Source organism: Adiantum capillus-veneris, chromosome 13 (assembly GCF_014529385.1).
Source record: "Adiantum capillus-veneris isolate H3 chromosome 13, ASM1452938v2, whole genome shotgun sequence".
NCBI classification, from domain to species: domain Eukaryota; kingdom Viridiplantae; phylum Streptophyta; class Polypodiopsida; order Polypodiales; family Pteridaceae; genus Adiantum; species Adiantum capillus-veneris.
Window position 1 is genome coordinate 123,564,541 of NC_140943.1, and position 72,089 is coordinate 123,636,629.

At 40.8% G+C, this 72,089-nt stretch overlaps 1 protein-coding gene and 1 pseudogene across 1 annotated transcript; one reads left to right on the forward strand and one right to left on the reverse strand.

The window, feature by feature from the left end:
• Positions 1-4,957: 4,957 nt before the first annotated feature.
• LOC147444809 (subtilisin-like protease SBT1.6) lies at positions 4,958-13,064 on the reverse strand (annotated as a pseudogene).
• A 10,124-nt stretch (positions 13,065-23,188) lies between these two features.
• Positions 23,189-58,297, forward strand: LOC147444810 (uncharacterized). Its single transcript, XM_086528148.1, is given in 8 exon segments — positions 23,189-23,360; positions 23,514-23,647; positions 55,443-55,530; positions 55,731-55,775; positions 55,778-55,887; positions 57,741-57,852; positions 58,034-58,099; positions 58,248-58,297. Coding segments are annotated over 8 exon segments (777 nt in total).
• Positions 58,298-72,089: the final 13,792 nt, after the last annotated feature.

Genomic DNA, 72,089 nt, shown 5'->3' on the forward strand with positions numbered 1-72,089 from the left:
CCCGGTTTCCAATGGTATGGAATTTTTTTAGCAAGTCAAGAAGTTGTTGTCTTCAACATTTGATATGGTGGATCTTTGTGAGCTTCACTCGTGTCTTGGCATTCAAATTCAAAGGAATTTCACGAAAGGTATTTTGTTACTTTGACAATCAAAGTCTATTGTAGATACTATTCAAAACTTTGGTTAGTGATCTTCAATGAATCAAAGATGCATAGACAACGTATGAAAGTGGTTGAGGAGCATAAAGTGATATTCAAGGATGTAGCCTCAAGTCCAGCTATGGAAATAGCTCAGTCTACTAGCTATGTACCTACCACTAGTAGTGCTCTAGAGAGAGCTAGTGATGATCTTGAGAGAGTAGAGTCCAACATTTAAGTAATGAGAAGATCTACTCGTAGCTCTCATGCCCTTGAATATTTTCAACCAGGATTAGACTATTTTTGGGTCACTCACTATGGAGAGCCTACCTGCTACCAAGAGGCAATTGAGATGGAAGACGACGTGAAGTGGGAGCAGACAATGCAATCTAAGCATACACTACAAGAGGTCGCTTAAATTCCGGTGCCAAATTACCGACGTCAATGGCGGGCGTTGGTATCTGCGTAGGTAAGTGTGGAGGGAGATGAATTATTTAAAAAATTTCATTTTTGAATTTCAGACGCAGATAGTGATATCTCTTCTAGCGCATATATCGATGTCTCTCCGACGCATGTATAGATGAGTTTTCCAACACCTGGACCGAGGCTTCTACCGAGGGACCCTGCAGAAAACGAACCCACGGGTCTTTCCCTACACATTTCTCTAGTTTTTGCACCTCTTCTCTTGCCCTCCTCCTCCTCACCTACTGTAAATTTGGTGCCTAACAACTTGTCGAAGGTGAAAATCTTGCTTGTGGACTACTCTCTAGCACCAAGGTGAGATTCTTTTCAAGTTTGCTTGTAGTTTTAGGGTTTAGGGTTTAACATAGTGTGTGTGCACGTTTTTGCAGGTTCAAGGACGTTTAACAAGACCCTTTATTGCTCAAATAGGCCGCATGTGAGTGCTCTGCTCAAAATTTTAATGCATATTAAATTAATTTAAATTAATTTGTATTTGATAATATAAAATTTATTGATTTAAACTTTCAATGGTTTACGTTTTTATGCCATTTTGTTTAGAAATAATGCTTCGAAAAAAAATTGTTTTGAAATTATGGTTTGGGGTAATTTTATTTCAAAATTATGCTTTGGAATTATGTTATGAAATTACGCTACTATCTCGTCATGTTGTTTTGGAATTATGTTGTTTCAAAATTATGCTATGAAAAAATCTTGTTTTGAAATTATGTTTTTGGAGAAATTTCGTTTTGAATTATGTCGTTTTTGAAATAATGCAATTGATGTGGTTTAGGTTAGGTTTAGTTTAAATTATAGATTAGGTTAGGATATAGGTTATATGTTAAGTTATAAGTTATAAGTTTAGCTAACTATACGTTAGGCTAAGTTAGGTCATAGGTTAGGTTAGATTAGGTTTATGTTATAGGTTAGGTTTGGTTATATGTTAGGTTAGCTTATAGGCTAGGTTAGGTTAGGTTATAGGATGTGGATTAGGTTAGATTAGCTTACAAGCTAGGTTAAGTTATAGGTTATAGGCTAGGTTAGCTAGATTATAGGTTAGGTTTATGTAACATGTTAGGTTATAGGTTAAGTTAGGTTAGGTTATACGTTGTATATATGTAAAAGGTAAGGTTAGGTTATAGGTTGAGTTAACTAATGTTTAGGTTATAGGTTTGGTTTGAAAAAAATATGATGCTCCCAACTAAAATATTGGCGGCCCATAACCATGATGTCGGTAGCTTACAAAATTATTGCCAAGTTAATTGCCCTAAGACTTTCTCTCACTCTGGATAAGGGTATCACTCCTCACAAACAAGGTTTCATCAAAGGAAGATCTATTTAAGATAACACCTTGACATTAATGGTTGGATTAGAATACACACCATTCACCATGCAAGATTGTGTTGGTTATAGGTTAGGTTAGAGCTAGCGACAAATAGTAAAAAAATGCAAACCAACTTCGATTATGTTAGGTTATAGGTTATAGGTTATAGGTTAGGTAGGTTATAGGTTAGGTTAAGTTATAGGTTATGCTAGATTAGGTTATATGTTAAGTTAGAGCTAGGGAAAATTTAATAGTAGAAAAAACGCATACAAACGGACTTTGAAGATGACTCGTATACTTCAAAAAACGCAAACGAACTTCGATTAGGTTAGGTTATAGGTTAGATTATAGGTTAGGTTAGATTACAGGTGAGATTTAAGTTTAGGTTACAAGTTAGGCTAGATTATACGTTAGGTTAGAGCTGTCGATAAATTGATAGTAGAAAATACGTAAACGAACTTCGAAAATGACTAGTGTATTTCAGAAATTGCAAAGGGACTTTGATTAGGTTAGCTTATAAATTACATTAGGTTAGGTTAGGTTTAGGTTATATGTTAGGTTAGATTATAGGTTAGGTTAGAGCTAGCGGCAAATTAATAGTGTAAAAAATGCAAACGGACTTCGAAGATGACACGTGTACTTCAAAAAACGCAAACGGACTTCGATTAGATTAGCCTATAGGTTAAGTTTAGGTTTATGATTTTTTTTATAGATTAGATTATGTTTAGGTTATAGGTTAGGTTAGATTATAGGTTACATTAGAGCTAGCAACAAATTAATACTAAAAAAAATACAAACAGACTTCGAAAATGATTCTTGTACTTCTAAAAACGCAAACGGACTTCGGTTAGGTTAGTGTTAGAAGCTCGATACATCCCACGGCATCTAACTACTCGGAGGACTATTATTTTTGTAATTATTCATTCATTAAGGAAAACCCGATTTTTCACCTTGTAATTATTGGGACTTATAGAAGTTTCCAGATTGTATCCCAGTTTTGATTGTTAGATTGAGTAGATGGTTGATTTTGTAACTTTAGGGTTTGAGAAGTTGTAAGGTATATATACCACTTTTTGACCTTAATGAAGGACCTTTTGTCATTTTAAAAACAAGTTGGAAGTCTGTGAGTGAGCGTACTGTGTACAGGAGAGAGAGTGTGAGCTTCGTCTTGACGCTACGTGTGCTCCGATGGTCAAAATCGAGCACGGAGAAGTGCAGCGTGTTGCCCCCGACTAGAGCTACGCGCCAATACCAACATTGCGCGCGTACGGTCCGGCTTTGCGAGCTCCTTCTACGAGCTTCATCGGTTGTTTGGGTGAGCATATGTTGTCCGATTTTGCATTGCAGCATATCCACGCGTTCACATTTAGTAGAAATACACATTAGGCACTTTAGATTTCTGAAACGGAGACCTGCAGATTTCGGCCAGACATCCTACGTGTTTTTGCACCGCGTGTTTTGGGTCGGGATTTTGGTTCATAGACCTTAGGAAGAGTGACCTATTGGTATTAGTAGGGTCTCCTTCAAGTTCTATGGTGTTTCGAGATTGTTTGATGGGTGTTCGGCTCTAGAAAGCATTGTAGGAAGTTTCCTCTCTTGCACTCTTGAAGGTTGTGACTTAGACAATTGGTAGAGACCTCTGTAGGAATTGGTTAGGAGTCGGTCGAGTGTAGGTTGACACCTTATACTTGCTTCCACGCGCCTGCGGGTCGAGCTTCGTCCTTAGCTGACATTACATGTTAGGTGAGTTCTCGCTGTGCTGACGTCCGTCGCGACGTACCCGTCCAACATTGGCGCCGCTGCCGGGGACGAAAACCTTAGGTAGGTGACCGAGACTAATCCTTGAGGATTGGGATTTTTGGCTTGCCAAGAGTCTCGCTTTACATTTAGATAGGATCAGAGGGTGGAGGACTCTCTAGGTCTTAGAGGGAATCTAGGAAGCGTGTGTCTGGCCTAGATCCTTCGACTTAGGTAGACGAGGTTGACTTAGGTAGTTTTATGTAGTAGTCGATTCCTAGAGTAGGAGTTGGAGTGGTAGGAGAGGTGAGAGGAGAGCTTGAGAGTCCGGAGAGGCCAAAAAGCGACCAAAAACACCATTATCACCATTTCACAGGATAGGTAGGAGTAGAGTAAGTAGGACATCATGATTCAAGATCTAGAGCATTTCATGCATGTACCCTTGCTTAATAGAATCATTACAAGTTTGTAAAAGATGCAAAAGTGTGTTTGAAAGCCTAATTGAAGTCCAAAAGTTATTGTGAGTGTTTCTGATAGATCTACAGAGCATCAGGAGCATTCCTGTCAGAAAAAAACTTTAATTTTAAGGAGGAGACATCCCACGCGTAGGATGTCTACAGGCTAATCTAGGAGTAATTTTGGGATTTTGAGTTGACCAGTGTGTTCAAAAGGTAGGGTTTACCCTAATTTCAAATGGAAAGTGGAAATTTGGCCATATCTTGATAGGATAAGGCCAGATAGACTAAAATTGCCAGACATCCTACACAAATAGTGCCAAAACATTATTTTGGGACCAAAACCATAAGATGGCTGCATGAGAATGTCTTGCATGATATATTGAGTGACTGAAAGGGGTTTCACCTCATTTGGGTAAGAAAATTGGGTTCAAAGCAGACTTTAGCACTTTTGACTAAAAAAGCAAAAACAGCTGAAATTTGAGACTTTTGACATCCAAAACAAAATCTAAGCATACCACTGGGTTACTGACATCAAGGGGAAGCTGTGGGACAAATATGGGGTCAAACAGGCCAAAAAGACATCCTACGCGTAGGATGTCTTTTGAGTGATTTGGGACTCCAAACTGAATTCTGAGTATGCCAAAGTGATCAGCAACTCAAGGGAAGCCTGAGATTTGAGTTTGAAGCCATTCTGAAGAAATAGACATCCTACGCGTAAGATGTCTAATGCAAGAAATTGAAGCCAGACTTTGACTTTGAGCATAGTAAGGTGTTATATAGCCTAAGGCAAGCCTCCTAGTCAATTTTGGTCCAATTTGGAGTTGATTAGACTGATCAACGATCTATGTGTTCATAGTTGACATGCTTCCAGTAAACCTTTCCTTCTTCTCACTATTTGTTAGTGTCCTTGTGAATGTAGTGAAGGAGAACGAGCGGAAGTGCGACGCGAGAGAGAGTGCGAGAAGAAGAGCACGACGATATGGTGAACTCGCTCTACTGTAATGTGTAGAGCACAGTGAGTTCTTATTACGTTTTTACAAAAGAATATGTGTACATACCTGGTGGCCCGCCCACTTACCTAGGCGACCACATTGGGCTTTATATGAAATGAAAAGCCAGGCAAATAACCAGAATGAGACAAGATTTCCATTCCCTTCTTGGACATATGTCCTAACCGGCTATGCCACAAAGAAACGTTCGGCTGCTCGGTTACGTTGATTACATTTTTAGAGACATTTGAGACATAAATCATGTAAAGTCCTCTAGACTTTACTCCATGTGCTACTGTCATAGAACCCTTGGATATCTTCCACATGTTCTGTCCAAAAGTGGTGACATAGCCAACATCATCAAGTAAACCTGTGTTGATCAAGCTCTTTGTAATTGCAGGAACATGTCTCACATTTTTCAGCGTGAAAGAAGAGCCATTCTAAAACTTCAATTGAACATCTCCAACACCTAAGATCTCACCCATTTCCTAGCCGAACATGATCTTTAGTGGTCACATAAGAGGTAAACCACTCCTTGTTTGGAGATTTGCCCCTGAGTCTATAATCCAGTCACTCAGTGCATGTCCATCAGATGCTGTGAGAAGAGCTGAGTCCATTGTATTCTTCAAGAAGTAGATGTCTCCTAACACTAGACTGTCATCCTCTGCAACAGTGTTTGTCACATTTATTTCTAGAATTTTAACTGAGGACTTGTTCTTCTCACCATGGTCTTCAGCTTTCTCTTTGCCTTTTTCTGCTTTCCATTCTCTACAGTCTCTTTTCATGTGACCCTTCTTGCCACAATGGTAGCATTCTATGTCACTCTTGCCTTTAGCGCTGTGAGACTTGCTACGAGACTGATTCCTCTTTCCACCTATGTACTTTTCTTTGGTCCTTCCCCTAACAACTAAGTCTGCTCCTTTGCCTTTGTCCATTGTCTTTCTATTGGTTTCTTCAGTAAGCAGACTGCCTTCTACACCTGCTATGGTCAAACCATCTGAAGGTGCAGAATTACTCAAAGCTGTGCAAAAAGTATCCCAAATTTTCGGCAATGTGATCAACATGAACATAGCTCTAACAGGTTCATCAAACTTGACACCTTGAGCTGACAACTGACTGTAGATGGTGTTGAATTCATTCAGATGATTGGACATAGGTGTCCCTTCTTTCATCTTCAAGTCAACAAGCTTCTTAAGCCAGTATACCTGTGAAGCTGCACTCTTCTTCTCATAAAGATCACTCAGCTTTGTCCATGCTTCATAAGCCGACATCTCGTCTGCTACATTGAAGTAAACGCTTTCTGCCAAAGTTAGCATAATGGTAGAAAGTGCCAATTCATCCATTTCGCTCCATATCTTGGGGGTTTATCCCTTTGAGCTTTATAGGTTTTATATGCTTCTTTTGTACCAACACGTGCCAAATCTGCTTCTTCCACAATGGGAAATTGGTTCCATCCAGCTTCTTGATATTGTAAAGAGCAGTGTCTTGTGATCCAGCCATAGCTACGCTTCACAGTAGTTTACTTTCCTGGGAAAAATTCGGTAGAGTTTCCCCTGTAAACTGACCTCTGAACCAATATCAACCTGTCAAATAAACCAAGAAAGCTTGAGATTCTGAAGAAATTTCGACAGAGTCTCCTTTGTAAAATGGCTCTGGTGTACTCAAAAACAGACCAAAAAACAGCTCAAAAACACTGTCTCTCTAACACTGTAAGCTGCGGGTAAACCTGTCCTGCACCTGTACTGTCTCTCACTGTCCTGTAAGCATAGATTGCGACAATGCCTCAATAGCAGTAAAGCAAAGATGCAATCCCAACTGTCTAACTCATAGTCAATACATCCTATATGCCTATCTAAGGGTGCTCGAGGGATCGCTCCAAGACCTGTATCACCGAAAGGATCTCAACATTCAAGAATCCCCCAGCTCAATAAAACCTCACTCGACCCTCAACAAAGGCTGCAGTAAATCTGACAATACATAGACTTCCCACAAAGTCATACATCCACAAATTTCCCACTATATGCTGCAACCGCTGCGGTGGTTGTTTGCTGCGTGACTCACAGCTAGCAAACCCTCAACAGACATACATCATCTCTGACAATACATCCCATGTGGAAGTACCTGCAATGTCAGGATGAAATATGGAATATCAAGCAGCAAACACAAGCTACCTGATGAACTAGTGGATGTCACCTACATTCTGTGTGTAGATGCGCCCGTGTTGTATGTGACACGCCTCCAAGAACTGTGAGCCGTCCTTCGATGTGTAGACAACCACAAATCAACACTCTGGGAGTGTCGATTGTTGGGGTATAAAGCCCAATGTGGTCGCCCAGGTAAGTGGGCGGGCCGCCAGGTATGTACACATATTCTTTTGTAAAAACCTAATAAGAACTCACTATGCTCTACACATTACAGTAGAGCAAGTTCACCATATCGTCGCGCTCTTCTTCTCGCACTCTCTCTCACGTCGCACTTCCACTCGTACTCCTTCAACTGGTATCAGAGCTCAGATCGAGGCTCGGGGCAGCACTGCAGGAGGCTAGAGTCACCAGCTCAGATTGGAGTGAAATTCGGCAGGCGAAGACACGGCCCCAAATCTTCTGAGGTCATCTCGGCCACCGTTCGGCTTCGACAAAGGTTTATGCAGGCCATTTTCAACTACGTGGTCTCGACGGGTGCAGATCCGACTCTGCAAATTTGGGGTATTCAGACTACGACTGCAGGTGCTGAGGATATCGACACTCCCAGAGTGTTGATTTGTGGCTGTCTACACATCGAAGGACGGCTCACAGTCCTTGGAGGCGTGTCACATACGACACGGGCGCATCTACACACAGACTGTAGGCGACATCCACTAGTTCATCAGGTAGCTTGTGTTTGCTGCTCGATATTCCATATTTCATCCTGACATTGCAGGCTCAACCACAAGGATGAAGCGTTTAGTGTTTTCAAAACGTTTGTGACACTTGTGGAGAATCAGAGTGGCAAGAAGCTTAAATGCTTACGCACTGACAATGGTGGAGAGTATGTTTCAAAGGCCTTTCAGGACTTTTGTGAGTCAAAAGGTATAAAACGTGAACTTACTGCTCCTTACAATCCTCCTCGAAATGGTGTTGCTGAGAGGATGAATAGGACCATACAAGAGAAGGTCAGAAGTATGTTGTCTAATGCACAACTGCCAAATGGGTTTTGGGCTGAAGCTGTATCAACAGTTATTCATCTTGTAAATAGATCTCCTAGCAAGGTTTTGCAGAAGGATTCAGTGCCAGAGATGGTATGGTCAGGCAAAATGCCCTTATACAAGCATCTCAGAGTCTTTGGCTGTGAGGCATATACTCACGTTCCAAAGGAATTTAGGAACAAACTTGAGCCAAAGAGTAGAAAGTGCATCTTTCTAGGCTATGGTAATTCTGGTGAGATGGGGTACAGACTTTGGGATCCCGAATCCAGAAAGGTTGTCCGTAGAAATGATGTTCACTTTAATGAATCCAAATATCATTCTAAACCAGAGGGGGTTGAGGAGATTATAAGAGTTGTCTTCCAAGAAGATGGACCTGCACGTGCAAGACAAAATGTCAGGGCTCAAGAGGAGCAAGGACAGGATAGAGTGGAACCACAGGTTGTGGCTGAGCGTGAGCCACCTATTGTGCGTAGATCTGGACGTGTCACGCGACCTCTTGATAGGTTTGTTCCATCTATGAACTATGTCATGTTGACTGATTGCAATGAGCCTTCATGTTACAAGGAAGCAGTGCAAATGAAGGACTCCGGGAATTGGCAATTGGCCATGCAGTCAGAGATGACAGCTCTGCATAAAAACAAGACATGGAAGTTAGTTAAATTACCACAGGGAAAAAAGGCTCTACCTTGTAAATGGGTTTACGGATATAAGATCACCGCTTATGATAGTCAGCCAAAGTACAAAGCAAGGCTTGTTGCCAAAGGCTTTAAGCAAGAACAAGGCATTGACTTTGATGAAGTCTTCTCTCCAGTGGTCAAGATGACTACATTGAGATGCTTTCTTGCATTGGTTGCCATATTAGATTTGGTGTTGCACCAAATGGATGTCAAGACAACGTTCTTGCATGGTGATTTAGATGTGGAAATTTACATGCAGCAGCCAGAAGGGTTTGTTGAGAAAGGCAAGGAAGATTGGGTATGCGAGTTGTTAAAGAGTCTTTATGGCTTAAAACAATCACCGAGGGCATGGTACCATAAATTCCACAAGTTTATGCTTTCTCAAGGCTACAAACGTAGGGAAGAACATGCTGAAATGGATAAGATTCCATATGCGTCTACAGTGGGTAGTTTGATGTATGCAATGATTGCTACTCGCCCAGACATTGCATTTGCAATGGGAGTAGTAAGTTGATACATGTGAAACCCAGGCAAGAAACATTGGGAGGCAGTGAAAGGAATATTGAGATACCTGAAAGCTACAAAGAGTATGCGTATATGCTATGGGAGTCAGGAGCTAAGTGTAAAGGGTTTTACAAACTCAGATTATGCAGGTGACTTAGACAACCGAAGGTCTACATCAGGGTATGTCTTTACATTGGCTGGTGGAGCAGTATCATGGCGTTCTAGATTACAAGATTGTGTTACTCAGTCTACTACAGAGGCTGAATATGTTGCAGCATCAGAGGCATGCAAAGAATCAATTTGGCTTAATCGACTAGTAAGAGATTTGGGAATCAAAGAAGAGATGCCTGTGTTATATTGTGATAGTCAAAGTGCTATACAATTGGCTCGCAATCTAGTTTATCACTGAAAGACAAAGCATGTGGATGTGAAGTATCATTTCATCAGGGAAATGCTCGAGGATAAGCAACTTCAGCTTGTCAAAGTTCACACCACAGAAAATCCTGCTGATCTACTTACAAAAGGACTTCCCTCAGAGAGCTTTGCGCATTTTCGCAAGCAGTTAGGTGTAGGGTAGTACATCACTTCTCTACATCTCTTGTATATTAGCTTGTATAGTAGCTTCTCTCACACTTTAAGTACCACATTGGACTTTAAGTGGGAGGTTGTTGGGGTATAAAGCCCAATGTGGTCGCCCAGGTAAGTGAGCGGGCCGCCAGGTATGTACACATATTCTTTTGTAAAAACCTAATAAGAACTCACTATGCTCTACACATTACAGTAGAGCGAGTTCACCATATCGTCGTGCTCTTCTTCTCGCACTCTCTCTCGCGTCGCACTTCCGCTCATACTCCTTCATCGATATCCTCAACACCTGCAGTCGTAGGCCGAAACCCCAAATTTGCAGAGTGGATCTGCACCCGCCCAGACCACGTAGTCGAAAATGGCCTGCGCAGAACTTTGTCGAAGCCGAACGGTGGCCGAGATGACCTCAGAATGAAATTCTGAGAACACCAGGCCCTTTTGGCTCTCCCACAAGATTTGGGGCCGTGTCTTTGCCTGTCGAATTTCACTCCAATCTGAGCAGGTGACTCTGGCTACTTGCAAATGCTGCCCCGAGCCTCGATTTGAGCTCTGATACCAGTTGAAGGAGAACGAGCGTAAGTGCGACGCGAGAGAGAGTGCGAGAAGAAGAGCACGACGATATGGTGAAGTCGCTCTACTGTAATGTGTAGAGCATAGTGAGTTCTTATTAGGTTTTTACAAAAGAATATGTGTACGTACCTGGCGGCCCGCCCACTTACCTGGGCGACCACATTGGGCTTTATACCCCAACATGTAGCCTCAAATGTGTTGCCCTTATTTCGATTATGAAGGGTAGTTTAAATTGCCCGTCTTGTTTGGACTTCTTGCTCTATAGCAGATACCTGCACCCACATATACACCCTGTATAGTTTTGACTGCACTGAAAATCGGTGTAGTCTTGGAGCCATGCTCAGCTCGATGTGGCCTACACCTTAAGCAGTCCTAACTGCTGTGGTTTCAATCCATGCATTTGCTATTGCCAGTCCCGTGTTGTCCGTCACCTTTGCCGTTGCCACAAGTACGGATCGTATTGCTGGCGGGCTCCATCAGGGATGTACAACTTTGAGAAGTGCTGTCAACACTTGCCACATGTGAGCATGACATCGACATGCCCAATAGGATATTGAAATCCTCTCTCCTTTTGTCTTCAGCTAATCCTAAAGGTGCTTGGAATCCTATATTCCATGCGGCAAGGATGTTGACGCCAGGACCAATGATGACAGGCTTCAAAATGTATTGCTGTTGCGCTCCATGCGGGATGTATAGCCTTGAGAAGTGTTTTCACACTTGCCACATGTGGGCATGGCATCAACGAGCCCGACAGGATATTGAATCTCTCTCTCCTTCTGTATTCAGCCAATCCTAAGGGTTCTTGAAATCCTATCCATGCGGCAATGATGTTGATGCCAGGAGCAGTGATGGCAGGCTTCAAAATGTCCAGTGCAATGAGGTTAGAACTTAGGACCACGTGAAGAGAATGCAGCCATCATTGGAGTTGGCCTAATTCCAAGTTTAGTTCCTAGAAATTGTACATGAGCTGTTGGATTCTTAGTTGACTTGATGTATTGCAGGATCTCCTTCACCGAAGAGTGCCCAACCAAGGTAGCGGGGAGAATGTGGTGACCTAAAGTCCTCACCTTCCGAAACACCATTGCTGAGAATCATGCCGATACCACCGGCTTTAAAGACAGCTACAAACCCGTTTGCTTCCTCATTTTTATCATCATGATCAACACAATATAGCACTGTCTTCCCCTTGACGGCATCAGATGAAAGCACATCTGAAGACGTACACTCCTGGGCAAGAGATGCATTGCCACCCGGCACCACCACACTGCCTACATATATAGACCAGTGGGTCGTCCCTTACTTTGGTATGCCATATGGACATGCCCTTGTACTCCTTCCCATTACTGGTGCCGGGAATTCTCTGTCAACTGAGCTTGCAGCAATGCTGAATATCCACAAAGCCACACTTGTAGTGCTTCCTCCAAGTGTTGGTCCAGCATTACCTACCGACATTTGCCATTGCAGAGAATGCACCTATCACAATCACATTTTTATTGTAGAATGGACGTGCTATTGTGCCACCAATAGACACAGAGATGACATCCACACCATCGAGAATGGCTGCGTCGAACCCTGCAAGAATTATATCAGAGTTAAAGCAAGACGAATTCCAGCAGACTTTGTACATTGCAATGCGTGCATGTGGTGCTGTGCCGCACTAGAGAGGCTAGCATCAAGTACAAAAATGCCAGCGGCGATGGAGGACGTGTGTGTACCATGCCCATGACTATCTCGGGGGGATGCATGGGAATCCAACGTTGCCGATGAGTGAGCCGGAAACCGCGAACTTGAAGCCACGGACAAAAGTGTGTGCACCGATGAGCTTGTGGTTGCAACGGGAGGAACTGAAGGTAGGTGATAATTCACAGAAGCCTTCCACCAGGGAGGCACAAGGGAAAAGTCAGCATTGTCACAGAAGTTGCTGCACTCATGCCAGATGCCGGTGTCGATGACATCGGCACCATGCTTACGGGCAGGCCAGATACCGGCAGCGGATCTGCCGATGGGAGAAGCTGCAAGGCTGAGGAAAGCAGGAGTGTGAGTGGTGAGGATCTCAACATTGCTATCTTCGAAGGCGGTCTCGATCGAGACGATCTGGCGGAGCTTTTGGACTTCGGTGGCGGTTTTTTTAGGTGTTGTGCAAGCACCACATGGTGGCTTGTGGGCTCAAAGAGGAGAAAAAGAGCCTTTGGCTCACCAAGTAACCAACAATCATGGAATTCCAAGTCATTGTGTCTTTTACTGGAAAACCCCCAAACACGCCCTGAGCCATCTTCACACGTTGACAGTTCATATAAAATTCAACGAGAGCATTTCCAATGGTCAATGTCCCTTGCAACTCATAACGAAAGCTCCATGTATGCATGAATTGGCCTTGCCATGAATCCTGTAGCTTGGTACATGCTTCCAAAACATTTGCAATGGAGGAAACATCTGCCATCTGATGCTAGATATTATCTACAAAGATAGCATTCCATGCAGATAAACTCCTTGTTGGTATCATGTCAGTCAACCTGCAACCATCATCACATTCGACATACATACTAATAAGCATGTCTTGTACCGAGAACTTCGAGTCAAGTCTAGAGTGTCACATTCTCAATAAATCCTGTATCCCTAGATTCTCTTATGGATGCAAGGAGAACATCATCTGGCTTTGTACTACTCTTGTGGATGCAAGGAGAACATCATTTGACTCTGTACTACTGACTTGCATTCTATCAAAAAGATGAGCCATACTGACTATAACCTGCTATTAATGTATTCCGTGTGATGGTGCTCCCTCGTGTAGAGCGACTGGTGAAAAGCTATTGTTAGTGACTGCTCTACCCCTTGCTCTGCTAGCAACGTCAGTCAGAAAGCTCTTCTAGCTATGATGGGTTGCTAACCCTACAAAAGCCTGAAGAATCTAAGGAAGTTTTTTGTTGTGAATTGTGTAGATTTGTTTGTATCTCATCAACAGGTGGACTCAAGGCGCGAATTGCAATGTAGGCGTGGTTGTGTGTAAGTGCATTGGAAATTGGGACTTGCAAGGGTTTGCGTGCTTCTTTTTCAACAGTTAGCAACTTGTGCAACTGGAAAACAACAAAAGGGTCATATCGGGATCCACCGAGTTCGATTCATAATCCTAAAGCAGGCAATTGTCGACGCATATCTGCGAAATAAAAAGTTTTCCAATGGTGGTCTTTGTACTCTTTTCTGCTCTCTCTAGTGTGTCTGAGCCACAGTGAGAAGGACATCCTTTGATGTCACTGCAAATCCTTGGATATGGTACCAAACACTATTCATGCTTTTGCCTTGCATCAACTCTAGAGATTGTTTTTGCCAAAGTGCAGCCTCCAGTCAGCAGCTCGTAGTTGCATGCAACATGCTCAGCCATAACTGGCCTACAACGCCCCCAAATTGCATACAAAATTGTCCCTTTGTGTGTGAGAGGTTTGACCAAGCACGACTTGAGGTCTTAAATTGAAAGGGTCTCTTTACTCTGCACTATCCACAAGAAGAAAAGAAACGAGTATACATGCTAGATCGAGCAAGAGCTCTCTGCATGCTAGATCAAGCACAAAACTCTCTGTAGACAAAATTTACAAGCATTTATACGCATGATGATGAGGGGGGCAGTTTTCTCTTTCCTCTCTTCCCTGCTTCAGAAGTTCTGATTGCCAGCACTGCTTTTATGAAGCTTTGGACAAGAATGCAAGGAGCGCCCTGCCCTACAAGACCCCGGCCAACTCTTGATTGTCGCTGCCTTCATCGCATGTGTGTCCTCAGTAGCAGGAATCTGGGATTACGCATCTCCTGTCAAAAAAAGCTTTTGTGCCGATGAAGTAATTACATATAGCGAATTTGCCCCTCCACGTGGCTCAGTCTTGTGCGGAGGAACTGAAAGAGGACATTAGGCTCACCAAGTAATCATAAAACACATAGAAAAATCATAAAAATTCAAAAATTCACAGAAAAAATTCACAAAAACAGTAAAAAACTCAAAAAGGTCATTAGGAACTCCACAAATAATTCAAAAACTGACCAAAAAAAATCATAAAATTTGTAAAAACTCACACAAAATCCAAAATCGTCCGAAAAAATCAAAATAAGTCAAAAAATTCAAAAAATCTCAAAAAAATTAGTAAAAAATAAAAAAAATTCCAAAAAAATCTCAAAAAATTAAGAAAATTCAAAATTTCACAAATAATTAGAAAAAATAAAAAGGAACTCGCCGGAAGTGCCAGAAAAGCCAGCAAAAGCTTGAAAAAATCAGAAAGAGCCGGACAAGCTCGAAAGAAGTCAGAAACGAGCAAATCAAAAGCCGAAAAGCAACGTTGGAGAGTGTACCGCACACCGAGCGAACACCGCAAACCGAGCACACCGCGCAAAGCGAATCAGATCAGCCGAAAGAAGTGAGAAATCGACCAACTCAAAGCAGTTGAGCGGCAGTCAGAGCGGCAGTCAAATTTCCAAAATTATACATGCTAGAAATTGGCTAGTGCGAGTAATTGCGTTGTATATTAGCTTCCAATTGGACAAACAGAAGCACAACTCGCATACGATTGCAGATTAGGCTAGTATGAACAGCATAAATTTTTCTAATCAACACCAAATTCTGCCAATTGACAGTTTTTGTGGATTAAGCCAAAATAGACTCAAATCGAACCGAGAGTTCAAGTATAACAGAGCATGCTAGTAGCAGTGGCAACACATGCACAACTGCAACAGAGAAAATTTTGCATCTATATGGATACAATGGGGATAAGGTTTTGTACACAGATACAGAAGGTCATATGTATCTTATGAGAAGTAAAAGCAGCACAGGAGCCAAGATTCTATTGATCAGAGTAAAGCCAGATTCAGAGAACTCCCAAATGTTCACAGACTTCAGTGGAGCCAGGTATTGCAAACTTAAAGATGAAGTGCAGATAGAGGTTCAAAAAATCAACCCAAGTGGTTATCTAGAAATCTGCTTAAGTCCGCAAAGCATCCATTTAGTGCATATGCAATCAGGGTCGTTGTACATGAATTATAGTGGCCAATCTAATTGGAGAACCAAGTCAAAGATGGTACAAAGGTCAAGATGGAGCATTCTACAGCTTGATGCTCAGTGTTTTGAAAGAAGATGCTGACAACTTGGCAAGCATAGAAACAAAAACTTCTCAGCAAGAGCCTAACATGACAGAGCCAGTTGAAATACCACCAGTGATGGCATATTGCTCAGATTGTGGAAGAAAAGGTGGACATTTTGCTGAAGATTGTCCAAGAAATCCTGACAACAGGGATACATCAACCGCCAAGCAAAGTACAAAGCAAATTGGAAATGCGAATCTCGATGTAAGTGCAACTGACTTGTCACTTTTAATGCAATCGGATGATTCTGCATTACCATTAGAATCACAATTCAAACCACTGCAAGTTGAAATTCAGCATAAAGATGAACAAACACATGAAAAGCTTAAAACTGATTCTTTGAACAACAAATTCTTGCGTAAATTTAGTAAAGGTGTCGAGATATCACCAAAGGTTGAAAAGAATGTTAGGTTTGTAAATGATTTTGCATCCACTGCCACAAGTGTGCAATCATTCATGAGTCTAAAGGACACATCAAACAAAATGATGTTAGCTTTGTATGGTACACATAATTCAACTGCACACTATGTGGACCAAAAAGGGAAACTATACAAAAAATATCAACCTGTGTTGAACGGCCCACATACCAGCTCATAGAAGTGCGTCCAGTGACAGATCAAAAAGGATGGTTCATTTTAGAGGAAAGAATCTATTATAGCCCATCCTCTCTAGAGCTGAAGGATATTACCCAGGTGAACCCAGAAATTTGTTCAGAGCCAAATTCTCCTCCATTAGAAATCAAGCTTCGATGTTGTGACCAAACGAGCATATACTTTGACCAAAAAATTCGTAGGTATATACGAGAGTCTAGCATCTATGATGCCTTGGGTCCTGAAACCACGGAGCTCATATCATAGGAGACCCATGGGATAGACAATATCAAGGAAAAGATAATGCTATCTACAGCTTAACTTGGGGAATAATTTGTCATGTTTCATGGAGATACATAGGATACTATGCAGAAGGTTTACAGATGCCAAATGTCAACAGTGCTACCCAAAGTGTGCCTTCACAGTCCCAAAAGGTGAGACTAAACCAGAGCCAAACAATTTTGAACTCTTACAATGAAGCAGGCTATAGTGATCACCCTAGGAAGGGGGGAGCTGTAAATCCAACAAGCTCAACTTACGTGCCAGGAAATGCTACACCAATTAGAAGCCCTAGAACTTCTAGCCAATAGACCTCTTCAAAGCAGAAACCATTGAAAGATCATATGATTCTTGGAAGTTTCCAATTGACCCAGATTCCATCAGAATCTGCAAACAAATGCTTATATGAAGATCATCAAGGACAGAAGTTTCAGTTGATCTCCACAAGTCAAAGCCAAAAGCCGACAAATCCCATAGTGTTCAAGTAGTTACATGTGATCAAGCTCACATATGCATATCAAGATGCACATGGTAATGAATATCAGCAAGATCAAAACCTTGTACAAACTCATAGGGATGGCCCGACTGAAGTCAAAGACTATCTGAAAATGATGCAAAGCCTCAAGCTGCCAGAACAGGTGACAAAAAAGTCAAAGTCAATGGGAGCTAAAGTTCAGAAAGCTACACAAAGGTCACCACCAAAATCTCCTCCGAAGAGACAGATTCTACCAGAAAGTACAGTGGATCTTCTAAGATCAAGAGTTACTCAAATGCAGGTGGACAATGCTCATCAATTGCAAAAAAGTGCAATATTACAGCCAATGGAGTCAACATCAATTGAAAAAGGTGGTCAAAACAAAGAAAATGCAGATAAAGTCTAACCAAAGGATGTTGCCATAGAAAAAGAAGTCAAATCGGACACAAATCCTGAGACAATCAAGTGCAATATTGTTGGTGAAAATGAAGAAAAGTTGTCAAGGGAAATAAAGCTAGATTTTCACCTAGACAAGAACCTCATGTTTTTTCCCACTTGGAAAAGATGTGGCCAACCACAGCTAGAAGACGCTCCTAAATTTGTGAGCACATATGGAGACAAACGAGCAGAATGCTGGGGAATCATCTCCACCACCATTGAAGTAAGTTCACAGATCAGCAGAGCTAAATTCCATGTGATCACAGCAAAGGATATGCCGGACGACATCATAATGGGAATGCCAATGGCCCAGAAGATGTTAGAAATACAGAATGCAAACAGGATGCAGTCATCAAAGACAACAAAGCATAAAGACCAAGACTGGTCACCCACGGACGACAGTACAAAGTCCTCAAGCACAGTTAAAATGGAGACTGATGCCAAAGAAAATCTTATTGAAGATGATTCATCTCCATCAAGCAAAACTTCAGAAGAGATTAAAACAAATCAGGCAATATCAGGTGCAAATCAAACAGAGCAAAGAGCAACCAGGAAATCTATTGAGCAGAGAATGCCATCAAAGCTAGAAGTAAAGAAGGACGGGGTTGCAGACAACCAGGAAGCAACAGGAAGTCCAAAGCTCAATCACTCATTTCCAGTAGAATCAACTATTGTAAGTCAGATTTCAAAACAAAGTCTCAATTCACCTTCCATAGAGACACAATTGAATCAAGATGAGACCATGGCAAAAGCAGGACAAAGATCTTCAATAGAACCAAAAATGTCAGATTCAGAGTTGCAGAAGTCACAAGGAACAAAGACAAATCTTGCAGAAAAAGGTAAAGCTACAGTGGACCCTCCACCGATTAGCAAAGAAAGTGTGACAGAATATGCCTCTACATCAAAGAACCCCCATGGATCAGCTTCTTCAAGCGAGTCAAGCTTTCAAAACTTCAAGTCAATTGCTAAACCAAATAAAACCTTTAAGGAGACACCCAGAAAAGCAAAGATATTCCAACCAAAGTACTCACGAAAGCAAAGAAAAGTCAAGCAAGTGTTTGTTCCGAGCATTTTAGTCAAAGTCAATGATCTGGGACAAATGCATGGGATGGATAGCATCACAATGGAGCTTAAAATAACAAGAGTACTATGGAGGTAATAGACAGATTTGGGTTCCAAAACCGCAGGTTAGGGCATATGAAGTAACGTCAGAACCCTCCCAAGAAAGAAGTCCCACAAGGTATCAACCGCGACAATATCCTAGGATACCTAAGAAGCAGGTATACAACAGAACCACATTGAAAGATGTTAAATTCAACCACAAATCTCAAGAGGATACAGAAAAAAGACGGATCTCGAAGAATCTTCCTCTTGGACAAGGATTCTGTACAGGCTATACAAAGGTTTGGCTTACCAGTCAATCGCAAGCCAACTGCAACTACACTAGGATTCAAGCTTACTTTTACTTGAAGAAATGTTTGTAGTAAGCGCAAGAATGTAAAAAGTCAAGTCGCTAGGGTGCAAAAAACACTCTTTGGCATAGTCAGAGTCGGTCTGCTGATCCATAAAATGAGCAAAGCATTAGTCCAAAAGCTTCGAGTCATATTAAACTCTATGCTAAGCATCGTAGTTATTAGGCTTACGCTCAAGCTGGAAGAGTTGAGCATATCTAAAGTCACGTTGCTCATGCTGGATGAGATGAGCATAAGAGTCAAAGTCTATTAACTTACAATTGGTGGAGTGTCATAGAGTCCAACACTCACACACAGTGCACAGTAAAATGAGCACATATCCTCGTCAACGAAAACCATTTTTAAAGGGGTGCCAACTTGCAAAGCCATGTCATATGCTTTTATAGCTACACCATCTTTTTGAATAACCCCTCAAAATCATTCTTGCACAGCATATTGTTTCCCATGCATTTTTGTGTATGCATAAATAGGATGTCCTATCATTGGACATATGCATTAGACACTCTTTTTTTTGCTTCCACCTATGCACCTTGAGTGGACTACAACACGCAAACCAATGTTCCATCATGCTACCCTCTCATATTTGCTACCTTTTTATTTCCATATCTATAAGCAAATAATCCTTTGAGTACTTAATTAATATTTCCCATGTTAATAAGTACTCCAGTAATGCGCATATCCCAAAGGCACTTTTTTCCCACTGGATTTTTTCCCTTTGGTCATCCAGGTATTAGACCCTAATTTAGAACCTCATCATTCTACTTCCCTTGTACATACTTTTTATAAATAAACATCAGCCTCATCATTATGCTATTACAACGGACAACTGCAACATCATCTCTCACATCAGACATATTTGGACCAATGAAGATGCTGCAGAAAATTGAACCTCATCAACAAATCCAACGACAAAATGAAGACGATCAGCCCATCAACAACCAATCAAAACCTTCCCTTGCCTCCACGGACACTTTTCAATAGTGCCAGAGGACGGGCCCTAAAAATAGGAAGGGAAGAATGTTAACTGAGTCAACGACAGTTAACAGAAGCTGCTAAAGACCGAAGACGTACGATTGCACATCGAGGATGAATGCGAAGAAGCAGTAAAGATTGGAATTACACATTTTCCACGTTTTCCCGAAATGGTCACGTATAGTAAATTCCCGAAGCATTTCAAGCCACTGTGCCTAGGTTGCAGATTCAGTAAGTGGTGAGCCCTAAAGGCCTTGGGCGCCCGGACATTGCATAATTTTAACCTAGGTATATAAGGCAATGTGTAAAAGAAATGAGGGTTCTCAAGTCATTTGTTGAGAGCACTCTTTGGTGAGAGCTCTTGAGGTGTGTGGCTATGGAGTCCTTGAGCTTCTCCTTGCTCATGAGACTTGATTAACACTAATCAATGATTCATTCTCTCTCACTATGCCTCTCTCTTACTTCTTATGATTGCCTATGATGCTTAGATTAACTAGATCTTAACTAATTAGTGGTTAATCCCTCTCTAATCTTGTGTGATTACCCTCTTTTGCTTGTGTGTGCATGTAGGTTTGATTGGAGTGTGGTGCTCTATAGATCTATGTGTGTGTGCTTGTGATTAGTATGCTGCATGATAGGATTAGTGTTGTGTGCGTCTTGCAATCCTAGTGTGTGTGATTGGGTTGATTAGAGGTGAAGAGAAGTGGATATGGAGATTGCCCTTCATTGCGGCTTAGCTCCTCCATAGGCTGAGAAGATCACCTCATAGAGTTAACCATTTGTGTCGCCATGATTAGCTCACAAACCGTGTGAGTGTTTCCATGCCCTAGCCGGGTAGCTCATCCCTCCGGATTGATAATTTTGTTGGTCATTGGAGCTATTGCAATGATGGGACCCCCAACAAGCCCCCTCTTCATTTTCCACGGACCACCTCCTTCAATCCTTGATTTATTTACTCATCCCCTTAGCATTCATCACACAAAACCCTTCCCATGCCATTTTGAGTAACCCTCCCTCTTCTGTTGTATGAGCGACACACTGTTTCAAACATTGGTTGCCCTCTTTTGGGTCTAGCTCCCCTCCTTAGTGCACATGAGAGAGAGAGAGAGAGAGAGAGAGAGAGAGAGAGAGAGAGAGAGAGAGAGAGAGAGAGAGAGAGAGAGAGAGAGAGAGAGAGAGAGAGAGAGAGTCTCCCTATAGTCATAGATCCCCTTCCTTCCATACAGCCCTTTAAATGCTCTTTCCTTTAACACCATCATCAAATCCAATATGGTTGCTCCTCAATCGTGCATGAAGAACCCATGGCTTGTGTCATGAGATTCCCTCTTCAAGTGTTGCCATTCTTTTATCCTTGTCCTTGAGTTTGGTAGCCCCCTATGCGTTATGTTTCCCTTCCAAGCCTTGGAAGCCTCTCTGTTTTGTGCTATTGAAAGTCCATCTTCAGTCCCTGGTTACTCTTCAAGTAGCACCCTCGTTTTCCTTGCTTGGCCTTGGTTAGCTTTTTGTTAGCTATTCCCTTCCCTTCTACATGATGACCTACCCTTTTTTTGCATGTTGAGACACCTCCCTTTGTTAAAACTTATTTTTTTCCCTTCTCTGGACCTTTCAATTTCTTGCATGCAAAAAATCCCACTCTAATTTAAGTAAGTGTCCCCCCCATAGGAGGTGACACACGAACAATCATCCACCGATAATTTTGCACATATCACACTGAAAAAAAACTTATTATGGCTTGTACCAAAGCCCGATGAGTACAACATACCCCATTTGCGGGACAACTTGCAAAACTACTCACCTTGACAAAAGACAACCATCATCACAATCGTCACCAACATGAAGTTGCACCTTCTCATATGGGTACTTGATTCATAAGGTATATAGTATGTAAAACCACATAAAAATGTTTGAATTTTTTATTTTGGCCAGCCTTTTGGCGTACACACCATGATACCATCACATGAAATGTATGCCAATTTGCAACACACTAGGCTCTAAATTTCCTCTGGCATGTATTTCTCCAAAGGACGAGCTATAAAGAACAACTCATAGAGCACATCAAAGGCACAAACAAAAAGTGTGATATAGTCCAAAATTGTTAATAGACTTGGTCAAAAATAAAAAAGTGCACAATTGGTGCATTTGTCAATTAATACACACCTGTTATATTTTAAAATTCATAAAAACCTGCTAAAAGTGGTGCAAATGTGATTATGCATTTCTTAAAGCAAGTTTACAGATGCACACAAACCTGCTTAAAGTGCTACAAAAGTGGATACGAAATCCTTTAAGCAAGCTGATATGTATGATTCAATAGCCTTCCTAGCATGTTTGGTACAATGACCATGCGTGAATTCCAAAATAATGGGCATGGTTGCAATATTTGAATATGTAACATGAGCATGATCATACAACCATGTTTTCATGGTAGCAATCAATAGAAAATATTCTGAACCACTTTCAACTTTACCCAAGAATCTTAGAAAGATCCTAGAACCAAAGTCTATAGGATGTGTTTTCATTACATGTGGAGAACATAGCAAATTGGACTATTTCTTATGGGATCCAATATTTTATAAGATTATTCTAGGGATGTGTTATCAAAAAAGAGTGAAATGCAAAAAGTCCTCTTCAAGTGAGTGGTGTGAGGAAGGATAAATTTGATGATGATTCCATGTCTTAAAAGACAAAGACAAGAGATTGTACATGTGACATAGAATGAAGTGTACAAAGTGATGCTCCAACTTTTGACCATGAATAAATTAGTTGTAGTATCTCGAGTGGTGTGTGATCTCGAGTGGTGTGTGATCATTGATTTATGCTATAAAACTTACTAAGTTGCACTAGACTACTCACATTGTGGCATGCATTTTGGATACCCATTTTTTACAAAATTGTACATATGGACATGATGGCCAATGGTTTTTTGAGCTTCCATTTTGTGGATTTTTAAGCTTTTTTTAGCAAGCACATGTACATGCAATGGAAGTTGCCAATGTAGCGCCAACTGTGGTATTGCCTTGGGTGCTCGTAAATGAGTTTTTTGAAGTGTCATTTGGATATAGCTTATACTCGTGTAAAAACATTATAAATTCAACAAAATATCAGAAATTTGATGAGTTTTTCTCCTTGTGCCTTTTTCATGCAGTTTTTTGCCCTCGACTAGCCTTTCCTATATGTAGTCAATGGCCCATAACAACTTGTTGTTTGGGCCAAGGTCCCCATGAGGGAGTTGCGATATGATCAGCAAGCTTCTAAATGTGTGAATGATTTTTGCAAGGAGATGCAAGAGGTGGTAGAACATATGAAGTATCTTAGTGTACATGTGATTGGAGGTGAAAGAGGTCAAAGCTATGGATATGGTAATGGCTATGGAAACAATGAGGGGTTTGCAGGTGGTAGAGAAAGAGTCATGGTTGGAAGAGGAAACATCTTTCAATGATACAATTGTCGTGAATGGGGTCAAAAGAGCCCTCAATGTGACAAATCAAAGAGAATGTGTGGTGATATGTTTCTTATTTCTTTACAATTTCCTTCTTGATCTTAAGACTATGGTATTGAGAACAAAGGGGAAGCAAGATTGAGTGGTTTGATAGCTGAAGAGAAGGGAAAGACAAAGCTATATTCAAGCATAATACATTTGGAGAATAATGAGGATGATTTAAGAGATATGGTCATGCCTGTAAGTCAGAGAGCTCCAAGAGATTATACATGAGTGATGCAAGTCCCAAACATAAAAGAGAAAAATAGGTTGAAACAGATACATATAAAGATAAGAAGAAGAGAAAATCCAAGCAACATCCAATTTTCCTTTGGGAGAAGTGTAACCAAATTTAAGGTCTTATTGACTAGAAAGGCTGATGCTACCTTTGAAAAAATCATCAAGATGTGTCCTTAGTTAAACGGAGGCAATGGAAGTATTTGGTTAACCCTATGAAGAAGGATCCTACTAGGGGGTCCATGAGAGTCCTATCTTTGAATGAGCTACCTGCTACGTGTCCTACTATGGATGTATGGCATAAGAGGAAGTGCATTGGAGAGGCTTATATTGATGGAAGTGCACAAGTATGCTTTATCACTCAAGATTGTGTATCAAAGTTGGGACTCAACATGGTGAAGAAGTCAAGTTTTTGTATAAATCTTGCAAACCAATCAAGGGTGAAGTGTTTCTGAGTTGTAAAAAGCACTTGGAGCTGGATTTGTTTGATGTTAAATCATTGGTCAACTGACATGTTATGCCTATGGGTATTGGTTAATGCACTCTCATCCTTGGAAGACCATGGTTATAGGCAACCAAAGTTGTACATGATTGGGGACACTCTACCATCACTCTCTAAAATAGAGCAGATGATAAGAAGAGGTTTGACATGGCTAGCAAGAAATCTTGTATGCTTATTTTGATGAGTAATATGATGAAGAAGAGTATTCAAGTGAAGAAGAAGACAATGGGGATGATGGCAATGAGCTGGAAGATAGTAGCAATAGTGATGTAGATTTTTCTTCCTTGTCTCTTGAAGAAGAGCATGATGAGAAAAATTTATTTCTTTGTATTTTGGATAATGAGGATGTATATCTAGTCCTTATGAGAAAATTGAAGAGTTGATGCAACCCAAGGCTAAAGCTAGTGTCAAGCAAGAATTGATTCAAAGCATGTTGTCTCTAGATTTTTCTAGTCATGAGAAGGGTGAGTATTTACATATGATAATGTAACAATTTCTCTGTTTATTCATCACTTCTTATGAGAAAATTAGAGTCTTCGAAGGAGAAGAAATCAACATTTCAATCAGGGAAAGAGCTCAATCCATATGCCAAAATTTACTTGGAGAACAAGATAGATACAACATAATGCTTTAAAGAAAGAGGTAGACAAGCGTCTTAAAGATGGTTCTATATGTCATGTGATTTCTACAGAATAAGTGAATCCTATTGTGTGCTTCCTTTTGGTCTTATGAATGGCTGTGCTTGGTACCAAAAGCATGCCAATAAGGTGTTCTCTCCCTTTCTTCACAAGTATGTGAAGGATCATATTTATGACTTTTACGCTTATATCTCTAGAAATGACCATAGTTCAAAGCTTGGGATTGCATTGAGAATACAATGAAATCGGAGGTCAAATCAACCCAAAGAAGTGTCATCTTGCTCAACCAAAAGTGACGTTTTTTGCGCATATGATCTATGAGAATGGGATTGAAGTAGATCCTGGCAAAGTGAAGGCTTTGGTGCTCCTCCCAACACCTAAAGATACAACACAACTTGCTACTTTTTTTCAAAGGATGACGTATTTTTCAATGTTCATTCCTTTGTCGTCTCAAATTCTTTATGCTCTAGAACAAGTAGCAATATTGGATCCTCCAATATGGACAAATGAATGTGAAGAAGTTTTTCAAGACATTAAAGAGGTTCTTGGATCTCTCCCTACTATGCAATCTACTAATTGGGATAAAAAGTTCTATGTGAATTCATTAGTAAGTGAGGATGCTATTGGGGCTATGCTTCTTCAATGAGGTAACATGCCTATCTATTGCGCTAGCAGGGTGAAACTAGAGGTAAAAAGAGGCTATAGAGAGGTGGATCGCACTAGGTGAGTGTAGTTTATGCATGTAGAAGGCTTAGGCACTACCTTATTCCCAAACCATTCACATTTCTCACTAGATACACTTTCCTACCTCACAATTGTTAAATAGCCCTACTTTATCAAAGAGACCCAATAAGTGGGTTGTGGAGTTATAAGTATTCTAATTTCCTTTTCTAGTTGAGTAGAGTACAAGGCCTACACTAGCTAATTTTCTTACTCATAAAGAAATACATATTCTTATTCAGGAGGATGTCGTGAAGAAGTAGCACATAGAAGCTCCTGACATAGACAATGCATATTTATGGTTTTTTTATGGCTCTTACAGGAAAGCTGATGGTGAAGTTTTAGGAGTTTTTCTAATTTATGATACTCAAGGTTCTTTGGTAATCAGAAGGAGTTCAAACCTTACAGCACATAGCAACAATGAATACAAGTATGCTACTTTGAAGAAAGGACTACACCTGTCATAAAATCTAATATCTAACCAAACCAAATGATTTTCTCATATTAAATTGATCACTTAATGTGGGAGAATAAATGGGAACAAGTGTTAAGATATAGATATGTGCTTATAGATCTATCTCAACACGGGGCCAATGGTAAAGGGGCCCAAAAGGGAGATGGTCTATCAAAGAGCAAGGCTAACCAATGGAGCATAAGACCTTAGGGTTAGCTTCATTGAAGACCTCCAATAAATGTGTGTAAAAGTCCTTTGACCTTAGGTAAGCTAGGGCTGAGCTTGAGGTGGGAACCCGGCCCAAGCTCGAGGTGCTTGTCGTGCTTGAGGTGCTTGTCGTGCTTGAGGTGTTTTTCATGCTTGAGGTGCTTGATTAAGATGCTTGAGGTGCTTGACTGGATCCATGCTTGAGGTGCTTGACTTGCTGCATGATTAAGGTACTTGAGGTGCCTTGAGAAGCTTGCCTGAGATGCTTGTGGGAACACCCCCTAGTTCAAGTGCTTTGTCATGCTTGGTGAGTAAGGTGCTTGATCACCTAAAGTCAAAAGCATTCCTACAAGAGGGGGGGCGAGCCCTTTTCCTAGGGGCTAGAGAGAGAACACCCACTCACACACACAAGGGAAGCCCCAACTTGAAGAGGTAGCAAGGACACATGTCACGCCCCTACCCATGTTACCTTCATGTGTTGCTTGAAGCCTATTGGCTAAGCTTCAAAGGGGTCCAATGATAAATTACATGAATTATCTAATTGTTTTAGCATTTATCTAGCCCTCTCTCTCAAAAAGGAAAGGGGGACACTTGTCTCAAGGCTACCCCTACTGCTTGTAATGCCTCCTGATCATGATTGGCTAGGCCTGGGAGGGTCTAATGAGCTTCAAGCATGAGCTACAAGGGGGGGTCAACCCAAGCTAGCTAGGGGCTTGCTTGAGGGGTATACTCACCCACACACACTCACAATCACTCTCATTGTGTGCTATGCAAAGTGCAAGAGCTCCCTCTCCAAGCAAGTAGAGGTTGAGAGCCTACACCAACACTCTTGGCTATGGAGTGCAAATCCAACCAAGAGCCATGCTTCAATGCTTGAGCTTGTCATCTCCTTCTTCTTCATTACTATTCTATTATGTATGCTAGCAATAAGAGTATGATAAGTGAGGAACTAGTTCTTTCTCCTATGAAATGTTTCTCTTCCTCTTCCCTACCCTCATTCCCTGCTAGCTCTCTCCACCTTCGAAGGTGTTTGAGGTCTTGGGACTGAGGCTTGGGACAATTAAAGCTTTCTTCAAGTTCATGTTATGCTATGATTGTGATGCATGAAGCTTTCCATCTTCATTGCATCACCTAGGTCACAAGGAACACAAAGAATGTATTGTAACAAGTCTCTCTTAATGGGAGAAATCATAATACAAATGCCTATTGGAGGGGGGACCGGCATCACATAAATCCGGTCCTCAACTGTTGTCATGTTCTCTAAATTCTCTCTCTTGCAAAAGTATTGTTCATGCCAAGTTAACTAATTGCTATGATTATGTTACTATCTTCAATTATGTCTACCCGCTATGCTCACAAAGTTATTTCTCGAAAGTGTTCTCATTAATTTCCGCTATTCTCAAGTTGAATAGGCTAATTCCATTACATTGGTATCAGAGCATTTGGTTTCTCTTTTCTTGCTTAAGAAGAGAGGTCCTTAAGTAGCCTATAAATGGTTGATGTTGTTAATTATAATAGGGTCAGTGGAACTGGGATCTAATATCGGTTTTGTTAAGCCCACTATGTGGGGGATGGTGCACACCTCGGGAGCTTTGGACTTAATAATGGAGTCTTTTTAGACTTGCCTATGTCTTTACCATTATTGAGCCATAAGAAGTCCGAAAGGAGCTAGCCCTTGGCAACTCTGCTATGTTAGACCTACTCCTCTACTCTCTATAATTAACCACTTTGAGCCGTGGGTGTAGATACTTAAGAGCCAATTTTCAAAGGCTAAGAGGAGTGGCAACTAAGGTTTTGAATTGCCAAAGCATACACTAAGTACATACATAAAATTTTGTTAACATGGCTGACAATAATCAAGAGAGTAGAATGAACATTGATAGCTTTGATTTTGCACATGAAGGTGCTAATGATGATGCTCCCATGTTTGTGAATTATCTTGTGACTAGGTTGCAACAAGCTATGGGCAACCCTACCTTGCAAGCCGAAGTTACTCAACAACTTCGTGCCTATGGAATTTCCCTTCCTCTCCAAGAGGAGAGAGAGCTTAGGAGGCCTCTTGAAGAGACCCCCAAAAGAAGACTTTCTCCCATTCGAGAGGAGGAATCCAAAGAGAAAGAAAGCAATGAAAGTCTAAGTTCTTTTGAAGATGTGGCTCCACGAAGAAGGCGGTCTAGACGATCACCTACTCCTCCCAAGAGGAAAAGAGCAACCCATAGTCCTCTCCTCATCACTCTGAAAGGCAAGAGAGGAAACAAAGGAAGAAAAGGGCTAGGAAGAGGTCACCCTCTTCTCCTTCTTCTTCACCTTCCTCCTCTTCCGATGAAAGTTATGGCTATTCTCCTAGAGAATACAAGAGGGGAGGACATCGCAAATCATTTCCTGCATGGCGAAGGTCACAAAAGCTAAATAAGTTCAAGGAGGGAGGAAAGAGTATCTCTTTTCTCACCTACGATGGCACCTTTGGTGCTACCGACAAAGTCTTGGCCTTCATCCAGCAATTTGACGCGGCCTTTGGGGACGAGGGCTTCACAGAGTCCTCCAAGCTACGTCATGTAGCTATGCACTTCCAAAAATCAGCTCGTCAATGGTGGGCTAGCCTTCGTGGCAATGGAGAAGCCCCAAAGACATGGAAAACTCTACGAGTTTCCATCATGAAGCAATTTCTGCCAAGCGATACTAAAGATAAAGTTCTTACCGAATGGCGCGGCTTGAAGCTTCTCTCTCATGAGTCTATCAACAAGTATGTAGACAAGTTTTGGGATTTACATCTCAAAGCTACTGTCTTTCAAAAGATAGACTTTGCCGAGCAAAGACAGCAATTCTGTGCGGGATTACCTGAAGAGATGGCCGAATACATCAACTCTCAATGGCCCGGTACTATTACCGAAGTAATCCACCACACCATGGTTGCTTCACGCATCTATTTCCATCAAGGGGCTAGACGTAATGTCAAGCCCATGGAAAACAAGGATAAAAATGATGCAAAGGGGAAATCCAATGCTCAAAATAACTCCCAAGGCACTTCCAACAACAACAACAATCGGTCCAAGGAGAAGGGAGTTTACAAAGGTAAAAACAAACTCTCTCCTGAAGAGCTTGAAGCTTTTCGCAAGGACCATAAGTGTTTCAAGTGTGGAGAGCAAGGACATGGCTATCGTTCTTGCCCCAAGAAGAATACTCGCAATGAGACTCCTAGAGATTCCACCATCGAAGCTCCAAAAGAGGATGCTCATTGCAAAGGATCATCACTCTCCTATGCTTGGGGAAAGGTAAGAGAGCATGATGCCTTCATCTTGTTTGACCCTGGCTCTACTCTTAACTTCATATCAATAGAGTTGGCCACCAAGTTGGGCATTCAAGATTTTGAGATGGGAGATATAGTAGTCGCTGATGCAGTTTTCAAGGGACAACAAGCCTCCGTTACTCCTTTGATTGGGAAGTTGAGGCTTCATGTCCAAAGCTATGTCGACAAAGAAGACTTCTTCATCTCTCCTCTCCAACATCAGGATGTTATCCTAGGGGCACCATGGTTTGATCGCATGGCTGCCCACATGAAGTTCCCTGAAAGGAGAATTTACTTCACTTACAGGGGAAAGAACATGTATATAGATGCTAGTGAGCGTGGTCACACTATTCCACTTGTAAATCCTCTTTCTTTTGATAAGTCAATGAAGAGCGCAGTTTCTGCGTACATGATTTTTGTCAAAGAGTCTCCAAAAGATACTAATGTTTCATCAAATGTAAATGATAGGAATCAAGAAGAGTTAGACTTGTCTAATTTTCTAAAAGGATTCCAAGATGTTTTCATCGATGATATCCCTATGGACTTACCTCCAAAATGAGGGGATGATGACCATCGTATTGAGCTCCTTCCTGGAAGCTCACCACCTAACAAGCCTCCTTATCGAGTCTCACAAGCTCAACAAGAGGAGATCATGAGGCAAGTACAAGAGCTGGTAGACAAGGGGATGGTGAGGCCTAGTTCCTCTCCCTTTTGTTCTCCAGTCCTTTTAGTGCAAAAGAAAGATGGTACATACCGTATGTGTGTGGACTATCGAGCACTAAACCATATCACTATCAAAAACAGATTTCTCGTACCTCGGGTAGAAGATCTATTTGATAAGCTACAAGGCTCTACCTACTTCAGTAGGATTGACCTTAAGAGTGGCTATCATCAAATAAGGATAGTGGATGAAGATATCTTAAAGACCGCGTTTCGCACAACGTTTGGTCTTTATGAATATCTAGTCATGCCTTTTGGCTTGACTAATGCACCAGCTACGTTCAATCGTTTGATGGAGAAAATTTTTAGACCATATCAAAAATTCACTGGAGTGTTCTTTGATGATATCATCATCTACTCCAAGTCTTTGGAGGAACATAAGCAGCATCTCCAAGTGATTTTTCAAGCATTGAGGGAGAACAAGCTTTATCTCAACCAAAAGAAAAGCGAATTCTTCCTTCAAGAGATTCAATATTTAGGTCATATTATCTCTAAAGATGGTATCCAAATGGATCCATCAAAGTTAGAGGTAATAAAAGCATGGCCTAACCCAAGAAATCTACATGATCTAAGAAGCTTTATTGGTATGTGTGCATACTATAGACGCTTCATAGCAAAATTCTCTCAAGTAGCAGGACCACTACACGACTTAACTAAGAAGAACGTTAAGTTTGTATGGACTGCTAAGGAGAAAAATGCTTTTGAAAAACTCAAAGAGAAGCTTACTTCCCAACCAGTCCTCGTGCTTCCAGATCTCTCAAAGCCATTTGAGGTCCAATGTGATGCTTGTGGTGATTGCCTTGGAGCGGTTTTGCTTCAAGAAGGGCATGCCATAGCATATGAGAGCCGAAGGCTCAATAGTGATGAACGAGTCTTGGGCATTTATGAGAAAGATCTTTTAGCTGTTCTACATGCCCTGGACACATGGAAGCACTACCTATTGGGGACTCCATTTATCCTACGAACCGACCACCAAAGTCTCAAGTATTTCATGACGCAAACCAAGCTTTCCGACAAACAAATGAGGTGGGCAAATTTTCTTTCGCAATTTAATTTTCATATTGCTCACATAGCTGGTAAGCACAATCAAGTTGCCGATGCACTTTCACCATGACCAAAAGTTAATGCGGTGTCTATAGCTACTCACAATGATCTATCCTCTATGATAGATGAGTATGCTACTGACCCCGACTTTAGAGACATAATGTCAGCCCTTGCTTTGGGGAAGAAAGAGGAACCATTCACCTTGCAGGATGGTTATCTTCTCCACGGAAATAGGCTATGTGTTACTCATTCCCTTCGTGAGAAGGTTATGTATGAATCCCATGCTCCTCCATATGCAGGGCATAGAGGTATTCAACCTACTCTCCGAGGAGTAGAGACGTATTTCTATTGGCCTACCATGAAAGTGGACATACAAGAGTATGTTTCAAAATGTGTTGTATGCCAAAAGACCAAGTATGATAGAGGGAAGCAACCTGGATTACTCCAGCCAATACCTATTCCAAATTCACCATGGGAGAGTATATCCATGGATTTCATCTTTGGATTGCCCAAGTCTATCCATGGGAATACATGAATATGGACAATAGTCAACAGGTTTAGCAAGCAAGCACATTTCATTCCTGTCAAAAAGACTATTAAGGCACACCAAATGGCAACTCTCTTCATATCTCAGATTTTCAAGCACCATGGATTACCCACATCCATCGTGTCAGATAGAGATCCTAGAATGACCAGTAATTTCTGGAAAGGTCTCTTTGAAAATCTAGGAACAAGATTGAATTTCTCTTCGGCCTATCACCCACAAACGGATGGCCAAAGTGAGATAGCCAATCTTACGATACTCGATCTACTCAAAACTTATGTTACCGAAGTAGATCAACGCTCACAATGGGAAAAACATTTACCGCTAGTAGAGTATGCCTACAATAATACTGTACATACTTCTACGGGGAAAGCACCTTTCGAGATCATAGAGGGAAGACCTAAAAGTCCCTTGCTACTGAAAGTACATGGGAAGATCTTCGCCGCCGATGAGTATAGCTGTGACTTACAAGAATCTTTTCAAAAGATTAGGGAGGCTATAGCCATCTCTCAACAAAGGCAAAAAGCTGCTGCTGATAAGCACAGAAGAGCCTTAATGTTCAAAGAAAATGATTGGGTCTTACTCAAGTTTCCTAAGGCTTGATTAAGGCAAACGACGGGCAAAAATCCTACGGGCCATCAAAAGTATTATGCTAAACTAGCAAAAAGATACTATGGTCCTTTCCAAATCTTAAAGCCTATCAATGAGACGGCTTATCAACTCAAGTTGCCCAACCATTGGCTTATACACAATGCCTTTCATGTAAGCTTACTTAAGTCCTACAAAGGAGAGCCACCAATTGAACCAATTATTGAAGACCCTCCCGAAGTCGAAGACCAAGAAGAGGTGCTACAACCCGAAGCTGTCCTTCGGAATGAAGACAAGGTACTACGACATGGTAAGATAATCCGACGGTATCTTATTAAGTTCAAAAATTATCCTTTTGAAGATGCTAAATGGATGCAAGGAGTACAACTTAAGGATAGTATGAACCTTGTCAATGCTTACAATGCTACATTAGAGTAAGAAAATGTACAAATTTCTTTTAAATGACTCATGTTTTTGTCTTATATGACTAGTCCTCTTTTTAATTGTGCACAAATTTAACTAGTATGCATGCTTAGAATCATGTTTGTGATGACGACGTCTCTCAAACACCAAGTAGAATTTGTCACTCTACTTTGGGAGAATGAAATGGACTAAAGAGCAGACATGCTTGCGGCACCTATGTCTCCCAAGCACCAAATGGATTAGTCATCCATCTTGGAAAGATGTCGTAGGGTAAAAAGGGATCCTTTACCCGTTAAGTACGATTGACTAATGACTAAGACTTTATCTCTTCTACCTCATAGTCGAGGACGACTATGATTTCAAGAGAGAGGTAATGTCATAAAATCTAATATCTAACCAACCCAAATGATTTTCTCATATTAAATTGATCACTTAATGTGGGAGAATAAACGGGAACAAGTGTTAAGATATAGATATGTGCTTATAGATCTATCTCAACACGGGGCCAATGGTAAAGGGGCCCAAAAGGGAGATGGTCTATCAAAGAGAAAGGCTAACCAATGGAGCATAAGACCTTAGGGTTAGCTTCATTGAAGACCTCCAATAAATGTGTGTAAAAGTCCTTTGACCTTAGGTAAGCTAGGGCTGAGCTTGAGGTGGGAACCCGGCCCAAGCTCGAGGTGCTTGTCCTGCTTGAGGTGCTTGTTGTGCTTGAGGTGTTTGTCATGCTTGAGGTGCTTGATTAAGATGCTTGAGGTGCTTGACTGGCTCCATGCTTGAGGTGCTTGATTAAGATGCTTGAGGTGCTTGACTGGCTCCATGCTTGAGGTGCTTGACTTGCTGCATGATTAAGGTACTTGAGAAGCTTGCCTGAGATGCTTGTGGGAACACCCCCTAGTTCAAGTGCTTTGTCATGCTTGGTGAGTAAGGTGCTTGATCACCTAAATTCAAAAGCATTCCTACAAGAGGGGGGGCGAGCCCTTTTCCTAGGGGCTAGAGAGAGAACACCCACTCACACACACAAGGGAAGCCCCAACTTGAAGAGGCAGCAAGGACACATGTCAAGCCCCTACCCATGTTACCTTCATGTGTTGCTTGAAGCCTATTGGCTAAGCTTCAAAGGGGTCCAATGATAAATTACATGAATTATCTAATTGTTTTAGCATTTATCTAGCCCTCTCTCTCAAAAAGGAAAGGGGGACACTTGTCTCAAGGCTACCCCTACTGCTTGTAATGCCTCCTGCTCATGATTGGCTAGGCCTGGGAGGGTCCAATGAGCTTCAAGCATGAGCTACAAGGGGGGGTCGACCCAAGCTAGCTAGGGGCTTGCTTGAGGGGTATACTCACCCACACACACTCACAATCACTCTCATTGTGTGCTATGCAAAGTGCAAGAGCTCCCTCTCCAAGCAAGTAGAGGTTGAGAGCCTACACCAACACTCTTGGCTATGGAGTGCAAATCCAACCAAGAGCCATGCTTCAATGCTTGAGCTTGTCATCTCCTTCTTCTTCATTACTATGCTATTATGTATGCTAGCAACAAGAGTATGATAAGTGAGGAACTAGTTCTTTCTCCTATGAAATGTTTCTTCTTCCTCTTCCCTACCCTCATTTCCTGCTAGCTCTCTGCACCTTCGAAGGTGTTTGAGGTCTTGGGACTGAGGCTTGGGACAATTAAAGCTTTCTTCAAGTTCATGTTATGCTATGATTATGATGCATGAATCTTTCCATCTTCATTGCATCACCTAGGTCACAAGGAACACAAAGAATGTATTGTAACAAGTCTCTCTTAATGGGAGAAATCATAATACAAATGCCTATTGGAGGGGGGACCGGCTCCACATAAATCCGGTCCTCAACTGTTGTCATGTTCTCTAAATTCTCTCTCTTGCAAAAGTATTGTTCATGCCAAGTTAACTAATTGCTATGATTATGTTGCTATCTTCAATTATGTCTACCCGCTATGCTCACAAAGTTATTTCTCGAAAGTGTTCTCATTAATTTCCGCTATTCTCAAGTTGAATAGGCTAATTCCATTACAACACCTTTACCTTGAGCTTGGTATCCAGTGTGTGAGGGGAAGAGGTGGTTCTTTTTTTGTGGTCAAGAAAGTACTTGGGGTTTGACAAAGTAGGAATACAAGGATGAAAAATATGTGTCTTTAAGTAAAGAATCTGCTTAAGAATTTTGAAGCTTGGATTTTAAGTTATGTGGACAGATCTCATAATGAAGAAGCATATGGAGAAGCACAAGCTTCAACTGGCCAAATGTATCTTTATTTGGGAAGGGAATATTTGGAGAGAGAATAAGATTTTCTACAAATAGGTATGCTTTCATCAAAGTTGGAGAAATCAAATAAGTATGGGCCTTCCTTTGTCTTGCCAAAAGGTATGTGATGCTTGGTGATACCCTCTATATGAAAGGGGTTGATCTTGTGATGAGAAGGGTGCCTTGGAAAGAGCATATTTATAGGATTTAAGATGGTAATCATGAGGGTTCTTGTGGTCTCCAATTTGCTTCAAAAATCACTTTGCATAAAACCTTGCAGGAGGCACTACAAGAGGCTATTCATATTAGCGACGCTCACACAGCGACGCTCAAAAAAAAAAAATCTCGACGTCGCTATGAGCGTTGCAAATTTACAAGTAAATTTGCGACGCTCATAGCGACGCCGACTGGGCTAAAAAAAATAACAGAGAGCGCCCAAAAACTCAGATCTCAGATCTGAGTTTTTCGGCGCCCTCAAGCAAGGAGCAGGTAACGCTCTCGCTCTCTCTCTCTCTCTCTCTCTCTCTCTCTTTCTTCTCCACACACACACACACACACACACACACACACACACACACACACATACACACACACACACACACACACACACACACACACACACACACACACACACACACACACACACACGAGGAGAGGAAGGAGAGCCAGGTATGCTCCTTCCCTCTCCTCACTCTCATGTTCCCTTCCCCTCTTTCTCTCTCCCTCTCTCTCTCTCTCTCTCACACACACACACACACACACATAGTGTTTTTGAGAGAGAGAGAGAGAGAGAGAGAGAGAGAGAGAGAGAGAGAGAAAGAGTACAAACATAAACAAAAACGCACACACACATACATAAACAAAGAATGCACACACGCATTGAGAGAGGAAAAGAGAGAGAGAGCATGCATAAACAAAAAACGCACACATTGAGAGAGGAAAAGAGAGAGAGAACATGCATAAACAAAAAACGCACACATTGAGAGAGGAAAAGAGAGAGAAAACATGCATAAACAAAAAAACGCACACACATTGAGAGAGAAAGAGAGAGAAACTAATTTAACGTCGTAGGAAACTAATTAAAATTAAAAGACCTAAAGATCTAGCCGACGAGGAGTTGAACTCAAGACCTATTATTCAAGAGGGAAATGGCATAACCAATCTATCATACTTGGCATGGGTGATAGAAAGGTTATACCATTTATCTCTTTTTATTGGCACACACATCCACACACGCGCACACACACAAGAAGAAGAGAGTTATAACGTCGTAGGAAACTATCCTAAAAGACGTTAAAGATTAGGTTAGATGTAGACTTACGTTAAATTAGATTTAGGTTTATTTAAGTTAAATTAGATTAGATTTAGGTTTATTTTTAGTTAGATTTACGTTTATTTACGCTAGATTTAGATTTTTGTTATATTAGATTAGATTTAGGTCTCTATAGACTGCGATGCCTGCATGAAGCGGGTGAAGAAAGCCCTCAATGGAATATAGGGTATTGATGCCTTCACTCATGGTGGGCTCCGTCGATCCAAAAGTACTGGTGAAATGTCTTCAGAAGATAGGGAAGAAGGTGGATCTTCAGGGCGGCAAGAGTCACTACATCCCCGACAATGACCATCTAGACAACCTCTAGTCATTCAACAGCAACTTCAAAGTTAGTAACAAGACCAAGAACGGTCCAAAGGGCCAATTGCTGTCGTCAGATGTGGATGGAGATGAGGCAGCGTCACCGCCGGAAGTTAACTCTCACATCTTTAGTGATGAGAATGCCAACTCTTGCCGAGTTATGTGAAAAATTATGTGTTAAATCAGTTTTAAGGTTCTTATAATCCCCGTTAGTTTAGTTCTTTGTTTTTAATATAACATAATTTATGTTAGATTTAGATTTATGTTATATTAGATTAGACTTAGGTTTATTTAGGTTTACCCACACACACACACACACACACACACACACACACACACACACACACACACACACACACACACACACACACACACACAAGAAGAAGAGAGTTTTAACGTCGTAGGAAACTATCCCAAAAGACGTTAAAGATTAGGTTAGATGTAGACTTACGTTAAATTAGATTTAGGTTTATTTTTAGTTAGATTTACGTTTATTTAGATTTACGCTTATTTACGTTAGATCGAGTCCACACAAGAATTACTTACGGTTTAGGGTTTAGAGTTAGACGAATAGTGAAAAGATCTACTGTGAAAAGATGTTAAGATGCTGTGAAGTACTACAGCTAGAGAAGAGGCAAAGGGGTTTTGTCCACTACATGCAGTATCATGTAGACGTGGGTCTGTAGATTTCTTGTACCCACAAATATAGGTATTGACCAATAAAGACGAGATTATAACCCGGTGGTTCTGATCTCCGTGCACCTCTAGACCGAGGTGTGCAGGGATTGGACATGACTAGAGAATGTGAGGTAGAGAGAGAGAGAGAGAGAGAGAGAGAGAGAGAGAGAGAGAGAGAGAGATAAGACGAAGAATGCCAATAGAATATTGAATTTTTTGTCCAGGTTATAAGATTTTTATCCTCATTATGAGTAGTGACGAGGATGTGGGACCGTCCAACCGAAACACCTATCTCTCAACGTGGGTCTTATGTCCTTGTAATCAATGCAAGCATGCTGTGCGACGGACAAGACGTGTTTCTTTGCAGCACGTGCGCGAATTTGGCGAGTTCGATCCATCTATTATAGATCGAGTTGTTGCCAATTATAGCTCGTCGGACTCTGATGCTGGCCAACAAGCAGCAATCTTGCAACCCAATAGACGTGTTCGCAGGCGCTTTGGTCAAGCAGCATATGTGAGGCCACAAGATGTAGCCTCTGACAGCTCGGGGGATGATCATGCAGAGCACATTCCCAACGAGGCAATGTTTGAGCCCGAGATTGATGAAATGATCGAGACGATCATGGATTCAGAAAGGCTTATCTATGATGATATGAAAAGTGAAGCCGATACGCCATTGTATAATGGAGCACGTATGTCTAGATTGAAAGCACTCGTGGTTCTTCTCAACATGCAGGCAAAGTTTGGATGGAGTGACACTAGCGTCACAACGCTTTTCAGGTGATCTATTACAATTAGTTTACTTTAATAAAACTCTAAATGTATAATGATCTGATAGATTTTTACACGACTGTATCGTAGTTTTATGTTGTGTAGATTGCTTAAAGAGCACATACTACCAGCTGACAATGTGATGCCAGATTCCCGAGATGAAGCAAGAAAGATTTTGCGAAACTTGGGGATGGATTACAATTCTATCCATGCTTGTCCTAATGACTGCATTCTTTTCAGAGGGGAATACATAGACATGGAGAAGTGTCCGAAATGTGATTCCGAAAGATATCGAGTAGATCTCCACGGGACAAAAATTCCACAAAAGGTTTTGCGACATTTTCGTCTGCTTCCTCGCATTAAGCATTTCTTCAAATGTAAGTCCATGGCCACCCTAGCATCATGGCATGAGGAGAATAAATCTTCGGATGGTGTGCTACGAATTCCTGCAGATTGCGCAGCCTGGAAACATATAGATGGAACATGGTCGGATTTTGCCAGGGAAGCTCGAAATTTGCGCTTAGGCCTGGCTATGGATGGCGTAAATCCATTTGGTCAAAGATCAACATCTTACAGTGTATGGCCCGTTGTCAGCGTCAACTACAACATTCCCCCGTGGTTGACTACGAAGAAGGGGCACCTATGGCTAAGCTTGATTGTGCCAAGGCGATATAAAGTGGAGAATATGGATGTGTATCTTCGTCCACTATTGGAAGAGCTACAACAATTGTGGATTGGCATAGAGGTGGTGGATATGAGCCGACACACAAGACGACGGAATGCTTTGATCAGAGGCATTCTAATGTGGACCATGCATGACTATCCCGGGCTAACAGAATGCTCAGGTGATCTATTGACACTCCTCACTCAGACACTGTAAATCTTGTTTTTTTCCATAGTTGATCTATTATCATGTGTATACATGCAGGGCTTCAAACAAGCGGATACAGAGCATGTGTCACATGTGGACCTAGACTGAATGCACGTAGGGCGCCCTCACTGAAGAAGCAAATCTACGAAGGTCATCAAGCGTATCTTCCAGAGAATCATGTGTTACGCGATGGCTTTTTGGGAAGAGAGCCACCAAGGATGTTTGCACAAGCATGGTTAGAGCAGAAGGAGATGTGCGATGACGGATTGCCTCCAGGGATGAAGAGACTATCTCTATGGTACGAGTTACTATACTGGCCCCGACTCATGATCAATCACTTGCTCGATCCAATGCACATATTCAAGAATGTGGGTAATCTACTTCGGGACCATCTGACCGGCAAGAAAAATACTTTTGGAGCCAGAGTTGACCTTAGAAATGTGGATCGTATGGAGAAATATTGGCCGCAAACAGCGTCTGATGGATCGATAAAACTCCCTAAAGCACCATGGATTTTCACAGGAGCCCAAGAACGCAAAGTAAAAGAGACCATTCGATCTTTGCGGACCCCCACTGGCGTAATGCACTCGCTCCGAACGTGTTTTACTAAAGAAGGAAAGCTTACCGGTTTGAAGTCACACGATTGGCATAAAATGTGTCAGGTACGTTCATAGTGGACTTTAATATCATTGCATAAAATGTGGACTTTAATATCATTGCTGCACATACTTTACAGTTTATTTTACCGGTTGCCATTGAGGGATGTTTGTCTCTAGACATCCGTAACACAATCTACAAACTTGCAAAGCTGGTGCAATGGATCTCACAAAAGGAGATCAACGTAGACTCCATACCATTCGCCAAACTAAATGCTGCGGAGCTTGTGTGCATGTTTGAGAAACATTTTCCTACTACCATGCTAACCATTCAGGTGCATCTTCTTGTTCACATAGTTGATGAGGTGGAAATAGCTGGCACAGTTCATTCCAGATGGATGTTCTTCTTAGAACGTTTCATGAAAACGCTTAAGGGATATGTGCGTCAAAAGGCACGTCCGAAGGGTAGCATGGCAGAAGGTTGGTTGGTATCAGAGTCCCTAGTGTACATTGGAGAGTGGCTAGACGGATTTGATAAAGCCCGGGACATGCTATGGCGAACCATAGATGATGAGCGCATATCTGGGATTGTCATGTGCAATCTCGGTGTTGAGAAGAAGATGACGGAAGATCTAGAGGCTAAAATCAACCGATTTTGCATGCTTCACAATCCAGTGATGCAAAAGTGGATTTCACAATATGAGGATGCAAAGCAAGAGCGACAAAGGGCACGAATCGAGTGGAGACGGGGAAGACGACCACCGATGCACTATCCGACGGTTCTGGAGAGCCTACCAACATTCATGAGCTTAAGATGGTTGCACAACCAATTGAAAAGCGCACAACAATGCGGTGACGAAGTGACTGAGGAAGAGTGGGAGTACTCTCGGGGTTGCGCGACCAAGGTAAGTTTGCAATGTACGACTAGCTAGTGACTTTATTTCTAAACGTTTGAACGGCCACTCATAATCTTTGTTCGTTGTAGTATAAGTCATACTCAGCAGCATGGTGTAACGGTCAACATTTTAGGGTGGAACGGATCGACAAAAAGCGTTTTACTCAAGATTGTGGAATCATGGAAAAATTTGAACAGTCTAGTCGACGACGTTCCTCTGATGCAGATCCTGTGGTGGCGGAACTCACTTACTTCGGCATGCTACAAGAGATTTTGAGGATCGATTACAGAGGATTTTTTGTCGACTTGTTCGACGTGCAATGGTTCAAGATAATCATGGAGGGTCGCAACGCTACTGTGCGTAGAGGAGAGTCTGGTTTTCTTGAGGTGGATTCTACTAAGAAATGGACTGACCTAAGAGACACTTTCGTACTACCCGAGCATTGTGAACAAGTAAGTATGTAAATAGTTAACATCCCCCTTTTACAAGTTATGTGCTTGAAAGCTCTCATGTAAGTTATGTGGCTCTGGAAGGTAATATTTCATCCTACAAAGTGTACATCAAACTGGTGGTACGTCATAGAGGTAGCCCCTCGTAGTGCAAGGACGTATGAAGGCTACCATGTGCCAATCACAACGGCATCAATGGAGGAGATCAGAGAAGATGCTCAATCAGAAGCCGCTGCGGTGGTGCCAGACGAGCATCAAGATTCTACTACTCTATATGGGGTGCATGCAGAGGAGCTACAAAATGAAACAGAGGATATGTGTTTAAACAGAGAGCTCTATATAGATATAGGAAGTTATGCTGAGTTATGCGAGGATGAGAGAGAGATCTCTTAAAGCCACAAATATTGTATTTGAACAATTTTGCTCCGTGTTGTAAAAGCTCTGGCTCTCTAAGTACCTTCCATGGTGTATAACGCTCTTTTCTACTCGCGCTCACATCTTTTGATTGAAAATTCTGAGTTTTCGACTTGCCTCTTCTATCACTCAATTCATTGCGTCATTGTATTTATATGCGTCATTACGTCATTGTATTTAATGGTCTTTGCGTCATTGTCTACTCTATTCATTCAATATTAAGTTTAAATATTCGTGTGTTTAATGCAGGTATGGATGATGAGGAGTTTCTTTCTTCTTTGTCACCGCAGCAGAGACAGTGGTACGTGGAGCGTCATCGCTCTGGCGCATCATCGTGCGTTCCTACTCCATCCGCATCTCCCTCTCTTTCGGAGCATTCGGCGCGCTCCGAAGCTTCGGTGCAGACGAGACGATCTTCACACTCGTCTAGACACCGGCGCTCTAGTGGTGGCGGTGGTGGTTGTTGTGGGGATTCCGCCGCCGATGCCTCCACACCGCCTCGTGTTTGACGAGGCTCTTTACCCTCCTCTTCTTTTCCCGCCCCCACACCAGCCACAGCATCGCCATCTACGCCAGGTTTTGCGCGGCTGACTGTTCCTAGCAGCTACACACCTCTACCTACTCCACCAGGAGCCACCCGACTCGACACTCCTCGCTTCGGGGCCTAGACGCCAGTGGAGACACCTGACGTCCGTACCCCCATCGACACGCCGCTAGAGACCCATGCCGGGACACCCAGGTTCACGCGTCATCGGCCAGAGGGCTTGCCTTACTCCGTCGACTTCAGCGGCGGCATCATCATGGATGATGACGGCAAGAAGGTGATCTCGCGCATGCGTGGTCTTTGCTCTCAGCTGTTTAGACACTATATACTAAACAAATGGAGTGAAGTACCAAGTGATTTAAAAAACAGAGTCATCAGCATACTTCTTGATGAGTTTCCCGTTCCAACACGGGATCAGCGCTTCAATGAAGACCTGATGAAGATTCGAATGCGCGAATACTGCAAAAAGCAATCACAAGCGTTCTGAAGTGCAAAAAGCAATCAAGCATGGGTGGAACAGGCCAGATTGGATGGCCAAAGAAGATTGGAAGAATGCGAAGAAAGAAGCGCGCGAGAATCCCGACAAGTGGAAGCAACAAAAGGATGCAGCCAGAGCGCGAGTAGAGGCAGGGAGCTCGCACCACTTGGGAAGCGGTGGATGGGCATCATTTGAGGCCGATTTTGTAAGTGTTTTCGCATTGCTCTTTATGTTCGATAGTTTAGGGTTTATGAGTTTTTTAATTCTAACATAATGAAATCTTTGTATGTTTTGACAGTAGTCGATGACAGGACGTGATCCCACACCATACGAGCGCGAGTATGCAGGCAGGAAGGGCTTAAACGCCCTGATGGACATTATCAGTTCTCGCGGCGGCATGGTTAGTATTAGGGCTTACTCTTTTCTATTTTTGTATTGTTTTATAAATGTCGTTATATGTTTATACTTGCTGAAAGCTGTCTTATTGTCTTTTTTTGCAGAATCCGACAGATACGCCGCTTGGACGCGATGAGACGTCTGACTAGATGACGTCAGTTTAGCCGTAGCTAGATAGCATTAGTTTAGGGTTTCTCATAGCTTATGTATCATGAGACGGATTTTATACGTCTTTTTGAACCATGTATATTATTACATTTGTCATCGCAGTTCATTTTGCCAATCAATTCTTTATGCCTATGATGTTGTACAATTGTCATTATTACATTTGCCAATCAATTCATTTTGCCTATGATGTGTACAATTGTCAATTTTACGCTTGTCAATTTTGCAAACAATGCGTCTTGTGGGTGACTATTTTGGGTCTATTATCTACCCTTGCACTTTTTTTAAAAAGTGAATCAAGTACAATATGGTTGATGGGTGGCAGGGCATTCAATGCCCTGTCACCAAAAAAAATTCTCTCGGGCGTCGCTATAACCGTCGCTATTTATGGCTCTGGAGCGTCGCTATAGACTTCTGTGTAAACGTCGCTATAACTGTCGCTATGAGCGTCTCTATATAGCGACGCATATAGCGACGCTCTCGTAGCGACGCTATTAGCGACGGTTTTAGCGACACCGGGGGTTATAAAAACCCAATGTATTTCCGTCGCTAACAGCGTCACAAGAGCACACAACCTCTTGTAGTGAGGGATATGTGTCACCAAGCATCCAGCATTGGTGTGAGTCTTCTAAAGAATGCCAAAGCATGGCAGCTAGGGTTCTCAAATTAGAATCTAGAGGCACCATTATGGAATATGATGTGTTTCATAAGTGGGATATTGATGCATTAGGTGCTTTACCTATAATAGCTAGAGGTAAATGTTACATACCTACCATTGACGTTGACTATCTATCCAGGTGAACCCAAGACAAAGTTGTTAAGCAAATTACAACCAAAGATGTTTCCCAATTTTTATACGCATTTCATGAAAGTTTGGAGTTCTTTTGGAACTAGTTTTTGAGAAGGATCCAAGTTTCAAAGGAGAGCTGGTGGATTATCTACTGGTCCACTACCCCCTCTTATCCCAGTGTAATGGAATGAATGAGACGTTTAATGTAGAGATCATAAATATTTTTACAAAGATGAGAAAAGATAATGTGAATAATTGGGATTTAGAGCTATCTTGTTCTCTATGGGCTTATAGGATTGTCGTCGAATTTGGTATAGTTTTTCTCCCTTCCACCTAGTTTTTGGCAAAGAGGCTTTGCTTCCTATTGAAGTGGAGATACCAACTTTGAGGGTGATGTTAAAGCTTGGAGATGAGCCTTGGGATGCACTCAAAGAGATACTTTTTTAGTTTCAATTTTCACAATTGGACATGGTGCTTGATTTTGAGCATTATGAATAGGTATTGAAGAACAATCAAGCAAAGGCAAATGAGAGGGTGAAGGAAAAATGCATCAAGACGGGTGACATAGTTCTTCATTACACTAAATGTCTTTATAACACTTTTCAAAAGAAATTTCAGATCAAGTCACGGTTAGGTCCTTTCTTGGTTTTAAACAAGTTTCCAAATGGCACATATCAAGTTGTTGACTTGGATGGTATCCTGCACAAAGCATGTGTGAATGGCTATAGGTTGAAGAAGTACATTGCAAGGTTGATGGCTTTGGTTGAGGATGAGTCTTCATTTTAATAATTTTATGATCATGTGGTTGATTATAAAGATGAATTTAAAGATCCATCACTTGCTTCAAAGGTTTTCTTTTCTATTGCCAATCATGAATGATCTAGCGGGTTGGGGTGTGGCAAACTATGGCACGCATTTTGGACACCCCATTTTTTGTAAATGTGTACATATGGACATGATGCCCGATGTCAAAAGGGTTTGTGAAATTTCCTTTTATGGTTTTTAGCTTGATTTAGCAAGCCAAAAAACCATAAAAATCACATGTGCTTACTTTAGCAATTACATGTACATGTAGTGCAAATTGCTAGTATAGTGCAAACTATCTGGTTGCATTGGGTGCCTGTAAGTGCCTTTTTTGAAGTTTCACTATTCCAAATATATAAAAATTTAGGTTTTTTCTCGTTGTGCCTTCTTCATATTTTTTCATGCAGTTTTTTGCTCTCGACTAGCTTTTTCTATGTGTAATAAGGTCGTGGTAGCTTGCTGTTTGTGCCAATTTTTCACATAGAGGTGTATAGATTTGAAATTGATGGTCTCCATAACCTTTTTCCCAAAAAATGTGGAGAGTTTTGAGGCTTAAAAGAACCCCCTTTGAAGTCGTGGTATGGCAGATACAGTTTGTCTCTCGTAGGGTACATGATAGGGCAACCTATAGCAAGAAGTTTGATGTATGGTAAGTTTTGGAAGATCTCTCTTGGTTGGTGGTGTGCCTACACTTTGAAACTTTAGTTTTGAAGAACTATTTGGTGAAGGGAGAAGCTCTTTTCATCAAGTGAATTCGTTGGTGTGTGTTGTAAATCCATGCATAGTTTCCATTGGACCAGGTGGTCTTTTGGGTGAGCTTGTCTTGTAAATTCTCAAGGGATCACCTACCTTTCAATTTTAATTTTGTAGGTGTTGTTTTGATACAATTTGTTTTGCTCAATTTGTGTCTTGAACAGTATTGGAATACATTGCTATAGAGGTGTCCCTTGCTCTTGTTTTCTCAACAACATTTCTAGGAAATTTGATAGGGTTGTTCCAAGCCTAGACTCGCATATGTGACTCATTGTAGAGACTTCAAGGTGCCCCTTGCTCTTTTTTTCTCAACAAAATTTTGATAGGCTTGCTCCAAGAGTAGACTCGGATATGTGACTCATTGTAGAGACTCGGAGGGTGCACTACGTTATCATCTTAATGTAGCATGTGATTTTAATAGAAGGACTTTTTAAATGTGTATGTTTTAAGTGGACTAAGAGAGATACATTAACAAAAGTGGTTTCTATATTTCATTTTGGAAAAATAAAATAAAATAACGGATCATTTTATTTAATCAAACAAGTAAAAAAAGTGTTCTTTAATCACCATGAAAACACAAGTTACATGGGGGCTTATGAATAGTGAACCACCCTTGAGTGTTGATATCTTCTTCTATGATGAGTCTATGTTGTAGGATGGTAGGTTTAAGTGGGACAAAGCTATGAAATGAGGGATCCATAACTTATTTTTTGAATCACCAAACATGAGCTTAGTCCCTTTTCCGAAAGGAAATAATTATTTGGAGTGTAAACAGCAAAAAAGATCAAAGATCACACCCAATGAGGGAATCCAAAGCTACAAGGTTATACAAAAACAAGGTACATATTCTAATGATTTATTTTTGTAAACTGTCAAAATGACTACCTTGTGGAAACACGTCTTTGGTTGCCAAAGAGGAAATGGAGCTACCTCAAAGGGATACTAAAGCAATGGTACTATATGATGATCATCATGAGGATTACAGAGATAAGCTAGTGTGAAATCTTAAGAGGCCTTTATGTTTTGAAATAGGATCCACAAGAATGGCATAGTAAGTGTAATGCCTTTATGAAGCCTCAAGGGTATAGGAAAACTTAAATTTTTCCTTGCTTCTACATAGAGAAAGCTACAAATGGTAGTCTTTAAAACTTGACCTTATATGTGAATGATATGCTCATGCTAGTAAGGTCAACCTTTAGCTGGTTCAAGCTACATAAGACCTTTGACATAAAGGATTTAGGTGAAGCCATCCATATTCTTTCCATCCATACCATGCAATGTAGGGAAAGCAAGTCTCTTTCCTTGTTTAGGAAGGAGTTCATTTTATGTGTACTAAGGCATTTCAGTAGGGAGAGAAAATTTATTTTCCACTCCATTGTCTCCATATGTGAAACTTAGCCATGAGGATTTTTCCCAACTAGCTTGATAAGAAATTCCCAAATTTTGTGCTCATCAATGGTTCTTGGATATATGCCATGATTAGAACTCACTTGGAAACTGCATTTATTATGGGAGGTGGTTTATGACCAATCTTGGCAAGAAGCATTGGGTGGCAGTGAAAGATGTGATGAAGTACTTAATTAATGGTACAATCTGTGTGCTTTCTATGAAGAAAAAGACATTGTTAGGCCCTTTAGAAAACGGTTTTTAAAATCTATATCACATGATTTTTAATGCAAGAGATGGTTCTTGTAGCGCAAGGCTCTCATTCTTTATAAATACAAGGTAGGCTAGAAAACTTTCATAAACTGCGCAAGAAAGAGATGACAAATAAGAGCAGTGGTAGCCGTCATGCAAGCAAGTAGATTAGCCAAGAAAAAATGAATATTTGATTAAGAAACTTGAAACTCTAAGTTAAATATAGGATAGAATCCATGTTCTGGGGGCTACATGAGACTAGAGACGTAGTAAACGAAGTCAAAAACAGGTTTTAGAGCCCAAAAAGAACTATTTTTCTTATAGTGTTCTCATCCGCTGCCCGATATCAAAAGAAGATGACACAAGATAGGGTTTTGACACAATCCATGCATTTCTATTTCTCAACTTTATAGTGTAGAATAATTTTTTGCAACTCCTTGGAGCAATAATTTTAATCTTTTTCTATAACCTTTGGTGTCTTTAATGTCTATGCTACAATAGAATCGAGGCACTTGAAAAGAAAGGTGTTTGAATTTCTATGATTGCAAGGAGTTGTGTGTTGGTGTCTTTGTAAACCATGTCACACCAAATCTATAGAGGGATAAGAGTGGTTTTCCTTCTTCCTAGATTTTTGATGCCTCACATGGGAGTGTTTTTTAATTACCCACAATTTTAGTATTGCAATAAAATTTGTGTATGGAGAGATCCATGCTAGTGGGAATGGTGATGTTTTTGAAATTTCTTGAGTAGTTGGAGGTTGCATGCAAAAACCATCACATCGTGCATGGATGAGGGAAGATTCTTATGATGGGTCCAAATTTCTTTTACAGAGACTCTTGAAGGTGGTATAGAAGGTATGAAGGAAACACAAGAATGCAAATAGGATATTGTGGGTAACACTTGAGGAGGGGAAGGAAAATTTGATATCTATTTTCTGGCATGCAAAGGACCTAGAAGGGATATGGCATGCACTGCAATATCTAAAGTAAGATGAAGTTGAGAGTGTTGAGGAATTTCAAAAAGTTTTAGGGATGTGTGGGATGAGTTATGTAGAAGATTGAAATTTAGAAATCCTTGAGGTATGATTAAAAAGTACATGTCCATTAATGGAGTGATAAGAATCCTACATCTAAAGGTGGAGTGTATGAAACCTAAGAGTTTTGAAGAATCCATAAATGTTGCAAGGGAAAGAGTTGAAGCTCCAAAGAAAAGAAAAGATTGGTATATTCATGCCCAATGAGGTATATTATCTTCTTCCCATTGATGTGAATCTTGTTCAAGCAAATGGGCATGATTGATGTCAAGCTTGGTGCAACATGTACGAATCAAGTCTCAACAAGTTTAACATGGTGTGCTCAAGGGGTCTCTGTGTCTCTTGATGAGGAATATATAATCAATAATGGAGATGAGAGCAATATTTTGAAGAGTAGAATCTTATTACCAGCAAAGGCACTCAAGCTCTTGGGGGGTGCACCTTTAAAAAACTCTTCATATAATGTGCATTCAAAAGGTATTAAAAAAATCCCTTTACTTACATGCTTAAGGTAATAAAATGACCCCTTTTTCTTTGAAAGCTGCGGTTTTTTCTCTAAAATCAATTACAAAACCCCTTTGTTAATATAATCTTGTTCAAATTTTAAAATATTGACAATTAAAAAACCCATTCATTTGAACTCTCGTGGTAGCTTACATGTCTAAGAGGTGAACACCCCCAAGCTCAAGGTGTTAAAGACACTAGAAGGTTGAAGTTTGCTAAAGATAGAAAGGTAGTGTTATCAATTCGTGATAATGTGCTAGATGAAGAGTTCGTATATGAGTAATTTTGTCATCTCTTTGGGGAATCATACTTCAATAAAATGATGAATCATCAGCTCGTGGCACTTTTTCAAAGGATAGGTGGGAAGTGATGAAGGATAAAGTAGAAGACGATGATGAAGGCTAAGATCATCCCACATATGATAGACTTACTTGAAGAACAAAACATAGAGCATGTTAAGCAAGAAGACGGTATGGAGACCATGCAAGTTGTGCTTGTAGAAGGGAACCTTGCATAGAATTTGAAGACACATTAAAACCAATTGATGGTTAGCTAGTATGCTTAGCAACAATGTAGTGAGGCACATTGAGATGAGGTATTACTTCATTCACAAGGTGCTTGACAAGAAGCTCATTAAGCTGTACCTACTAAGGTTCACATAGATGATACCCCTATAGATCTACTAGCCAGATGTCTGTCTGTCAAGAAGTTTGCACACTATCCAATGTTTCGAGACATTGAGGGCTCTCTCTAGATATCGGACTCTCAAGGATGTGCCAGCCTTGAGAGTCGTCCAAGTGGCGTGCGTGTTGACGTATTGGGCCGGTTCAACAGGTCAATTTTGACACTTAGTTTTTTTCCCAAGCGCCTTGGTTTGCACAAAAGGCCTAGTGCTCAATCCAGAAAGGTGATTGAACACCAGCGAGGTTTGAACTCCGGTGCCCGCGGTGAGAGGCGTGATGCTCAACCACTAGCATAGTCACCATGGCTTGTTCCCAGCCAGTGTTCAAACGGATATGTGGTTTAAAACGGGCGGGCGGGGGGGGGGGGGGGGGGGTTTAGTCCTTTTTAAAAGGGGTCGGTTGCCGGTGGACGAACCTCCCTACCACATCAACAGAGAGTCCGATATCTAGGACGAGCCGACATTGAGTAGAGATCAAGAATCTACCTACCTTATATATCCCTATTAAAGACCTCTGTTAATGGCACTTAATGTTGGTGGTATGCTACAAAATAGTAAGGAACAACAAATTTTTGTAAATTCTATAAACAAAGGGTAAAGACAAAGAAAGATGTATTTTGCCAACCTTATCCGGCCGGGAAGACTCACCTTAAGAGTCGGGCAGCCTCCACCTACGAGGGTTGGGTGTGTGTGTGTGTTGTAATTTCAAAGTTGTAGGTAATTCTCAGAAAAAAAACAAAAGACAAAGAGAGAGTTGTTTGAAAATACTAAATAATTACTAGAATTTCACAATTGGATTGTGGAGAACTTTGTAATTAGATGCCCTAAACAAAAGTCTTAATTAAGAGGAGAACAATGATCTTTAGTGCAAGTACAAGGAAAGCACACTTAGAATGGAAATTTGCCAAATTGTTATGGTAAGGCAAAATAATAAATTCTCTATCTGAAACAAAATAGATATTGTGAAAGGTATTGTAAAGGATCAAATGGGTGGAGAAGATACAAGCCACAACTATTGTTGAACTATATTGTTAAAGGTATTGTAAAGGATCAAATGGACTAAGAAGACACAAAGCACTACTGGTGTTGAATGTGGTACTAGGGATCGCGGATGATTTGTTGAGGAGTTCTGCAAAACATAAGGCAAGCATCGATCAACAGAAATATACATGCTTTGTACATTGAATAGAAAGTGGTGAGGACGGGGCCAACAATAAGCTATAGACATTTTCTTTTTATAATGCCCACATTGCAGACTACTAAAATATCATCACAAGAAATTTTGGACAAATTCTCACAACAATTCCCACATTATGACTTACCTCAACATCATGAGCTTCTGTGAGGGAGGCACCACATACCTAGCTAGGTATGCGGTGCCTCTCGAGCAGAAGCTCATGATGTTATGCATTGTATGAAAAAACACTGAAAAAGGGTCCCTTTTCCTACATGAGAAAAATTCTAAATCTCCTTGTGCATGAGTTGTTGGTCGTGAGGGATGGCATGCCTAGCTAGGTGTGGTGCCGGTTGGGAGTAGCACTCTCCTATCCACCAATAGCACCTATCTGGGCATGCGCTCCCTCCCAAGCAACAACTCATGATGTTGAAGCGTATAGTGAAAACTCATGAGAAAATCATTGGAAAATGTCAGAAACCTTTGTGTGTGTGTGTGTGTGTGTGTGTGTGTGTGTCTGTGTCTGTCGTTAGTTACCTGGTGATGACTAGGTTGATGGGCTAAAGGAGCTGGTGTTGCAAGTTGATGACCGTGCTTAGATGCAGGTGATTCTGGCGTGTAAGGAGACGACTGCGGTGATGAAGATATTAATGTAGGCGACGAAGACACAAGCAGGGCCAGCTTCTGACCACTACCACAATGATTGCCCTCTTCCTCCACCGACTTGTTGCACCCGAAATAGAATTGCCCAGCCGTGGTAGCTTTCCACTGCACACGACTACGAAATATTACCACATTTCTGCAAGTTTTGTAGTTCTTTTTGCCTGAGGATGCCTAGGTTTTTATACGCTGCCTAGGTTTTTTTCCTTTTTCTACGCCAGCATGCCGATGTACAATGATGTAAATTTGCAATGTGGTAATGAATGTAGAGTTATTAGAAAATGTATGCAAGGAGCAATTTACCACAAACACGCCAGAACCGCCCGCATCTAGCAGCTTGGCCTCAGAGAAGTCGCAGCTCGCATACGCAGACTTGGTCGGCAGCAAATGTAGGTTGTGCATGCCTTTGGCGTATTTAAACTCTGTCAAGCATGTACATTTATTTATAATGTGCAGGCTTTAAAATAGCTGCATCTGTCTGTGATACATGCATTTATGAAGCTTACCAATTTGGTCTCCTACGACCACCTTCTGAGATGCTGACCACGCTGCGTAGTTGGGAACCGTAAAGCTCTCGATGTCGTAGTCGGTCCACCTAACCATGATCTTTTTACCTTCTAATCCAGGCACCTTAAGTAGTAACACACACATGTTGATCAGGAGTGCGTAGTACACTACCGGTAGACGTTGCTGCATTACTTCTTGCAGTAGATACACCGGCCGTGATTTTGGCTGCACATTCCCTAGTCCTCCCTATTATGCAGCAAGAAATGAGAGGAGACTGTGAGAACATAAGGGCGGACTCTAGCTGCTAGCCCAGGGTAAATCTAAGAGCCGGGCACTATTTTGGCTAGCCAACTCAGCAAGCTCGGCGTGCATGTGCAGGCAAACTGCAGGCAGGAAGCTGTCCTTCACTTTTGTGGACGCGGCGCTGCTTTCAAAATCCAGACTGCCCATCACGATGTTTCTGCGACTACACTACTTCCCCCCATGAATCTCCACATGCGAGCTCTGCAATCCTCGATCTGCTATAAGCTACCACCCTTTTGTGATATATGTGTACTATTTATGTAGATAGATATTGCATCGCTAGACAAGTGTTTAAACTTCACTACACTATTAGATTTAATATCAGCCTAGTAGGTGACCCGCTAATTGCCATAGCCAAACAGTTAGGCAGTGGTCATGCTATGCATAGTTATCAATTACTTTTTGAAAGAATTGGGCATTATCCCAATCCTTGCACTTTTACCTTAAACACTTTTAAACCCTTCACTCAAAGGATCTGAAAGTGATACTTAAACACTGTGACCTTAAACACTACTAAACCCTTCATACAAAGAATCCGAAAGTGCCACACAACCTCTTAAAATGTGGTGGTCTCAGCATGTCACAACCAAGCTTGGCCAAACCACGTGTGGGAGCATAGCTAGAGAATCACTACCTATGTGGAGTAACATGAAAGTTAGCACCTAAGTCAATGATCCTATTTTGCACCACACTCATATAGAGTAACAATGCACAAGGACAAATCAACATTGAAACTCAACACATCTAATAATTGCCACATGTCAAGAACAACCTCAATAGGTGGAGACTCCATTATATTGAGCTACTCAATCTTCACACTACTCTTTGGAGAATCAGACTTCATAATGGATTTCCATTTCATAGATATCATAATGCACAAATATTTCTTTAAATGGTCCTGATGGCAACGGTAGCATTTCACATTACACATGTCACATCCACAGCTCTTGCTACAACCATTCTAGTAATCTTAAGAAAGACCATGATTGCAAGTACAAACTCTTTGCTTATGATTTCCACCACTAGCCATATACGCACCTCCATGCCCATTAGAATCAAGAGATTGATGTCCTGCATGTGAGCAAAGTGCTAGTAACATCTCTAAATGCAAGTTTCACACTAGATGTGGACCATTAAGGCCAAAAACGGCTAGAAAAGGGATGTTTGTTAATCTAAGGATTAAGGAATAGTTCAATAGTCATTTGATAGGTATACAAAAGTATGGCACTCTTGTCTCCTCTATCTTGGGTTTTGATGGTCCTATTTCGACGGAGAGCAGTTAAATGTCTTTATCATAAGGCCGAAAATGCTATATTTAGGTGCTTTCGACGAGTACTCTCATTAAATTTGCAGCCCAAAGTAATGAAGTCCCATCTTTTATCCTATTTTATATTTCACAAAATCGTTGTCAAAAGATACAAAATCTATGTGAGGAAGCTCTAAAAACAAGGCCATTAATGACAAATCACCTATTTTTTTCAAACGTATATCTTTTTCACTTTCCCTCTATTTTGTGAGAGGTTTAGGTCTGTCTCTGTATTTTCTTTTTCCTTCTCTAATCTTTGAGATTCCATGGCATCTTCGGCACGTCGCCCTTCACATAACATAACTTCTTGTGACTTTCATAACATTAGAGAGGATGGTCTTTCGAAACCCATGTCTTTTTGTGTGAATGACTGGGTAACAATGCTTCCTTCATGCAAAGGTATACACAGAGTGAAGAGAACCAAACGAGATAAAGCAAAAACCATTGGAAAGGTCGTGTTCTTAGTTTCAAAGTGATCGACAATGGATGGCTACCTAAGGTTCAACATGTGTCCATGGCCAAGGATATGGTGTTAGACTTGGACAAAAATCCCACACTGCATTCTTACTATAAGTTTTAAAAAAACTTATTTATTTGATACAATGAGTTTTTCATTCTCCCATTGTTCTTTCTCATTTTTTATTCCATTCCAGATATATTTCCTTCAACAGCTGTGGAATGGCAGCCTGTGTAGAGTCTAAGTGGGACATTCAGAGCAATGCATAAAGGGATTGTAGATGCTATGTATGCTGAAAAGCCACCTTCTTTTTACAAAACAATAGATTTATTTGCTTTGCAAAATACAAGGTTCCATAACGAGAAGGTGCATATGGAGAGCTACATCACTTACCCGTTACCACCATAAGTTCACTTGACTGGGAAGCCCCTGATGCATGTACTATATCAAGCTTCAAATCCAAGTTTAGAGAAGGCATCCTTAAAGCTATGTCTCCGGGCAAGATATCAACAAGGATTAAAGTTCAATGGTTCTTGCTATACATGTAATTGTGGCATGTTTCAAAAAAATGGACTTACAGAGGACAAAGACGATGTGGCTTAATAGAGGACTTTCTATGAAAGAACTCGATAATGTACTTGGAGACGGATGGAATACCAAAGAAACTTTCCATATTGGCGATAATATTAGTTGTACAGTAAGCCCAAATTCTATGTCTATCTCATATCAACTATGTCGTCAGTCAGTAGTTATGGGCTATGACTAGAGGAGATGGAGAAGCAAGTTAGGTAGTTGGGTTCCTCTCAACTCTGAGGAAAATTGTCCAAATTTTGAACTAAAGGTCACAATCTATCCACACACTAAGCATAGAAGCCTTACAGTAACAACAAATTAGAGACTATAGGATGTTAGAGAATCTCTTGAGTTTCTTGATGAAACATCTCCGAAGTATAGATTCAAAGTGGATCGAATTGTGGTGAGCACAAGGGTGGAGAATTCAACCTCTTGCATCACATGCCTTCCCCCAAAAAGAGTTGTATTTGAGCCACTTGCAAGGACTTGGAAAAACAAGTTCAATGTTGTAATCATTACATTTTGCAATATATTTGTCTGTTCTACCTTGTTGTGTTCATTATTTATGTTGTTTTAAACTTACATGACACCATGATACACATCTAAGAATCGTATAGTTGGTATTAAGTATTTGAAGTACATAATTATGAACCACCAAAGGGTGTATGTTCATATGGACAAAATGAGAAAAAGTGTACATAATTTTTGTGGAGTAATCAATCATGAAAATCCACTTTTCTTTTTGCCTGAGAGGATTTTTGCATCCTTAGAGACCCTTTTTCCTATGTGTTCAGGAGGGGGTGAAGTCAGTTCATGAGGGGGTGGTGGTGACTTGGGCTCCTCAGGGCTTGACACAACGGACATGGTAGGGGTTGGTGCTTTGGGCTCTAGGTGCCTCCTCCTTACTGTTCTTAGCTGGATGATGCTTTTGAACCTTGAAATTCAATGGTGAGTGGAATGGATGGCCCTTTGTATCTGCTTTTATTTTTGCAGCCCTGCTCTTCTTCTTGGTGGGGCTCTTCCTCTTGGTAGGACTCTTCTTGGCATGGTTCTTCTTTGTAGGACTCTTCTTTGTATGGCTTCCTTTTGAAGGGATCTTCTTTGCAGGGCTCTTCTTCTTGTGATCCCTTTTCTTTGCATCCAAACCCTTGGTGGTTCTACCTTTTTTTCGTGGCAAAGGAGACTCTATTTCATTTGTAGTTGGTGCCATAGGAGAGTCTAGATCTTTTGGGTTTATTGATCTTTCCAAAACCATAGAAACATCCTTCTCTCTCACCCACGTGACCTAAGACTTCTGCTCCAGAATCAGGCGATGGTATCGCTGCCATTCTTGATGCCTCCTCCTCCTCTGTTAACATGTGGACCCTCGAGGCTTTTGGTAACTCAATCTCATTTTTGCACTTGGGTTGAAATAATGGACATCAATATGAAGGATACCATTCAAGGGGATTATTTATAGATTGAATAGGAAAACATTGGATTTTTTCATGAATGATCCACAACGCACTTGATACACAGGGAATACATATAGTAAATTATGAAAGTTTCATATCAACTAATGTATTGTCATGCCTCTAGTTCCAAAGCCCTATATTCTCCAATCATAATGGTCTGACTTGATTCTTGTGCTAAACCACCTCATACGGATGTAACATTTATCAGTGGTTTGGGGTCTTTCAATAACGAGCTTGGAGTGGTTGGAGTCCATCAACAAAACACAAATGGAGTGCAAGAGGTAGTACATCCTTCTTTCCATGTTATCTACCCTATCAAGTTTATACATATATATATATATATATCTTATATATATATTTATATATATATATATATCTTTATATCTTTTTATACATGCAAACACTTTCTGTCTTAACACTAGTTTGGTACCAAAAAGGACACTTTAGTGTCCTTTTTTCACAAATTTAAATCAAATGGTACATGAAATCTAAAAAAACATGTCAAGGAATACTTTTACAAACTTATAGAATGCCAAAGTTCTCCCTCACTATTGTATACAACCTCAATAGTAACTACACTCATGAAAAGCACCTATGCAAAACAACAGACAAAGTCGTACTTTAGTTTAAGAAAAAAAATTGAGCATGTTGCATGCAATAATCCATGGTAGCTACTTATACACGTGCTTGACATTTTTTTCATTTCTCATGTGAAAAATGATTCGTTCTAACTAAAATGAAATATAGAAATTTGTATGTCAAATACACAACACTTGTGAATTCAATTAACAACCACATAAAACATTGAGTTCATCTGAATTTGTAATGTCTTATGCTGCATATATACTAGCTCTATGACTCCATTACTTAATGTGATATTGTTTGATGGTTATGCAAGCCACATTTCACGATTTATGTCATATCCCAAAAATTGTGCATGCCAGAAATTATAAAAGAATAGCCTTAAAATAAAGTCCACGTTTGGATTTGCTCATTCATTTCACATATTTGTAGACACATACCTCTTATGGACACAAATGAGGAATCTAAATGCACACTTTAGATTTTCATAGCAATTTTTTTTTTTGCAAGAAGTTACGCACTATAAAGTTTCTTAATTGAGTTTAAATTACAAGATGTTTGCGAGTTTGAAACCTTGAAAAATGCTTAGTTGGCCTATAGATACATTATCGACCTTAAGTTTTTCTCCATAACCTCAAAATGTTAACGAAAGAGGCCTTCAAAGAATAAATTTTCCTCTTTGTTAGCATTTTCAAGATTTGGATTTTTGTATTATAACAAAAGTATGGTCTAAGAACTAAGTTATGAAGCTCAATTTCTTGTTATAATAAGTTTTTTCCTATCCACCTTGAAATCTATGAAAAAACTTATTTTGATGAGAAGTTATATTCAATTTATGGAATTTTGTTAAAATTGCATTAATTTTTTATGATTTTTCATTTTAAAACTTATCGCTATAATCTTAATATGGTATTAACTTTGTCAAAGTTAAAATTTTGATTATCTTCCAAGATAAACTGAAATCTAATGATAGGATCGCCGTATGATTTTTGGCTAGCCATAAGGATTTGTATTTGAGATGTGAAAAGAGTGCAAGTAATTTTTTTTTGCAAATTAATCATTGTCCCAAAGATGAGCCCAACTTGAGTAAATATAAACTCTATAGTAGTAAAAATAATGTATCAATCAAAGACACCATTCTTTGACCAAGGGGCAATCCTAAAAAGCATCTATAGTTGACTCTTGAACTTGCTGGCATCGAGGGTGTACCTCGCGTGTATATTTTGATGTTAATTTGTTCTAGTGTCCATACATTTAAAGAAATAGGGACATTGAAAAAGTGGAGCATTAAAACCAGAAACAAACCTATACATATCAAACCCTTTCTTGCATTTCTTGTTCAACAATTGATTAGATGGGCCTCATTAATCTCAAGGTGACATGTGACAACATTGTCAATTTAACCTAGCTTGATTATGTTGTAACATTAGGATGTATAGAATTTCTAACATTGGTATTATGAATGTGAATTTTAGAATTTTATTTTATATTTTTAATCACACAGTCCACAATTGTACACATAATTAGACATATTACTTGATGATGGTCGTAGGTTTGGTATAAAGTACGTGTTTCTAGTCCACTTGAAGGTTCCAACTCTTCATTCTTTATCATTAGTAAGAGGAATGGAAAAGCTTTAAAAGGATCCACAAAACCAGGAGATAAGATATGGTCTACATTTTCTTATTTCTTGAATAACCATATGAGATCATGTAGCTCATTGCACTTACTATGCATGTTAATCTATGGTTATAACTACAAATAATATTTGATATGTGAACCACCTATTTTTTATCACATTTCAATAAATGTATATATTAAATTTCTATTTTTTTGGTCTTACATAGGTCATATTAACAAAGTTTGATCCTCTTGATAACAACTTTGTCTGGTCCGAGGATCGATCATTGGGTAATGGACAAAGTTACCTTGCCATAAATCTTGCAAATCGTGGTAGCAAATTACACTGGATTCTTCCACCTAACAATGAATAGCAAAATGGTTATTATAACCATCCTCTTACCTTACTACGTGAAGCTACAACATCATCTAATACTAGCAACCAATGGAGTTTTGTTCTCTTTACCTCTTGATGTGAGCTTTACTTGAAGCCTCATTGTTGCAATGTATGTGTTAAACCTTTTAATGACAATATTGATGAGATTTATATAGTGTTTCTAATTTGTAAATATTCATGTTCCATTTCATTTATGTGAATTCCATGGCTGATGGGCATATATAGCTTATTTTTTCCTGCCTTAGCACTTTTTTAACCATGGTTAGAACTGTGTAATGAAGCCAACAATAAGTAATGTACTTCAATTGAATAAAAATATGTACTTTATTATTTTTATGTTTATCAATGGCTCAAAGAAACCTTCAATCTTATTATGTTATAAAATAATTATGTGATCCATCCTTTAAATCTCTATAGGTATTCATTATCATCATATCTCAAATTCCCATCTTGTGTACACTCCCAATAAAAGGGTAAAATCAACACCACTCCTACTAAATTTTGTAGTATCTTGTCAATCATCCATGTGCTCACTCTCTCTCTCTCTCTCTCTCTCTCTCTCTCTCCCTCTCCCACTCCCACTCCCACACACACACACACACACACACACACACACACACACACACACACACACACACACACACACACACACACACACACACACACACACGTGAAAGACTAACACAAGATATACACAACACATTTTTGCAACACATTGCACCTAGGGTAAGGTGGCTAGTAAGGAGTAGAGGTCCAATTGCAACGATGCTCCATCCCCATCAAAAAGAAGAAATATTGGCATATTTTTGGAATATAGCAAATATGTAAATATTTAAGTTTTTCTCCTATGGCTCTAAAGGAAAGTATTAATCTAATAGTGCATACATGCCTTGTAGAAAATATTCACATTAACACAAAAAATCCATATTGGATTTATTCAATGAGTTTTTACTTACAAATCTAAAATGATTAAAAAAATCATTGTGACTTAGAATGAGAAATCCCCCTAAAAAATACCACTTCTCAACACGTCTCCACATTACCATCACTTTTACCCTAGTTGCATTAGTATATTGTATTTGATCTTACATCTGCCATCCTATGGGGGGAGGAATCAAGGCCACTCCTAGTACATGTCCTACACGTGGAGAGCAATAAAAAGAGTGAGAGAGAGGCAAACTATAAAGAGTAAAATATATCTGGAAAGTGTAAGAGCATTAATTAGAGTATCGTATTTCTTATTTTTAGTTTGTCTCGTGTTCACATATGGGCGCAAAGAGAGTACTTGTGTTAAACATACATGAGTAGAAACCTTTAAAAAGTAATAAAAAGTTTACATAGATCTTTTGGCTAGTTTGCACCTCAATTACCAGATGTGGGATGAGATCTCTTTCGACTCGAGTGTCCATATAGATTTATTGTAGGTAAAGGAATGTTATATCCACTAAGTTGTTTTGACACACTTTACTTGATGAGAGTGTTTGATTGGATTGACACTACCCATGTTCAGTGACTCTAGAACCATGCTTAACACCTTGTAGAGTCTTTATTGCAAAATAGTATTGATATTGCTTAACATGTTAACATCCCCCCCATCCTCTTGGATTTTTTTTTATAAAAGATCTCAAATGTTTCCATCTTATCATTGGAAATTTAAAATCTTTCCATCTTATCATTGGAAATAATAGAGGTAGGGAGTGCTTGAGCTTGACACTACCGCGTTCTCTTGGAATAAATTAAAAATAGACTTTTAGAGTTTTACATTTTGCTTTGAGAATAGCATAAATTTATGCAATGTTAGACAAAAGGATTTTGTATTACAAATTCAAGGATCAAAATAGGATTTTTGCAAGGCACACTATAATCCATCTACAGCTTCATCTTGCTATCATCTATGCATAGAAACAAAACAATTCCTTTTTGCACAAAACTTTTGAATTTAAGCTAGAATCCACTCACAAAAATGGACACAGGTTTAAACCATAACCTCAATTTGCTCAATAGTGAAGCATTTTTCTTTGGTGCTTTTTTGCCATAGAGATGGGCAATCAAGGCAAAGACACGAGCATTAAATTTGGCTTAACACAAGGCCTGTAAAAAAAATAGCAACTTTTGTGGCTTTAAAAGACTTTTTTTAAAAGCAATCCAACAGCTTTTTAGGTGTCTCAACAAAAACCCCTCTCGTGGAAATACACCCAACAAATAGTATGAGTTGATTAAAAATGTCAAGAAAATAAATTAAGGATTGAAGTTGTTTTTGCATGGCCATCTCTAAGGCCTAATTTGGGTAAACGCATATAATTTTACTTTGTTGATGACTCAATGGTAGACCAATTTTAATTTTTTTATCAGACTCAAACTTCATTGAAAATTCCCTCAATAGGTATGTAACGAGCCTATCACACTTCTATGTTGGTTATATACAAAGTGATAACGTTAGACTACTCGCCCAAATTTAAGAAGTAAATTATAATTTTGTGGAAAAAAGGCTATATTTAAAAAAGTAAAAAATTTGTTTTTAGCATTTTTAACTCAAATATGACTCTCAGAGAGTCATAGAAACATCCTAACAAGATGCTCAAGAAGTTTCATAAAGTTCTTATGTCATATATATAAGTTATGCTTAATGTACTCTAATCTAGGCATGAAACGTTTTAGTGGCTCCAACCACTTTTGTGGCCCATTACAAGACTAGTGTTTAAGAGTAATGTAGCATGTTCTACATTGCACATCCATCCTTCTTGGAATACACCATATTTGCTTCGTATTTTTTCGTGTTCCATATACGCATTAGAGTCTCACTAGGTGCCTATGAAGAGTGTGCGGTGCGTACAGAGTGCGAGAGAAGAAGAGCAGACACGGGCATGATGTGGGTGGATCTCTTAGTGAAGATTTGGACTTTACTCACTACTCCTTATTGTTCTATATGATCAAAAGAAGGGATTTTGACCATTTGGCTTGAACCCTAACAATCTCCCACTTGAAAGTCAACAAGGCCCAAGTGGCCTATGTATGTACATTTGTACAATCGTGAAGCATTCAAGTCGCTTCACACTACACCCATAATCTGCATGCAATGTACAAACTACTATGAGGGTAGGCCCTTCGTGAGAGCATTTGCGGGGTTGTCATCCGTATGAACCTTGACTAGCTCAATGCGCTTGCTAGCCAATATTTCTCGTATCACCTGATGACGGACCTCTAGTATGTGTTTCAGCATAGAGTGAAACATAGGGTTCTTCGCTAACACAATTTCACTCTCACTATCACAATGCAAAATTGGAGTTTGAGTAATGCCAAGATATTCCACTAGGCGAGCTAACCATACATCTTTCTTGCTAGCATCAAAAATTGCCACCTACTCTGCCTCGATGGTGGAAGATGACGTACAATTTTGGAAACAAGATCTCCATGAGACTGGTGCTCTAGCAAATAGGAAAACATAGCCAGATGTGGATCTTTGACCTGCATAATCCGCATCCGTGTAACCCATAATGGATGCATAACTATTCCCAACGCATAATCACTTTTCTATTGTACCTTCCAGATATTATCTCAAAATGTGCTTCATTGCTTCTCAATGCTTTTTGCCATGATTTTCCACTCCCACTGCAAAAGCAATTTCTAGTCTCGTGCCTACCATAGCATACAAAAAACAACGAACTGCTGAAGAATATGGCACCTTGGCAATTTTTGCTTTCTCAATATCAAACTTGGAAGAGTCATTCTTGCTATGTTTTTCATATGCTTGCATTGGGGTACTCAATGTAACCTTTGTCCCATGCATATCAAAATGGTGCAAGACCTTCTAGATATATGTCATTCCAAGGCTTCCTTCATGCTTTCTCTTAGCTCTTCCTCTATTGCCTTACGCAATTTTTCCTCCTCTTCTTGTGTTAGATCATGTGGCTCTTGAGAGGATCCTGCTATGCTTTCCTCTTGCATGTGTGTGTCCACAGGATCTGCCACATTTTCGAGGTCGATGCCCTCATTGGCGGCTGGCCCTGAGCTTTCTGCTTCTCCTCCTTGCTGGCCTTTCAACTCCTCAATTTGCCTGAGGAGTGATTGCTTTTCCGCTTCAGCTTCTCCGCCCATATTCACGAGGAGGTCATTAAGTTCAGCGTTTACTCTTTCTGCCTCCTCGAGCTTTTTCTTTATGTTTTCCACTTCTTCTTGCAGGGCTTTTTGGCCCTCCTCCATTCTTGTTTGCATTACGATAGAACCTTCAGCCATCATTAACCTCTGCTTTTTCTCGAGAGTCAGCTCCTTCTGAAGTTCCTGCATTTGCTCTTCATATAGTTGACTCTCGAAAATGATTTGAGTCGAGCTCGTAGCTCTGACTCTAGCAGGTGATGCTCGTAGCCTCTGGATGGTTTGATCTTTGACTTTTAATTGGTCCTTGAGCTCAAGGACTTCATCCAGGCTTGCGTCTTGTTCTATCTCTGCTTTTTCCTTGGCATTTCTGATGGCCTCTACTTCTTTCGATTCTTCGGCCAGCTGTAGTGTCAGATTATCCCTTTCTCTTTTGGCATCTCGCAATGACTTGCTGAGCTGCAGACACTCTTCTTCAGCTGCTTGTATTCTTTTTGCTGCTGCCTCATTTGCTTCTTCCATTGCTTGGCAGTTTTGTAGATCCGTTGCCAAGCTGGCCTGTAGGTCATCTTCTCTCTCTTTTTGCCTTTGGCTTTGTGTTTGCAGAGAATCTACCTCCTTTTTTATCTGTTCTTCAGTGGCCTTGAGAGTTGTCATTTCTTTCTCAGAAGCCATGGATTGTGCTCGCAATCCAGCTAGCTTTGTCATCACCACGTCCCAGTCATTGGAGGGCGGGTGCAAGTCTATCGTGTCGGTAGCAATTTCTTTTAGCTCCACTAGCCGGATGCCTTGCATCTGTTCTTTATGCCCTGTCCTCGCCAAGTTGAATGCAACTGTGGCGGCTTCTTCCTTTGTATAGCCTGCAGCAGCTAGCAGGTCCAAAAATGCGTAGTAGGCCTCATCTAATCCTTTTTGCTCAGACTCAGGCTTGGCCTCTTCCTTTGGCTCAGGTTCCTGCCTTTGCTCTTGCTCCTCAGCTTGTCTTTCATCTTGTTTGTCCTCAGCCTCCTTATCTTTTGGTGGAGGGTTGCTGGGAGGTGGTGAGGGCGGTGGAGATGGTTGTGGGCTAGGTTTAGGGCTATCTGGTAAAGTTGCCGGTTTGCCCTTTAAGTCCCTGTCTGCTTTTGTTTTTTTCTCTTTCTTGGCTTTCTTGTTCATCTAGCTAGCAGTGTCTGCCTTATCTGCTCCACTTCCTCCTCGGTGAAAGGGACATGGGGAATGTTTTCCGTTGCAGCATCAAGAATCTCGAAATTCTTGATATAATCTTCAAAGCGGTCCTTTGCACTCTTCTGGAAGATTCGGACATAGACTCGAGAGATGGCTTCCAGTGTTCATTTAAATCACCCTTGAGGGCTCTTTCTGCTCGGAAACTCTCCATCAACCTCTCGAGTCTTGCCGCTTTCTGAGACCTGGTTTCTTTGGCCGGCACTTGAGCAAACTCCTTCTTTCCTTTTTTCTGCTCGGGTTGCTCCTCTTCAACTGGCTCCAGCCGTCTCTTCAATCTCGTAGCCACCCTTGGTGCCCTTTGCGGCTCATCTTCCTTGTCTTCTTTGATTCTCAACCAATCATTCTGAGATGGGGGGTCAGGCCACCTTCCTTTAGTGTGTAGTGCCCCATAAACCACCTTGGTGATCAGTTCTCCTGGCACTATGTATGTTGGCTTTTTGTTGCCCATCTTTACTAAGATGTCATGTATGTATTCCGCATAGTTGATTATCTTTGGGGTGCCCTTCGTCATTGCCCAAGTAAACGTTGTGGCAATTGCACCTGGCGGCATCCTGTACTTCTGTGGCCTCTTAGTGCACATGTGGAAGTACTGGTCGTACAATTGGCTCATAATTGCCACCTTTGGGTTGGCAATGTCTTCAAAGGTGTAATTTGCCTTTTTCTCTTTGTACACTTTGACTTCATCCCTTCTTTTTGTCACACTGTCTCCCTCATTGGAGAGGTCTAGTGTATGGGCTACCACCTGCTCTGTGATTATGATCTCTGTATCTGGTCTGCCTTTTAAATCTGTTACCTTGGCCACTCCATCCTCTTTGATGCTTGTTACAAACTCCCATATTTTTCTGATGTCCACTCCTGCTGGTATTGCTTCGAAGTAGTTGTGGAGGTCAATTTTCTCCAAGTAGCCGGCCATTTTGCTTCGTACAAATTCATTGAGTTCTCTTGGCAGCATTGGTAGCTCTATTACATTGCCTTCATTGTCTTTGAACACTCCCTGGTAGATCTTTAGGTCATTTGACTCTAACAAATCTTCTTGTATCCAGGTGTTGGTGGGCTTTAGTGTTCCCTCTGGAATGACAAATGGTTCCACTTCATCCAGATAATCTTTGATGGTCATTCTTTTCCTCTTTGCCGGTGACTTCGAGGCTGCCATAGATCCTGTTGCACTTAGTAGTCCGAAGTTAGCGTTTTTTCCATATTAGCTGCAAAACTGAGTTTTACTTATCCAAATGACTTGAAAATTGAAATTAAAGCTTAAAAGGAACTTGTGAAGCTGTGCATGTGCTCACAGTGCAAATCTGGTCAAAAATTTCCATCTAAACATCCTACACGTAGGATGTCTTTTTCATCAGAATTGGTTCATACTTGACATGCAGGTAGTGTAAGGCTCATAGAACATGGCTATAGACTTGGATTTGAATTTGGATATCAAAAAAGTTGATTTTTGGGCTGAATCAGGCTTTAGGTCACAATTTGGGTAGAATGTCCATCATAGGTAGCAATTGATGTCCAAATGGGTTAGAAATTGGTATATGGGCTCATTGCACCATGGTATTGGCTCCCATGATGTCATTCTTTGCACAGAAGGCTAAATTTATGCTTGAGACATCCTACGTGTAGGATGTCTTTTTCATCAAAATGACATGAAACTTGTTATGTGGGTTGTCCTTGGCCTATGGAACATGGCCATGTTCTTGGATTTGAATGTGGACAAGATTTGATGCTTGTAAGGCTCTGTGAGGTATTTTTGGGCTCAAAAAGTGTATCTTGAAGGAGTTGAGGGTCAAAAGTGATTAGAATGGCTTCAAAATTGACATATGGGCTCTTGATGATGAGGTAATTGGATCTGGAATGATAAAACATCCCTTGCATGTCAAAAAGGTCAATTAGACATCCTACGCGTAGGATGTCTATTTCATCATTTTTTCTCCCTGACCACACAGATTGTTTGTTGATGTGTTGGTGAATGTGTTGTGTAAGTTTCATGGGATTTGGACAAGATTTGGTAGGTCTTTGGCCCATTATTGCCTCTATGTCGTAACTTTGCGTTTTTCCATGCATATGAGGTCAAACTTGGTCCAAATGTGATGAAACTTGGTGTATGGCTTGTAAATGTCATTCAGAACATGTGCATGATAAAAGATGTTGGAGTTTGTGCCAAAAAGTGCCCTTGAGACATCCTACGCGTAGGATGTCTCCTGCTGATTTTTTCAGTGCTCCCCTAAGTCCCTTTTGAGCCTAATTTCAACAAAAAAGTCAAATGGATAGAGTATAACTCCCTGTGTGGACTTCAGAGCCTCCGAGCCATTTTTTGACTTTTGGAGTGCTATCTGGAGATGAAATTTCTCGATGTTGATCTCCATAGCTTCCCGACCCCTTGGGGATCCTTGCCGTATGGTTTTCGTCGACTTTGACTTCACTGGAGCTCCATTTGGCAATTTGTCGCTCTAGAAACACCCGTGGTTGCGTTTACATACCTTTGATGATTTGTGGTGGTCTACTACCATAGGATTTGGTTGTTGATGGTCTAGGAAAGCCGCTCGTGAAGTTTGATGGCAAACGAACTTGCGGTTTGGCCGCAAGTGCAATTTGACGCTTTGTGTGTTTGATGCCGTTTCTGAAGTTTAGTGCCGCTTCGGGTCACTTTTTGGTCATGCGGGTCATATAGACTTGTCGAGCATGTCGAGATGCTCCTACCCATGAATTTTGGTAGCATTTGGTCGCCGTTTCGCCGATTTCCCCTTTGGTGGCCTCTTGCGGTTTTCTGGGAATTAGGGTTTTTCCCGATGGTTTCCTACTGCCTTAGACCATCCAGGACTAGTCTCCTAGACTAGGGTAAGCTGCCAATGAAGTCTTGTTGCTTTCGGGTTAGGCATTAGGCCGCCGTCTCTACTTGTAGGTCTCTACCGCCTGCTTTGTGTGTGACCCCTACGCTAGTTTTCACGACATAATGACAAACATGCGCGAAAAGCTCAAGGTGGTGAGCCTACCTCTCATTTCTGGAGCTCTTCGGGTAGTCGTGCGCGTCGTAGAAGCTGCTGGAAGGTCGATCCGCTCTAGGTGGCAGAAGCTCTCTCCAGAAAGTCAATAGTGAGAATGAGCTAAAAATGGGGTGAAATTTTTTTATAATGGAGGTCCCCGAACCACTTTTCATGAAATTTGACATGTGCTCCTATCTTCTTGCGAGATGCGGTTTAGACTCAAAAATTTCTTGATTTGGACTCCATTTGCTTTGTTTACCAGAAATTTGGCATTTCGGTCAAAACCTGGCCAAAACACGCTTTCCGCTCCAGTCTCATAATTGCACCCCCACTGTACCATAGGTTGTCCTATAGTCACTGATCATCACCATATTTTTTGTTTTTCCTTACGACTGTTTTTCACCTGCTTTTTGTATTTTTGAAGTTTTTCTGCCGAAAATTAGCAAAATTAAAAGGAAAATAGCAAATCAAACCCAGAAAATCCCCAAAAATCATAATAAATCATAAACATCACCGCAACACATTATAGACACTCACATGCAATTTTTATGGCCGGATTTGTCTGTTTTACCAATATTTTGCCTAATAAATGGTTATTTCTACTTATATACACACACCTAGGGGCTTGATTTGGCATTTGGCCCCATATACCTGTAGAGTCATGCTGTATAAGGGCATAAGTACTTGGGTTACTCCAGAAAATTTTACAATCAAACAATAACCCTTAAAATAGTTGAAAATCATGCCCTTTTTTGCTGTTTCTGTCATTGGTTCCGCATTTGAGAGTGCCTCTAGAATGCCTCCCCCCCTCCTAGCCGGAGTCCTCCCGGACGACAAGGTTTCGCCTCGGTGTATGTGTCGTGCATAGGTTAAAAAAAGTTGTGCTAATGCCTGGCCGATTAATGTGGCCCTACTTTATGCATACTCTGTCAATGCATGGAAGAATTAATGCTGTACAAGAGAAGGGAATAAGCAAGATGCTTATTGGCATTCGCCGTCGAGGTTTCCTTCTTTCTTTGCAAGTAACAGCTGTAACTCTGCTGCTCTCTGTTTAATTGTCTTTTTTGCAAAAGGCAATTGCTTTGTCGACACTGTTGATGGAGTCATAGTTGTTTCTAAGGATAGAATTGGTTGGGATGTAATAGCTATGGACCTTATGACCTTGACTTTCCATTGATATTTTGTTGCTGCCGACTTTTGTAGATGGTTTGGCTCTTTCTTGTTTGCCACTGGTTTGTCTTTCATCGGCATCCATATATGTCGGTTTTCCTTTTTGAAATGCCGCTGTCTGCTTTCCATTGTTGCTTGTACTGAAGGTAACTCCTTTGGCTTTTTCTTTGGTATCCAAATGTGAGTGACATTTGGGTTCTTGCTAAGCATTTTCTTTGGGATCCACATCTGTTTTATGACCTTGGTTTGTGGTTTAACCGTCTGCTTTGTTGGAATCCTTTTGTTACATTGTTGTTTGTCTGCCATGTCATTTTCTATCTTTCCGCATCCATACTTGTTTCCCGGGTTTTGGTAGCCTAGATCTTTGCATTGCGGCCGGTGACTTCATATGTATGTAATTAGCATGGTTGGCTTTTACTTGATTGTTTGTCGCGGGTATCATGTTCCTTAATGGCATTTGTGCTTTGGGCTTTGTTTCCAGTGATTGCATGGCTTGCAGTTGATCATGCTTGTATTGCTGAGTAAAAGCTATCACCTGTTGTTCATGTTCATGTTGAATTTTGACCGCCTCTGCTTTCCAATCTATCTGCACCTTGTATGCTTTTTGCCAAGGTTGCCCCAGCATCATTTGGTGTTGTGTGCTTTCATCTGTCACCACATAGAATTTGTGTGGGTAAATATATTGATGTATCTGTACATGCAATATAGTCCATCCCAATGTTTTCAATGGGTGTGATGTGTTACTTTCCAGTACTTGAGGAGTAGGATAAAGTTGATCTGTGACTTTGAGCTGTTGGTATAATCCGTAAGAGATTAAATTTGCTTGAGCACCCGAATCAAGCAATGCTGTTGATTCAACTTGATTGCTGCCCACTTTTACCGTAATCATTGGCTCCACTGTTTCCTCCTCCAACTTCTTCAGTCGAATGGAATTTATTCTCAATGGTGGTCCACTTTGTTGTTGTTGTCGCAAAAGCCGTCTTTTTGCAATGCGTTTTTGTGCTTCGGCTTGAGCTTCCTCCCATACTCGCTGTTTTTCCTTCATTCTTTGTTTTCCTTGATGAATTTGTTGGAGCATCTCTTGTGTGAGTGGTAGATGATACCTCCTCAGTCAACATCCACTAATCCAGTTTGGCATTTCTTCACCTGCTAATGTAGCAAGCTTGACAGCTCCACTTTGTGATAGATCACTAATCACAAATGGTCCCATCCCTCGCTTTTTAAGTTTCTTGGCATGTTGCTTCAAGGTGTAAACAAGTACATAATTGTTGAAGATGATGAAACAGGAAACAGAAGGAAGACAGCAACTCAGAGTAGGAAGAAGATGGAGAAGGAGAAGACACAGAGCTTGTGTACGAGATCTCTGTAGTCTCTCTCTCTGTATTGGAATAATAATAATTGTACAAACTCAGAGCTACAAAGCTTATATGAAACCCTAAGAGATAAGGTGTCCTTTCACACCAGATGTCCAGGGGGAAAAACCCAGTGGGAGAAAAGTGCCCCTGGTGAAGCGTGTATACACACTAACACTACTACATGTCTACAAATCCCCCCTGTAGTGATAGTGTGAATCCGTACAAGGTAGCAGATCATCATGTGTATGAGAGTAAGCCCAAAGCTTTTCGGAAAGCTTCAAACTTTTCTCGTGATAACGCCTTCGTAAATAGATCTGCAATGTTATCCTGTGTAGGACAGTAAGTTAGTGTGATCTCCCCTGCATGTAGCCTTTCCCTGACATAGTGGTAGTGAACCTCTATGTGCTTTGTTCTTGCATGAAATACTGGATTCCTTGCAACTGCCATAGCACTCTGACTGTCAGTGAAAATGGTAGTGGGTGCCTGTTGACACTCACAAAGATCTGCCAATAACCTGCGTATCCATACACAATCAACTGTTGCTGTGAAAGCTGCCCTGTACTCAGCTTCACAAGTTGATGTAGCCACTGTGGGTTGCTTCTTGCTTAGCCAAGATATACATGCATTTCCCAAGAAAAAACAATTGCCACTTGTGGAATGTCGTGTGTCAAAATCACCAGCCCAATCTGAATCGCTGTAACCAAGAAGCTGCATAGAACTGTGCTTTCCATACATATCCCCCCTTGGAAAGAACATGGCAAGATTAGGGGTACCTGAAAGGTAACGAAGTATGCGCTTCACAGCCTGCCAATGATGCATACCTGGGCTGTGCATAAATCTGCTTGCTTGTGAAACCCCAAATTGAATGTCTGGACGAGTGTTGCCTGCCAAATATATCAAGCAACCAACCGCTGCTGCATAAGTATGTACATCAAAAGGTTCTCCAGCATCGTGCATGCTCAACTTTGATCCAGTTTCTACGGGTGTAGAGATTGGCTTACAATTTTGCATACCAAACTTGTCCAAAATTTTATGCAAATATTTTGCCTGCAACATGTATATGCCATCTTCTGATTGCACAAACTGAATACCCAAGTAATAATGTAGCAAACCAAGATCAAACATCTCAAAGGTTTTTCTCAAAGCATCTTTAAACGCTTCAATTTCATCTGCACTATTGCCTGTAAGAAGCATATCATCCACATAAAGTGTTAGCATAATGAGAACTCCATCTCTCTTTTTGACATACAAAGTACTTTCTGTTGGACTATTCTGAAATCCCTGGCCAATCAAATAAGTATGTATCTTCTCATACCATGCTCTTGGAGCCTGTTTGAGACCATACAAAGCTTTACGCAATCTACATACCTTTTGCTCTTGACCTTTTACAACAAAACCACTTGGTTGACCTACATAAACTTCTTCCTGCAAATCACCATTCAAAAAAGCAGTTTTGATATCCAACTGATGCACTTTCCAACCATGATGAGCAGCAATTGCAACTAGTGATCTAACTGTGGACGCACGAGAAGTAGGAGCAAAGGTTTCATCATAATCTATGCCTTTCTGTTGCGCATAGCCTTTTGCCACAAGCCTTGCTTTGTACCTGTCAATAGTACCATCTTGTTTCCTTTTTACCTTAAAAACCCACTTTGTACCAATAGGCTTTTTACCTGTAGGCAAGTCCACTAGATCCCATGTATGATTCTTATGAATAGAATCAATTTCTTGCTGCATAGCATCTTTCCACTGAACACACTCGAAAGCTTGTTCAAATGAATCAGGCTCATCTGCATCACAAAGAGTACTAAAGCAAGCCAAATCTACTTGCTCTCTGCCAAAAGTAGTACCAGCACGTGTTTTTCGTGGCAACGGTGCATCCAACTTGCTATCCTGCAAAGTTTTCTGAACCCATTTAGGCAAGGTTCTTTCTTCCCTGAGAACTTCTTGTTCTTCACGCACAATTTCCTCTACATCATGAGGTGTCACATGCTGATCAAAAGATTGATCAAGATTATCAACCTGTTGTGATTCTTGATTCTCCACAAAAGAAGGAAGCAAACCTTCAAATACATCATGTGTCTGCATATGAGGTACATCAAAAGCAACCATAGGTTGAGCAGTAGTTTCTGCAAAAATTACATCACGACTTTCAAAAATCTTGTTTGTAGCAGGATTGTAAAGTCTATAACCTTTACTTCCACTACTGTACCCCACAAATATACATTTGATTGCCTTATCATCAAGCTTCCCACGTAACTGCTGAGGGATGTGAGCATAAGCAAGACAACCAAAAACACGAAGATAACTGACTGAAGGTTTTTTGTCATACCAAGCTTCATATGCAGTAATGGTCTTCAAGGCACGAGTAGGACACCTGTTGAAAACATGTGCTGCACAAGCAATTGCCTCCATCCATAGCTTATGAGGCAAACTCTTAGCCTTGAGCATACATCTAGCTGTCTCCATTAAAGACCTGTTCTTCCTTTCTGCAACACCATTCTGTTGTGGTGTGTATGGCATAGTGCATTGGTGTTTAATGCCTTTCTTTCCCAAAAAATCCTTAAATGCACCTGACATGTATTCACCTCCTTGATCGGTACGAAGAGTCTATACTTTGCAACCTGTTTCATTTTCAACCATGGCGACATAATGTTGAAAAACTGCAAACACATCTGACTTTGCTTTGAGTGGATACACCCAACAAAACCTGGAAAAGTCATCAATGAAGGTCACAAAATAAAGGCTGTTTCCCAAAGATGGCGTCCTCATAGGACCACATACATCACTGTGTACAAGCTGCAACTTTCGTGTCGCTCTAACTGAACCATCCTGCGAAAATGCAAATCTGTGCATCTTTCCAAGAACGCAACCTTCACATACATGTCTTGGTGGCATCTCCAATAAAGACAAATCATGCACCATATTATGACGTTGTAAAGTCATCAAACTGCCATAACTAACATGCCCAAATCTAGCATGCCACAACTCAGCATCCTGCATGGCCTGAGTCTTTGTTTCTGCAATACATACCTGAATCTGCTTTTCATAACGATCTA